The 72,089-nt window shown below is 41.5% G+C and overlaps 2 protein-coding genes and 1 pseudogene across 2 annotated transcripts; 2 read left to right on the top strand and 1 right to left on the bottom strand.

Annotated features, from left to right (window-relative positions):
* Positions 1 to 23,460: 23,460 nt before the first annotated feature.
* LOC104112637 (guanosine nucleotide diphosphate dissociation inhibitor 2-like) lies at positions 23,461 to 29,439 on the top strand. The gene is made up of 13 exons (XM_009622620.4): positions 23,461 to 23,766; positions 24,792 to 24,854; positions 24,938 to 25,021; positions 25,108 to 25,215; positions 25,339 to 25,511; positions 25,700 to 25,811; positions 25,907 to 25,987; positions 26,123 to 26,185; positions 26,324 to 26,425; positions 26,686 to 26,810; positions 27,464 to 27,674; positions 27,762 to 27,836; positions 29,101 to 29,439. The coding sequence occupies exons 1-13, from the start codon at positions 23,680 to 23,682 to the stop codon at positions 29,149 to 29,151; spliced, it is 1,335 nt and encodes a 444-aa protein (XP_009620915.1). The 5' UTR covers positions 23,461 to 23,679; the 3' UTR covers positions 29,152 to 29,439.
* A 284-nt stretch (positions 29,440 to 29,723) lies between these two features.
* On the bottom strand, positions 29,724 to 33,418 carry LOC104112638 (MLO-like protein 1). The gene is made up of 9 exons (XM_070190319.1): positions 33,338 to 33,418; positions 33,136 to 33,210; positions 32,770 to 32,897; positions 32,127 to 32,176; positions 31,803 to 31,843; positions 30,677 to 30,886; positions 30,412 to 30,479; positions 30,170 to 30,230; positions 29,724 to 30,076 (listed from the first exon to the last, which is right to left on the bottom strand). The coding sequence occupies exons 1-9, from the start codon at positions 33,416 to 33,418 to the stop codon at positions 29,834 to 29,836; spliced, it is 957 nt and encodes a 318-aa protein (XP_070046420.1). The 3' UTR covers positions 29,724 to 29,833.
* A 34,901-nt stretch (positions 33,419 to 68,319) lies between these two features.
* Positions 68,320 to 70,909, top strand: LOC138902450 (uncharacterized; annotated as a pseudogene).
* The last annotated feature ends 1,180 nt before the right edge of the window (positions 70,910 to 72,089 follow it).

The following is a 72,089-nucleotide window of genomic DNA, read 5'->3' as shown; positions in this document are numbered from 1 at the left end:
GACGATTGGGCATTACAAGTGTTCACCCAATGATTGAACGAGATAAGTTCGACAACATCACGTCGGCTAAAGCAAAATTTGATCGAGTATCCAGCAATAACTTGGGCAGATATACACAATCGATATCAATCAAAAATTAGGGTGGAAGATGACCAGTTGGGAGCTCCATATGGACCTGTGCATCAGAACAGGACAGCTACTAAAACCAAAGGGGGATCGACAGAAAACAAAGGTCGAACAGAGACCGATATCAACCGTACATCATAGATTGGATAAATAACGGTTCAACACGCAATACAATTCGAAACAATTGAAGGATTGATCGAGGGCAAAATTCTCGGGGACTTATGAGTAAGAGCGGATTTGATAAATATGCTGATCCTATAGAAGCACCTCTGTTATCAGAGTATAACTTCAGCGTTGGTGCATCCTCCATCATGTCGGCTATCGGATGCATCAAAGACATTAATGGCCTCAACTCTAGGCCGATCCTGCCCAAAGGAATCCCAATCAAATGTGTGAATATCATGGCACCCATGGCCACAGAACGGAAGATTGCAGGCAACTAAGAGAGGAAGTAGCCCGCTTATTTAACAAAGGGAACCTTCGGGAATTTTTGAGTGATAAGGCAAAGAACCATTTTAAAAACAGGGATTTCGGCAAGCAAAACGACATGTCATTCACATGATCATTGGCGGCGCCGATACCCCTCAGGGACCAATGCTTAAACGCACTAAAACATCAATTGTGAGGGAAAAGCAATCTCGGATTCAAGATTACGTACCCATAGGGACTTTGTCCTTCGATGAGGAAGATGAAGAAGGAGTCATTCAACCTCATAACAATGCACTGGTAATATCCGTACTCATGAATAAAACTAAAATTAAGCGTGTGTTAATCGATCCAGGTAGCTCGGCCAACACCATCAGATTGAAGGTCGTAGAACAACTCGGCCTGTAGGACCAGATCGTACCTGCAACTCTGGTTCTAAACGGATTCAATATGGCATGTGAAACCACCAAAGGCGAGATAATCCTACCAATAAACGTGGCCGGAACCGTCCAGGAAATAAAGTTTCACGTGATCGAAGGTGATATGAGATAAAATGCCTTTTTCGGAAGGCCGTGGATCCACAATATGAGAGCTGTACCTTAGACCCTACACCAGGTCCTCAAATTCCCAACATCGAGAGGTGTCAAAATAGTGTACGGAGAACAACCGACCGCAAAAGAAATGTTCGCCGTCGAGGAAGCGAAATCAATATCCTCGCCTTCGCCGATAAAGGGATCAGGCTCAGAAGGAGAACGAGACACCAAATAGAAATCACAGATGTTGGCTTTGACCCAGCCAGATAACCAGAAGATTGAAGAAGATGATGATCAAAGGGTCCCTCGATCTTTCATGATTCCCGATGATTCCGACCCCACCAAATCAACAATTGAGTAACTATAGCAAGTCACACTAATCGAGCACTGGCCCGAGCGAAAGGTATACTTGGGAACGGGGTTGAGCCCCGAACTCAAGAATAAACTTGTTCAATTTCTTATCAATAACATTGATTGTTTTGCCTGGTCCCATTTAGATATAACAGGGATCCCACCGGACATAACAACGCATCGGCTAAGCTTAGACCCTAGGTTCAGACCAGTGAAGCAAAAGAGAAGACCCCAGTCCGAGAAAAAGCACGCATTCATAAAGAACGAGGTAACCAAACTTCTCAAGATAGGGTCCATTCGGGAGGTGAAATATCCCGAATGGTTAGCCAATGTAGTTGTAGTGCCTAAAAAGGGAACAAACTTAGAATGTGTGTGGACTATAAGGATTTGAACAAAGCATGCCCCAAAGATTCCTTTTCGCTGCCCAACATCGATTGCATGATCGATAACACGGCCGGCCACGAGATCCTCACTTTTCTCGATGCCTATTCCGGGTATAATCAAATCCAGATGAACCCGGAGGACCAGGAAAAGACTTCAATTGTCACCAAATATGGAACATATTGTTATAAAGTGATGCCTTTCGAGCTAAAAAATGCGGGGGCTACTTACCAACGCATAGTAAATAAAATGTTCGAAGAACAAATAGGTAAATCAATGGAAGTTTATATTGATGACATACTAGTTAATTCCCTGCGCACAGAGGACCATTTGACCCATTTGCAGGAAACGTTCAATATTTTGAGGAAATACAACATGAAGCTCAATCCCGAAAAATGTGCTTTCGGGGTCGGTTCGGGCAAGTTCCTCAGCTTCATGGTGTCAAATCGGGGAATCGAGATTAACCCCGATAAAATCAAGGCCATCAAATACATTACCATTGTGGACAGCGTGAAAGCTGTACAAAGGCTAACGGGACAGATTGTAGCCTTAGGCCGATTCATTTCGAGATCATCAGATCGAAGTAACAAATTTTTGTCTCTATACAAAAAGAAGAACGATTCCTCTTAGACCCCGGAATGCCAACAAGTATTAGAGGAACTAAAATGATATCTTTCGAGTCCATCACTACTTCACACTCCTAAAACAGACAAAAAACTTTGCTTGTACTTGGCAGTATCGGAAATCGCCGTAAGCGGTGTCCTAGTTCGAGAAGAGCAAGGTACGCAATTTTTCATTTATTATATAAGTCGGACCTTAGGAGAAGCGGAAACTAGATATCCGCACCTAGAAATATTGTCACTTGCACTAATAAGCGCCTCTAGAAAGTTAAAACCGTACTTTCAATGTCACCCCATATGCGTATTAACCACTTACCCGCTTCGTAATATTTTGCACAAGCCCAAACTATCAGGCGGATTGGCCAAATGGGTCGTCGAACTCAGTGGGTACGCTATTGAATATCAACCCCGTACGGCCATCAAGTCTCAAATTTTAGCATACATCGTGGCCGATTTCACGCCAACCCTCGTACTCGAAGACGAAAAAGAACTCTTGTTGAAATTGGGTACATCATCAGGGGTATGGATCCTTTTTACGGACGGGGCTTCGAACGTGAAGGGGTCCGGGCTAGGCATAGTTTTTAAACCACCCACGGGTAACACTATTAGACAATCTATTAAAACTACCAGGTTGACTAACAACGAGGCCGAGTATGAAGCCATGATTGCCGGTCTCGAGCTAGCTAAAAACTTGGGAGCAGAAGTCATTGAAGCCAAATGTGACTCTTTGCTGGTGGTGAGTCAAGTAAACAAAACCTTCGAAGTTTGAGAAGGTAGAATGAAAAGGTATTTAGACAAACTACTTCTCACTTTGCACCATTTCAAACAATGGACTTTACGACATGTTCCACGAGAACAAAACAATGAAGCTGATGCACTTGCGAATTTGGGATCGTCGGTCGAGGAAGGTGACTTAAGCTCGGGGATTGTCGTCCAACTCTCAAGATCGGTAATCGAAGGAGGTCACGCCGAGATAAATTCTACAACCTTAACCTGGGATTGGAGAAATAAGTATATTGAATACTTAAAGAGCGAAAAGCTCCCATCTGACCCTAAAAACTCTAGGGTCCTACGGACTAAAGCTGCTCGATTCACGTTGGCTTCGGATGGAACGCTATATCGAAGGACATTCGATGGACCACTGCAGTATGCTTGGGTCCGAGAGGTACCGATTACATCCTACAGGAAGTGCACGAGGTCACTTGTGGGAATCACTCTGGTGCCGATACATTAGTTCGAAAAATAATCAGAGCAGGGTATTATTGGACCGATATGGGCAAAGATGCGAAGGAATTTGTTCGTAAATGTGACAAATGTCATAGGTGTGCGCCAATGATCCATCAACCCGGAGAGCAACTTCACTCAGTCATATCCCCATGGTCGTTCATGAAATGGGGAATAGATATCGTCGGCCCTTTGCCATCGACCCCAGGTAAAGCCAAATTTATTTTATTTATGACTGACTATTTTTCTAAATGGGTTGAAGCGCAGGCGTTCGAGAAAATAAGAGAGAAAGAAGTTATAGACTTTATTTGGGATCATATCGTATGTCGATTCGGGATACCCGCTGAATTAGTATGTGACAATGGGAAACAATTCATTAGCAGCAAAGTAACAAAATTCTTCGAAGATCACAAAATAAGAAGGATACTATCAACACCATACCACCCCAGTGGGAACGAACAGGCCGAATCAACAAACAAAACTATCATTCAAAACCTAAAGAAGAGGTTGAACGACGCTAAAGGAAAATGGAGAGAAATCTTGCCCGAAGTCCTTTGGGCATATCGGACAATGTCAAAATCCAGTACGGGGGCGACCCCATTCTCCTTAGTATATGGGTCTGAAACATTGATACCAGCCAAAGCCGGTGAATCCAGTACCAGATTTTGATTTACGGAGGAAGAATCAAATAATGAGGCTATGAATACCAGCCTCGAATTATCGGACGAAAGACGAGAAGCTGCTCTAATCCGATTGGCCGCCCAAAAGCAGCGAATCGAAAGATATTATAATCGAAGAACCAAGCTCCGCCATTTCAAGCCCGGGGACTTAGTGTTAAGAAAAGTCACCACCAATACCCGAAATCCGAACGAAGGAAAACTAGGACCAAATTGGGAAGGACCATATCAGGTTCTCGAGAACATCGGAAAGGGATCATACATTCTCGACATTATAAACGACAAACATCTATCAAGCAGTAGGAATGTATCACATCTAAAACGATACTATTGCTAAGGTACGACCCTTCCATATTCATTTACATTTCAAAACTGACCCCTGCAGAAGTCCGAACAAGAACTAAGATGGACCCTTCGCTTGAAAGCACGCATTGCACTCTTTTTCCCTTAGACCGGTTTTATCCCAAATGGGTTTTTCGGAAAGGTTTTTAATGAGGCAACCAATGATCGTGCTGCACTTACAACAAGTATCCGAGGCCTCTATACAATCGACCTCAAATACTGGGGGGACATTAGCCCTCAAATATATCAAGTTCTGATGTAAGAAAGTTATTTCGCAACAATGGGGTTCCAGTAGGAAACGTTGTAAGAGCCAAAATGGTCAAAACGAACCATGCTCATGTAGTTGGCCCGAACCCAAATGCGAAACATGAACACATATATAATGACTTGCAAAGAAAGTCCTCATCTTTCCCGATATCTTATATCCAAGAAAAATTCCTCTATTTGGAGATTTATTATGCAATCAGAATTAAGATAAACTCGGCCATTACGCCTACGGGCTACTTTTATTTTGAGTTCGAGCAAGGACTCACTCGACCATTATGCCTACGGGCTATATTACTTCGAGTTCGAATTATTCACTCGATGACTAAGCCTACGGGCTACTTTTATTTCGAGTTCGAGCGAGCACTCACTCGACCATTATGCCTACGGGCTATATTACTTCGAGTTCGAATCATTCACTCGATGACTAAGCCTATGGGCTACTTCCATTACGAGTTCGAGCGAGCACTCACTCGACCATTACGCCTACGGGCTACATTACTTCGAGTTCGAATCATTCACTCAATGACTAAGCCTACAGGCTACTTTTATTTCGAGTTCGAGCAAGCACTCACTCGACCATTATGCCTACGGGCTACATTACTTAGAGTTCGAATCATTCACTCGACAACTAAGCCTACGGGCTACTTTCATTTAGAGTTTGAGCGAGCACTCACTCAACCATTATGCCTACGAGCTATATTACTTCGAGTTCGAATCATTCACTCGACGACTAAGCCTACGGGCTACTTTCATTTTGAGTTCGAGCGAGCACTCACTCGACCATTACGCCTACGGGTTATATTTCTTCGAGTTCGAATCACTGACTCAACTAGTAAGCCTAAGGGCTACGTCACTTCGAGTCTGAAAAAACAATCAATCATAGAGACTACGAAGTCCAAATTTGATTAAATTGTTAAGATTCTTGTGAAAACATCTGTAAGGCACGTATAAAGTCTTCACAAGTCGGCCAAGTTGTCTATACAAAATTGTCTACATGATTGATTACAAATGTAAAAAATTAAGAACTAAGCTTCCTAATCATCCTCGGGGGTGTTTGCTTCTCTGTCAGGCTCTTCCCCGTCCTCGGATCCGCTCTTGCTACCATCATCATCATCATCATCGCCATCAGAAGCCAAGGCTTCAGCTTCAGCTTCAAGCTCTTTAGCCTTTTTTATCTCTTCAGTAAGGTCGAAACCTCGAGCATGTATCTCCTCGAGGGTCTCCCTCCGAGACCTACATTTAGCAAGTTCGGCAACCCAATGTGCTCGAGTGTCGGTAGTATCCGCCGCCTCTTGTGCCTGCATCTGAGCAGCCTCGGCATCAGCCGATACACGGCAATGGACTTATCTGCCAAGACTTTCGATGACTCAACCTCCGCCTTGGCCTTAGCAAGCCGTGCTTCAAGCTCCTCGATCTTCTTAGCTTGAGCCGAAATCTTTTGCTTGACATTTTGAACCTGAACATCGGCCTATAATAATTAGGTCAAAATGGTTTCTTTTTCCGCATCCAGGCGGTCGATAGTCTCCTTCCACCGATTACATTCAGCTTTGATTTGATCAACTTCTTCCCGAAGTAACCCGATATTTTCAACCTTTTACTGCAGCTGAGACAACGAAGAGTTAACTTCCACTGTTGAGTCAAACCTATACTTTAACAGAATGAGGCTCACCTGCTAATCGAGTCCGGCCTCTTCTTCTCGAGCCTTAGCCAAATCCGCTTGGAAGTTCTTTATAGCCTCGTCCTTTTGGCTGCAAAGAAGCCGCAGGGCGTCTCTCTCCCCCGAGACCTTCTGAAGCTCGACCTCACACTGGCTAAGGTCGACTCGAAACCTACTAATGTCCTGCACAGTAGGGAAAGAAGACAAGTCAAGTTTGGAAAAGAACAAAGAAACCAATAATAGTAAAATCATTACCCGAGTAATGAAACGTTAGGCCTCTTCTAGTAGAAGAGAAGCGTCACCAATATCAGAAGCATCATCGACTCCAGTAAATCAATCCCGAAAGGGATCTCCTACACTAGAGCCTCCACCCATATCGGGGGTCTTCAATTCTCGAGCTTCCTTTAACGCCTCCTCAGAAAAGGTTGGAAGGGAAGGCAAATGACCCACTATCAAAGCCCCAAGCGAATCACTCGTGGCGCTCCGATCAAGACTCGAGATTCCAGGACCGACCCCGACCGATACAGCCACTAATCGCGCAGGATCTTTGGTGACCTCGATTGCTTTCGCAGATTGGATCACCAAAGCAGAGGTATCGCCTTCTTCTTCTTCTTCTTCTTCTTTTTCTTCTTCTTCTTCCCTCAGTCGTTGTACTGAGTCAATCGAAAGAGCAATTGCCTTCCTCCTCACCCCTTGAGTTTTGGGCTTGGGGTCTTCTGACCGAGAGGCAGCATGTCGCTTCTTATCTTTCCACGGTTTCGGGACCGGGGACTTGGTTCCTTGTTCACCGCTCGAAGGCCTCAAAGCGGCATCCTTGGTTACACCTGCATGAAAGGAAATCAGTAACGAATGGATCACAAAGAACACTTCGAAGGAAACGAGATTCTTAACCTTACCATGATTCTTGGCCTCCCATCTACCTTTTTCAAAATCACGCCAAGCGCGTTCGGCATAAGAGGAAGTCGAGGCTAACTTCCGAACCCAATCCTCGAGGTTGGGCACTGCTTGTGGCATCCAAGGGGCAGTTGTATATCAGAGAAAGACATCAGAAAAAAATCGGGAAAATATATGAAAAGCAACATCTTATGAGAACCACTTACGGTCGAAATTTCATTCCTCGGGGAACGACATCTTCTCTTTCGGAATAAGGTCACGGGTCCTCACCCGAATATAGCGGCCCATCCAACCCCGATCCTTGTCTTAGTTGATGCTCGACATCAAAACCTTCGATGCCTGACGATGAAGTCTGATTAGTCCCCGAAAGATTTGAGGCCGATACAATCGTATGAGGTGATTCAGGGAAAAATCCAGCCCCCGGCTTTGATAGAGAAGAAGCGAAGTAGGATTACTATACGCCATAGAGATGGATGAATTTGACCGAGGGTGACCTGATATTTTTTGAAAAAATTAATGATCACCGGGTCGACGGGACCCAATGTGAAGGAATAAGTGTAAACACTTAAAAACCCCTCCACATGGGTGATGACGCTCTCTTCGGGGGATGGAATTTGCAACACAACCTCGGAACCCCAGTTGCAGTCTTTTCTAACGGCCTCGAGATGACCCTCCGTTATAGAGCACATGTACATCGACACGTTCTCGCATCGACCCGGAACAGATGAAGGATTCTCAACCTAAAAATCGATCTTCAGAGTATATAGACCGGGAACATAGTCATAGGTGGACGGCTCCACCGGCGCCTTGTCGCCGGACGGCCGTGAAGAAGAAGCTTTCTCCTTCTGAGGTACATTTTTTAAAGTTTTGGCCATTGATATGAGAGGAAGAAAGGAAAAGGAAAGTGAAAAATTTATGACACCAAAACGCTAGTGTAGATGGCTCTGTAAGCGACGAAATAGAGAGAAAGGATAAGAAAATTTGGAAGAGTGAATGCGTAAAAGTGGTAAATAATAAATGGAAGGGTTATTTATAGGCTCGCATCATGACGGTTCAATATCAGAGGTGGCCGACCGCCATCTGACAAGCATTAAATACCTTGAAAGACTAAATCGATATGACAACTATCACATATGTCATAATCGATCCATGTTAAAATGTCAGCTTATAACCCGATCGAACCGTTGAAAATCATATCGATTCTCACTGCATCCTTCGTGAGAAACAAGAGGACTATATGTATATGGTCGAAATAGATTTCACCCTTCCTATGTTCGATCGAGTTCAAGTGGTAAGAAATCGGAGTGGGATTTTGGGAGTGAGCTCCGAAGACAGTACAAACGAGCCTCGAGTTCGAAGGCTGCTCGAGGAGTCGGCTCGATAATCTTATCGATCACGTGACTAAATCGATCCGCAAGGCATTGCTTCGAGGTCGAAAATGCACGACGCCCATCCCGAAGGTCGAACTCAAGCCAAGAACAAAGGGCTTGACCTAGTAACGAGTTCGAGCCAGTATCGGGCTCAGAGACAATAGTCGTTACAAATGCACCAAGAGAGAGAATCTTGGCGGGAATCGAGGAAGAGACAAATCATCATGGGTCCTCCACTATATGCTTTATTTTATTATTTTTTATAAATAAAGTGATGACCATCTACTATAAAAGAAGGGATCCTTGTAAGCTATGGATATCCTGAATACACTGGAACAAAAGATATCTCCTTGTGCTTGTTTTACTTCATTTTACTCGTTCTTTCTGTTCATTATTCATACTCGCATAGTCAAGAATATTCATATTGCTATCTCTCTATACAATTTGTATCAAAGGGTATCACGTATCCTTAGAAACATACATAAAGTTAACGTTATCTGATTTTTCGGGTAAACAGTATATTCAAATAAATGATGTATTTGTTCTTGCCAATGTTGTAATCCGAAACATAGTTAATCATAAATTGTTCAACTAGTTCTTGGGATTAGTTATGTTATTTTTCGCATTCTTATTTCTTTATTTATTGATGATCTTTGATTTGGATTATAATTTATGTTTACTTGTTAGATAAAGATGTCATCACGACTTAGGTAAAATGTTTGATCATGGCGTGATACCAACACAAAATTCTTCCACCTTGTAACTCTCTAAAGACGTAGTAGAAACCGGCAAAACTGCAGCGAATGATACAGTCGACAACTGCATCTTTGATCAGCGGGAAATAATCCAATCCTATTACCATAATCTATTTACCACTGATAGTACTCTTTCTCAGTGAATTTTTCCATTAGGAACTTATAACACAATTTATACTAAGGATAACCTCACTCTAATGGCCAGTTAAAATACACTGAAATCTGCCGCGCAATCAAATCATTTCAACCTCTAAAGGCACCAGGACCCGACGGTTTACATACTCTTATCAAACCTTTTGGCCTCAAATTAAATCCCCCGTCACTTCTTTTTGTAAGTGCATTTTTCATACAAAAAATACCACCAAAGGTAAACAAGACCTATCTATGTCTATTCCCTAAAATCCAACACCTACCTCTATCACTCAATTTAGACATATAAGTCTTTGTAACACTCTTTATAAAATTATAATTAAAATTATACTCCAAAGAATAAAGTCGTTCTTACACAAAATCATAAGTCCGAAACAATCAACAAGTGTAGCGTGAGTACGGAGAATAACGCGTACCTAGTAAGTATCTAGTCTAACTTCGAAAAGGTAGTGATGATGGGTCGACTTGACACTTACTAGAGGTCAATAATAATAATAAAAGTGCATAAAGTAGACATGGTGAGCACACAACAGGTATCGATAAGACAAATAAAAGAAACTATAATGAATACATCAAGAATCCGTAATATATCACCAACATCTCATAACCGGCTGTGAAGGCACTAACTCAATTATCCAAATTGGAACCCGTTTCTATCATTAAGCACGAAGTTGCTAAGGCAAACGGCCCGATCCGATAAGAATAGTGGTACTCAGTACTGCCGAGGCGAACTACCCGATCCCATAAGAATAATGTTACCATCATACTGCCGAGGCGAACGGCCAGATTCCATAAGAGTGGTGTTACCATACTGTCGAGGCGAACGACCCGCTCCCATAAGATTGGTGTTACCATACTGCCAAGGCGAACGACCCGATCCCATAAGAGTGGTATTACTACATCTGCCGAGGAAAATGACTCGATCCCATAAGAGTGGTGTTACTATACTGCCGAGACGAATGGCCCGATCCCATTAGAGTAGAGAAGTTTACCTTGCTCGTGGAAGTACTTGCGACGCGAGAGGACATGGATTTTTCATTGTTATTAAGTATTCCTCATTTTTCCAAAATAAGAAGATAATCACAACAGTACGATTAAAAGCATGATATGGATCTAAGTCTACCCGCACATATCATGGAATATAGCTACGTACGGACTCTCGTCACCTCGTGTATACGTAGCTCCCCATACAAGTAAATACACAACAAGATATACCTAAGGGGATGAGTTTCCTCTTACAAGGTTAGGCAAGAGACTTACCTCGTTCCCATGCTCACTTCCGGTTCACTAATCCGCTTTGAAAGCCCCAAATCAATACTGAACAATCCGAAACTAGTCAAATGTTATATCATTTAATCAATATATACTCAAAAGTTCATAATTTATCTATTAGAGTATTACCCAACACAAATTGAAAGATTCTTAAAATTCGCTCCCTAGCCCAAGTGCTCGGATTTTGGAGATTTTCAAAGATAAATATCACTCATAGCCTCACGAACTCAAATTTATAATTTTTACTTAATTCTATAATCAATTTCGTGGTCAAATCTCATTTTTACCAAAACCCTAGGTTTTTCACAAATCCCCCCAAATTTTTACAATTTTCCCATGTTTAATCTATTTTGATTAAAAAAATATGGAAGAATCAAGGATAATTATATTTGAGGTAAGAGTTAGGCATGGGCTTACAACTTGTTTGGGTGGTTGTTACATATTGTATTATATTATATTGTTACTTTAAATACAATGTTTGTTTTGATTTTTACTTAAACTTATTGTATTTGTATCGTTAAATCGATCGTTACATAAGGACGAAAAGCACCACTTTATGGAACGATTGATTTGGTGTGGATACGTTATTACCATATTTTCTCTCTCTCTCTCTCTCATGTTGTCCTTTTTTATTATTAAATAATCTTATTTTATCTTTTACCCTACCATTTTATATAATAATATTACCTCGTACCTTACTTTGGTTTTATAATATTGCCAGTTTACTCTTCATATTGTTGGTGCATGACATCATGAAACAATGGCAAACAATACAACTTATCCATATATTGTATATAATACAGTACAATACAATATATACTATACATTATGAATCAATGCATAACAACCATCCAACAATGTAACGACTCGGCCGGTCGTTTTGAGAGTTATAGCCCCGATCCCCTGTTTACTGCTTTCCCCGTATCGTTTTCTCCTTATGTGACTTGCCGGGAGGTTTTGGTTGTGGTTTCGGAGTGTTTTGACTTAGTCCCTAAAACAGAAGCTTAAGTTCTAGGATTTTGACCATAGTTGGAACTGTGTGAAGATGACTCCTGAATGGATTTTCGTCGGTTATGTTAGCTCCGTTTGGTGATTCTGGACTTAGGAGCGTGTTCAGATTGTGTTTTGGAGGTCTGTAGTTGAATTAGGCTTGAAATGGCGAAAGTTGAATTTTTGGGAAGTTTGACCGGTAGTGGACTTTTTGATATAGGGATCGGATTCCGATTTCGGAAGTTGAAGTAGGTTTGTAATATTAAATATGACTCGTGTGCAAAATTTGAGGTCAATCGGACGTGGTTTGATAGGTTTCGACATCAGTTGTAGAAGTTTGAAGTTTTAAAGTTCATTAAGTTTTAATTGGAGGGTGATTCATGTTTTTAGCGTTGTTTGATGTAATTTGAGGGCTCGATTAAGTTTTTATGGTGTTTTAAGACTTGTTGGTATGTTTGGTTGAGGTCCTGGGGGCCTCGGGTGTGTTTTCAGATGCTTAACGGATTGAAATTGGACTTATGCAAGTTGATGAAGTTTTCTGGTTTCTGGTGTTTTGCACCTGCGATGGGGAGACCACAGGTGCGGACTCGCACGTGCGGAAGGAGGAGCGCAAATGAGGATTTGGGCAGCCCAATCTAGGTTCGGAGGTGCGAATATATTTGTGCAGATGCGACCTCGCTTTTGCGGTGGGACTGTGCGTAGAAGCGGTGAGGGTCGCAGGTGCGGCTCCTTGGTCATAGGTGCGACGCTTCTCTCGCAGATGCGGACCCAGGGGACTTAAGTTGAGTCCGCACCTGCGATGGAATTTCCGCAGGTGCGGCATCACAGGTGCAATTATATTCCTGCAGATGCGAAATCACTAGGCAGAAAAGGGCCAAGTTCGAGGGTTTTATCCAATTTTTAATTTTAGGACTTGGAGAGCTCGGATTAGGGCGATAATTCAAGGATTTTTCAGAGAGAACTTTGGGGTAATGATTCTGGGTTGTACGAAGCCGATCCTGAATCAACTTAACCTTATCCAAGGCATCTCGAACCAAATCCGTGCCCAATAACTTAGCCTCACCTGGCTCAAACCAACTAACTGGAGAACGACACCATCTCGCGTATAGGGCCTCATAAGGAGCCATCTAACTACTCGATTGGTAGCTGTTGTTGTAGAGAAACTCTGTAAGCGGAAAGAACTGATCCCAAGAACCCTAAAATCCATAACATAGGCACAAAGCATATCCTCCAATATCTAAATAGTGCGCTCGGACTGCCCGTCTGTCTAAGGGTGAAATGTTGTGCTCAACTCAACCTGTGTGCCTAACTCACATTGCACAACTCTCCATAAACGTGATGTGAACTGTGTGCCCCCGTCAAAGATTATGGATACCGGCACGCCATGAAGTTGAAAAATCTCGTGGATATATATCTGAGCTAGCTACTCTGAAGAATAGGTGGTCACTACCGGAATGAAATGAGCCGACTTGGTTAACCTATCCACTATCACCCATACAACGTCAAATTTATTCTGAGTCCATGGGAGCCTAACAACGAAGTCCATGGTAACACACTCCCACTTCCACTTGGGAATCTCAAGTCTCTGAAGCAAACTGCCTGGCCTACGATGCTCATACTTCACTTGCTGACAATTTAGGCACCGAGCTACATACTCTACTATGTCTTTCTTCATTATCCTCCACCAATAGTGCTGCGTCAAAACCTGATACATCTTAGCGCCACCTGGATGAATGGAGTACTACAAATTGTGGGCCTCCTCGAGGATCATCTCATGCAACCCATCCACATTGGGCATACATAATCGGCCATACATCCGCAACACACCATCATATCTAATAGAAACGTCCTTGGCATCGTTGTGCCCTGTCCTTAAGGACAAGCAAATGAGGGTCATTATACTGACGCTTTCTAATGAGATCATATAAAGAAAACCGAGAAATCACGTAAGCAAGAACCCGGCTGGGCTCTGAAACGTTCAATCTAACAAACTGATTGGCCAAGGCCCGAACATCCATAGCTAGTGGACCTTTTGCTGCCGGTAGATACGCTAAACTGCCCAAGCTCTCCGCCTTTTGACTCAAGGCATCAGCCATCATATTGGCCTTCCCGTGATGATATAGAATAGTGATATCATAGTCTTTAAGCAACTCTAACCATCTCCCCACTTCTTCAAATTAAGATTTTTTTGTTTTAACAGATGTTGTAGACTCCGGTGATCGGTATATACCTCACAAGGGACACCATACAAATAGTACCGCCAAATCTTCAATGCATGAACAATAGTTTCCAATTCCAACTAATGGACATGATAATTCTTCTCATGAACCTACAACTGCCGAGACGCGTAATCAATCACCCCACCATCTTGCATCAACACCATACAAAGCTTACACGTGACGCATCACAATACACAGTGTAAGACCCAAACTCATAGGCACAACATTGGGGTTGTAGTCAAAGCAGTCTGGAGCTTTTGAAAGCTCGCCTCACACTCCTCGGACCATCTGAAATGAGCACCCTTCTGGGTCAATCTAGCCATAGGTAAAACAATGGATGAGAAACCCTATACAAAACGGCGATAATACCCTGCCAAATCGAGGAACTCTGAATCTCAGTAGTTGAAGAAGGTCTGAGCCAATTCTGAACTGCCTTAATCTTCTTCGGATCTACCTCGATCCCCTCACTCGACACTGAATCAAGACAAAATTCACACTTTGAGAATTTTTGCAAACAACTTATTCTCTCTCAAGGTCTAGAGCACGATCCTCAGGTGCTGCTCATGGTCTTTCGGACTACGAGAGTACACTAGGATGTCATCAATAAACACAATGATGAATAAATCAAGATTTGGTTGTAATACATTGTTCATCAAGTGCATAAATGTTGTTGGGGTGTTGGTCAAACCAAATGACATCACAAGGAACTCGTAGTAACCATACCGAGTACATAAGGTAGTCTTCAGAATATCTGGATCCTGAATCTTCAGTTGATGATACCCTGACAACAAATCATTCTTCGAGAAAACTCTGGCACCTTGTAGCTGATCAAATAAGTCATCAATATGTGTCAATGGGTATATGTTCTTCACTGTAACCTTGTTCAACTGCCGATAATCAATACATATGCGCATAGAACCATCCTTCTTCTTCACAAAAAAACTCAGTTCACCCCAAGGAGACACACTAGGCCGAATGAAACCCTTCTCAAGTAACTCCTGCAACTGCTCTTTTAACTCCTTCAACTCCGTTGGGGCCATGCAATATGGTGGGATAGAAATGGGTTGAGTGTTCGACAACAAGTCTATGCCAAAATCGATATCCCTATGGTGCGGCATGCCTAGAAGATCTGTTGGAAATACATCTAGGAATTCTCTCACTACTGGAACCGACTCAACGATAGATAAGCATCACACCCCTTCTCAACCATCCACTGAGCCTTCATAAATGACACAACTCTGCTAGGAACATAATCCAAAGTACCCTTCCGCTCCAACTGTGGTAAACCTACATAGCCAATGTCACCATCTTGGTGTGACAATCCAGAATAGCATGATAGGGTGACAACCAGTCCATGCCCAAGATAACATCAAAGTCTACCATACGAAGTAACAATAGACCAACTCTGGTCTCAAAACCACCAATAACAACTAAACACTCCCGATACACATGGTCCACAACAATATAATCTCCCGCAAGCGTGGATACATAAATAGGAGAACTCAATGAATCACGGGATATATCCAAATACGGAGTAAAGTAAGATGACACATATGAATAAGTGGATCCCAGATCAAATAAGACTTATGCATATCTACGACAAACCAGAACCATACCTGTGATGACAACGTCTGAAGTGACTAACTCTGCCCTACCCAGAAAAGCATAGAATCTAGCCTAGCCTCCCCCTCTAGGGCAACCTCTACCCGCCCGTCCCCCACCCAAAGTTGGTTGTACGGGTGGAGCAGCAACCACTGCCTACGAAGTGTGTGGACGTGACTGAATCCATGGAGCATGAGTAGTCTGTGGAGGTGCACCCCTCCTAAGTCTGGGGTAGTATCTCACCATATGACGGGTATCACCACACTCAAAGCAAGCTCTCAGTAGGCATGAATGCTAAGCCTGGTCGGCTGGACTGACCGCTGAAGGCACCCCGTTCAAGAGGTGCACTAGAAAGTGACTGAGCAAAGTGTGCAACCTGAGACCTCAGAATAACCGGAGCACCACTAGAAGCTGGAAGTGTTGAGTGAACTAGATGGCTCACATAGCCTCTACCATGACGAATCGTAGCTGCAGCGTGGCAACCACTAAATTCACTAGTAACTCGAGGCCTTTTGGCCTCCCTATCCTCTCTCTCTCTCACGACCCGCATACCCTCCAACCTCCGTGCAATCTCTACCACATGTTGATATAGGGGTATATGTGTCCAACTCTCGAGCCATGCTGAACCTAATACCATAGTTGAGCCCCTAAATGAATCGGCGGACTCGCTCCCTAACTGTAGAAACCAAAGTTGGTACATGTCTGGACAAGTCACTGAATCTAGCAGCATACTCTAACACTGACATAGTACCCTGGCGCAGTTGCTCAAACTCCGCGCGCCATGCATCTCGAAGGGTCTAGGGAACCAAGAACATCTCTTAAAACTGAGTCCATGTAAGTGAAGTTGCATCGGCTGGGTTACCCTCCTCGTAAACCCACCACCACTAATATACTGCTCCTAACAGCTGGAATGTAGTGAAAGTAACTCCGCTCGTCTCCACAATACCAATGGTGCGGAGAATACGATGGCACTTCTCTAGAAAATCCCATGCATCCTCTGAAGCTAAGCCACTGAAAGTAGGAGGATAATACTTCTTGAACCTCTCAAGTCTAAGATGTTCCTCCTTAGATGCCACTACCCTAACCTCGAGCTGAACCGGGATAACAGGTTGTACACGCATAAACTCTAGGGCCTGATCTACATGGACCCACTGCTCTGTAATACGGGCCGCGGGAGTCTGAGCTCCTCCCCCAGCCTGAGATGTGGCTGGTGCAAGTGGAATCAACCCTGCCTAAGCTAAGGTACCGAACATGCTCAAGAATTGTCCGAGGGTCTCCTAAAGTGCAGGGGTGGCAACATGCGCCTCGAGTGCCTGTCCCCCAATTGGAGCTACTGGTGGCTCTTCTGTCGCAGCTCGGACAGGTGCTCTAGCTGTACCACGTGCCTTTCCTCAGCCTCTGCCCCGGCCTCGACCCCGACCCCTCGCGAATCTATCAAGGGGCACGAGTGTCTGATCATCGGATCTAGCAGTGCGTGTCCTCACCATCGTGAGAGAATAGAAAGTCAAAGATTTTAGATTTCGAGATCGACCAATTCGCACGATAAGGAATCAAAGAAGTAGAGTTTTTCCAACAGTTCTGTAGCCTCTCGAATATAAGTACAGACGTCTCTATACCAATCTACAAGCCTCTACTAAACTTGCTTATGACTTGTAACACCTACAAACCTAGAGCTCTGATACCAACTTGTCACGACCCCAATTTCCCACCTTTAGGATGTCATGACGGCACTAGTCTCTAAGACTAGGTAATCCTAACATCAATAATACATTAACAGAAATAAATCAACAGAAATACTAAAGCAAGACTGATAATCTCAAATAAACATCCAAATAGGATCACAACCACAACTCTCCCAAAATCAGTGGAATTGAGTCATAAGCTCTATAGAATAAACTAGAATGTCTACTACAACATTGTCTGAATGAGAAACACAACAGAGAAGAAAGATAAGGAAAGGTGACTCCGAGGCATGCAGATAGGGGTGTTCAAAACCGAATCGAAACCTTAAACCGAACCGTAAAAGTGGCTTAATGGTTTATTGGTATCGGGTTATCGGATTACCGGGTGGTGAACGGATTGAAATTTTATTAGTAACGGGTTATCGGTTTTGGGGCGGATTATTCAATTTTCTTATCGGATAAACTGTTAACCCGTTAAGAATTTTTGTATTATATATTTTTATCCATATGTATATAAAATATCCCTTCCACTTATCCACTATTAGAATTTAAAAATCCTAAAATTAAAATTCCTAATTTCTAATCACTATTCCATCATTCTTTTAGGATGTCTAGACAAATACTACCATTACTATTGATGTTTGGGTGGAATACTTTGGTTTTGGAGGCAACCTACAAAATGCACAAGCCAAAATAAAGTAATGTAGAAAATCCAATACTGGAGCCACGTGCCTTGAGACAACTAAAAAATGACAAAATGCGCAAGTAAACTAGCTGTTTGCTGGTATTTACTTGCAACACGAAGGACCAAAATAGGCCTCTATAATACAGATTCAAATAGGCTGATAAACCGCCCGATAACCACCCAATAATAGTTAAACTGATACCAATCCGCCATATATCTTATCCGGTGTCTAGTGGATTAATACATTTAAAAGTCGATAACCGATAAGCCGAACAATTAAGAGTAAATAACTGCTTGATCCACCCAATAAGAATCTCTACTTGCGGATGCCGAGTAGGTATACCTTGAAGTCTCTAGATAACAACTGCAATTAAACACTAACGTCCAGCACGAGCAGACGTACCTGGATCTGCACAAAAATAATATGCAGAAGCGTAGTATGAGTACACCACAATGGTACCCAGTAAGTATCAAGTCTAACCTCAGTATAGTAGTGATGAGGCCATGTCAAGACACCTACAACAACAACAACAATAACAAACCCAGTATGTTCCCAACAGGTGGGTTCTGGGGAGGGTAGTTTGTACGCAGACCTTACCCCTACCTAATGCAGGTAGAGAGACTGTTTTCAATAGACCCTCAGCTCAGGAAGGGTAAGAAGAAAAAGAGGAAAGCAAGGAAGGAAGAAAGAAGGAAGAGCAAAGAAAAATTGAGAGATAAAGGATAAATAGTACCAAATAATAGCACTAGGAAATACAATATCTGAGGCGAACAAAACCACATAACATAATAAAAATCTAAGAATATGAAGGGACATGCGTGATACTAAGATTATCGGTGAACAACTAAAAACTACCCACTAACCTTCTACCTTAATCCTCGACCTCCACACCCTCCTATCAAGGGTCATGTCCTCAGTGAGCTGAAGCAACGCCATGTCCTGTCTAATCACCTCTCCCCAGTACTTCTTAGGACTACCTCGACCTCTTCTCAAACTCTCCATGGCTAACCTCTCACACCTCATAACAGGAACATCAATGCTTCTTCTCTTAACATGTCCGAACCATCTCAACCTCGACTCCCGTATCTTGTCCTCCACGGAGGCTTCTCCCACTCTGTCCCAGGTAGCTTCATTCTTAATCTTATCTCTCCTGGTATACCCACACATCCATCTCAACATCCTCATCTCTACTACTTTCATCTTCTGTACGTGAGAGTTCTTGACTGGCCAACACTCAACCCCATACAGCATAGCCGGTCGAACCACCACTCTATCAAACTTACCCTTAAGTCTTGGCGGCACATTCTTATCACATAAAACACAAGAAGCGAGCCTCCACTTCATCCATCCCGCTCCGATGCAATGTGCGGCATCTTCGTCAATCTCCCCGTTACCTTGGATAATAGACCCGAGATACTTAAAACTCGCTCTCTTGGGGATAACTTGAGCATCAAGCGTTACCTCTACTTCTGCTTCATGGGTCCCGTCACTGAATTTTCACTCCAAGTATTCTGTCTTGGTTATACTCAGTTTGAAACCTTTAGACTCCAAGGTCTGTCTCCAAACCTCCAACCTCGCGTTAACTCCACTTCGTGTCTCGTCAATCAACACTATATCATTGGCAAATAGTATGCACCAAGACACCTCCCTTTGGATCTGTCGCGACAGTACATCCATCGCTAAGGCAAATAAAAACGGGCTAAGAGCCGATCCCTGGTGCAACCCCATCACCACAGGGAAATGCTCTGAGTCACCACCCACAGTCCTCACCCGAGTCTTAGCATCATCATAAATATCCTTAATCACCCTAATGTACGCTACCGGAACGCCGCTAACCTCTAAACACCTCCACAGGACCTCCCTCGGGACTTTATCGTACACTTTCTCAAGGTCAATAAACACCATATGCAAGTCTTTCTTCCTCTCCTTGTACTGCTCCACTAATCTCCTTACCAGATGAATCGCTTCCGTAGTCGAATGCCCCGGTATGAATCCAAACTGATTCTCGAAAATAGACACACACTTCCTCACCCTGGCCTCCACCACCCTCTCCCAAACCTTCATAGTGTGACTCAACATCTTGATACCCTTATAATTGCTGTAATTTATTATGTCCTAGTAGGTCAAGACACCTACTAGGACATAATAAACAGAATGAAAATATTATAACGTAAAGTAATAGAAAGCGGAGAAATAAATGATACGAACAAGTAAATAACATAGACTAATGACAGAATTGTAAGCATATGGATAACATAAAGGAAGCAAATAAAGAGAACCACAATAGTCAACTCAGACAAAACTGATAAGACAAGGAAGAATAACATAACAAGAAGTGTTTCACCAATAACTCTTTTCAACATGAGATGCACAACAAGAGTCATATCAATGTACCGCCTCGTATACAACAAGAATCACAACTGAGGTACCGCCTCAAATACAACAAGAATCATAAATGAGGTACCGCCTCGTATTCATATTTCTCAATTTCAATCATAATATTTCCTTATACCGACGCGTGAGACTTATATTTAAATAGTTTTGAAAATATTTTTCTTGAAATAACTACACGCACTTTAGCCCCACCTTATGACGTCGTGTGGCTTCAAGTAATTTTCCTTACTAGCAACACGCATATAAGTCCTACCTTATGTTGTCGCATGCACATTAACCCTTATCCTTATACCGCCGCATGCGCACCGATATCACATCACAATAACAACTCATGCCACAAGTGCCCATATGCCATAACTTGCCAATAATCAATAATATTAATATGTTCACAACAATAGCCCATGGCTCAACCACAATGTGTACAAGAATATCAACAATAACAATGAATGTAAATTTCTCAACAAGGAAGATATCTCAACAATTAACAATTTTGCCTCAATGTGATAACGGCTTTCACAACCTCAACACCAATAACTCAACAATGAGTAAGATAATGTGTAACCACGATATCAAATAAGAATAAATTTTAATAGGAGAGATAATATGCAACAAGGACTTCAAACAAGGATAAGTCAATAATGGAAGAGATAACACGTAACAATGACTTCAAGTGAGGATAAATCAACAATGAAAGAGATAACATATTGCAATGACTTCAAATAAGCAGAAGTCAACAATGGAAGAGATAACATGTAACAATGAAAGAGGCACCAACTTCAACTAAAGCATAAGAGCAATGTACCAAGGACGATGTAAAACAAGTGTTAACACAGTCAAATAAGGCATGTAAGGATATACTAACACAAGTAAGAGTAGATTGACTATGAGAATTTAAAATATGATATGACATTTCAATTAAGGCATGAAAAGAGTCTAATCAGCCTAACCAGTCAAATACCACATATAACTGTATACCCACTAGTCATCTTGCGTACACGACTTTCAAATAGCACAAATAATACAATCAATCCCAAATCCTAAGGGGTAGTTCTCCCACACAAAGTTAGGTAAGATACTTACCTCAACTAGGCCAACTCAACCCTTGAAAATAGCTTTTTCCCTAAAATTTGCCTTCACACGGCTAAAATCTAACCAAAATTGACCTAATACCATCAAACAATGCAAGGGAAAACAATTACAATAGATAAATCTAAGATCTTTATACTTTTTCCAAAAAGTCAACAAGAGTCAACTTAGGGCCCGCCCGGTCAAAACCCGGATCCAAGGATATATTCTGACTACCTATAACCGCATGAGTCTATATATGTGATTAGTTTTAAAATCAGAGTCCAAATCGGCTCTTAAAACTCTAATTCTTATTTTTTTTCAAAAACTTGACAAAGTTTCACAAAGTTTCACTTTGATTCATATGCTTTTGATGTTAAATCTAAGATACATTGATGAAATATAGTTAAAAATTATTTAGGATCACTTACCCAAAGTTTGTAGATAAAAATTCCCTCTCAAAATCGCCTCATACTGAGTCTAGGGGTTCTAAAATGAAAGAATATATTAAAAATTCCTGACTCCCAATCCTTTTGTCCAGCTGCAGATGTTGCATTTCCAATACAGGGTTTGCAAATATTGCGGATCAGGGATCGCATTTGCGAACCATGACAGCCTCAACATTGGAAGGCTTCGCAATTGCAAAGCTGGACAACTTCGCAAAAGCGACTGTTCGCAAAATCGACCCAAGCCCCAGGCCTGCTAACTTCGCAATTGCGAAGGGGCCAGTCGCAATTGCGACATCAGAGACCCCCTATCACATTCGCAGTTGCGAGGCTGGTGCTCGCAATTGCGATAACAGAGCACCAACAACACTAGCAATTCTATTTTCAGTTCAAACCATTCCGAAAACATGTCCAAAACTCATCTGAGCTCTCGGGTCCAAACCAAACATCCATACAAGTCTAAAAACATCATATGAACTCGCTAGCATAAAAATAACATCTAGAACTACGAATCGAACACTAAAACGCAAGAATTTCAAAGTAAAGTTCAAGAACTACAACAATTGCAACTAAGTGTCCAAATCCTATCAATTCAACTTCAAATGATACCAAATTTTGCAGACAAGTCTAAAATCATGATATGAAGCTATCAGAGCCATCAAAATACCGTACCGGGGTCGTTTTCACAAAAGTTAAAATTTGGTCAATATTTCTAACTTAGGCTTCTAAGCCAAGAATCAAAGGGTCTAAATCAATCCGAAATCTTTCCGGAACGAAACTAATCAACTCCGTAAGTCATAAAACCATAAACACACATGTGTGAAGCATTAAAAGAGAAAATGGGGCGCAAATGCACAAAACGACCGGTCGGGTCGTTAGAACACCCTTTGGTGTTCCAATGTATGCTTGTAAATAAATATATTGAGAATCATGTTGTAGACACTTGAACACTTGAAAGAAATAAGAAAACTTTATCCCTTGTCTCTCTGCATTTCTTGCTTTTATTTTTTGTATTATTACCTTTTAAGCGTAATTTCTTATTTAATTACTAATTAATAATTATTATATAGATTTATTTGACATTATCTTATTGGTGGTCTTATATTTGTAAATAATTTATACACCTAACAAGCTCTATTTAACTCTACATTTTCTTAAAGAAATATTAAAATTACCCCCCCCCCCCAAAAAAAAAGGGATGAAAAAGAACAAAGAGAACTTGAGAATCCCTCCTAGCATTATGTTTGTTTTGTGTTAAGCACTTTAACCTACTTCTAAAAAAAACAAAAAAAAAAAAAAAAAGAGAACGTGAGAATCCCTCCTACTCCTAGCATTTTCCTTGATCCATCATCCATCCAATTTCTTTATTACTCTCTCAACTTTTACTACCTATAAATCTTACCCCCACTCTTTCTTCTTTCTGCTGGTGCTGATATTTAGCTTGACCAATACAGAACCCTAATCATCCGCTTCTATCATTTTCTTCTTTGCTTAATCAAATTTCATCTCTGATTTGATCGAATATACGATAGCAGCAGCAGCAGCAAAAAATGGATGAAGAATATGATGTGATTGTGCTCGGCACAGGTCTAAAGGAATGCATCCTTAGCGGTCTTCTATCCGTCGATGGTCTTAAGGTATTAGTTATTGAATTTTTGCCAGATCGGTATTCCTTTTATTAGATCTTCGAATTTATTTCTTAATCCCTTAGTTGCTTTTTTGGTTCGTAATATGTTGTTGTAACTTCTGTATAGGATCTGATAACTCTGACATTTTATGATGCAAAGTTTGATTTGTATTATACCTGATTTGACCCTTTTCTCAATGATCTTCATTGTCAAGATAAATTAATTGTAAGGATTTAAGTTTTATACACTGATAGTGTAGAAATGTAATCTAACCTGTAATAGTAGGTTGGTTACCATTTTTATAAGGTTACCAGTTAGTGTATATTATAATTATTGGGGTGCAATTCTGTTATGAGTTATAAGTGATCTGATCGTGCAAGTATCTTTACACTGTGCACACAACTTAAACTAAAGACAATCATTTTACTTGGTAATTTACCATATAAGTATTATTAGATAACACTATCATTTTTAAAGCTACCTTCGCCTACTAGGTCATGAGTACTAAATATTTGAGTTAACTAGCGCGTGTAAATTGGAGATGAACGCTATTATGCACACAAGCTTCCTGTCCTAAAATCTATGCACATATGTCGTTGCGGGTTTAATCTTTTGAGTTTATGTACGTACAAATGCAAGAGAGTAATCAACTTTAGCCCCAAGGCTTTGGTATAGTGGTAAGAGGGCAACACATGATGTGTGTGGGTTAGGCGTACGTCATGGGTAGGAATCCTATTCAGGACAAAAGCCTAGTATTTAAGTGGAGAAGGTAGAGGGGCAGGCCCATTACATTTCGAGTTTCAAACTGTGTAATTTCTCTCTTATAAGAAAAGAGAGCGATCAACTTTACCTGTGGATTGGGTGGTAGAACTTTGATCAAGTCAATTTTTGGTTGAAAGAAAAGAAAAAAGGAAAGAATATGTTCTTGGTATAAGGGCCTTGGAATATGTATTTCAACTTAAACATGCTTAACATTCTTTTTTTATTTACTTCAGTTGTCCAGTGATTGAGTAAGGCTTATGTCATGTTAATAGGTTCTGCACATGGACAGAAATGACTACTATGGAGGAGAGTCAACTTCCCTCAATCTTGTCCAGGTAGTTTTCTGCAAATCTCGAGCTTGATTTATTTGTTCTATGTGTTTCTCCTATTTGTCTGATAAAGAGTTATTACGTCTCAGCTTTGGAAGAGGTTTAGAGGAAGCGACAAGCCTCCAGCTGAACTGGGTTCTAGCAGGGATTTTAATGTTGACATGATCCCCAAGGTTTTCCCCTTTTTCTTTTGACTATCTACTTCATGAAAACAAAACCTTCCATTATTTGTGATGTTCTAAATCGTTCTTTGGAGCAGTTTATTATGGCAAATGGTGCTCTTGTGCGGGTGCTAATTCATACCGATGTTACAAAATATTTATACTTTAAAGCAGTTGATGGCAGCTTTGTGTATAACAAAGGAAAGGTATAGTTGTTTTTCATGGATATAGTCTTTCACCTGTGTGGTGCAATTGCGACATGTTGAATTTTAGAAAAAATTTGGACAACTTTGTTCTAACCTAGAATATTGTTACACCTGATGAAATAGGTCCACAAGGTGCCAGCTACTGATATGGAGGCACTTAAATCTCCTCTGATGGGCATTTTTGAGAAGCGGCGTGCTCGGAAATTCTTTATTTATGTTCAAGATTATAATGAAAGTGATCCTAAAACACATGAAGGGATGGATCTAACTAGAGTTACAACAAGAGAGCTTATTGCGTATGCTCTTAATTCTTTGCTTTCTATTTGGTGTTCAGTTTCATTGGTTAATTTAGATGCATTTTCGTATAATATAAGTTCCTGGTCTGATTTTTTTGTGTGCCTATTATCATACTTATTAAGATGTTCAATTGAGGGGCATCTGCAAAAGAATTAGTCTTGCTTATAGTTATGTGATAATTTTACAGAAAATACGGTCTTGATGACAACACTGTGGACTTCATTGGTCATGCATTGGCACTGCATAGAGATGACCGCTACTTAGATGAACCAGCACAGGATACTGTGAAAAGAATGAAGGTGAAACACATTCTTTTGCTTTTGAATTCTCCTACTAGTGTTGTTTAAGGTTTCTGTGTGGATATGTGAAGTTTTTGTTCTCTATAATATGACAGCTATATGCTGAGTCTCTTGCTCGCTTCCAAGGAGGATCACCATATATTTATCCTTTGTATGGATTAGGAGAGCTCCCTCAGGTACTACTTTGAGTTCATGATTAGATTTCTTGTCTTCTTTTAGTGATTTTTTAGTTTCCCTCATGTTAATTCTTGTACTTTCCAACTTTTTTTTCTTGAATATTACTGTTGTTAATATCTGTTCTGCTAACTTAGGCATTCGCTCGACTGAGTGCTGTGTATGGTGGGACCTACATGTTGAATAAACCTGAATGCAAGGTAGTATCTCCACTCTATTTCCGTTCTGTATCTTTTTGCAAATATATATATATATATACACACACACACACACACACTCACACACACATATATGTATATGATTGTGAGTCCTCTGAAGATGCTATCTTAAAATGCCAGGTAGAGTTTGATGAAGAAGGAAAGGTCTGTGGTGTTACTTCAGAAGGGGAAACTGCAAAATGCAAGAAAGTTGTATGCGATCCTTCCTACTTGCCCAACAAGGTAAGTGTTTTACTACCTGATCACTTAACTGCTCCGTTGCCAATAATTAAATAGGTTTCTGGATCTGTAATAGCCAGCATGATCTTTCTTGAGTGTAAATAAGGATAGATCATTGATACATGATATACAATGTTTCCTAGAAATCTGGATTTTATTTGGTTATAAGTGAAAGTAGAAAATTACTCGTTGTGAGGATAAGTGACCTGTTTATTTAAGTGGTCGGATGGGTTACTAAATCCAAGGCATGCTGCTCATTGCAGGTGAGGAAGGTTGGCAAAGTTGCAAGAGCAATCGCGATTATGAGCCACCCAATTCCAAATACCAATGACTCTCACTCTGTGCAGATTATCCTACCTCAGAAGCAGTTGGGTCGCAAATCAGACATGTAAGTATCCTAGTATGTTAGATATAAAAATTTTACTTATATTCTCGGGGTTGAGCTGGAAATTCCAAATCATTTGCAAATAGAGTTTGTGTTAACCTTTGAAAGCCTGCTCATTTATTCAATTAAGCATGCATATGTGACAACTTGATTCTTGAGTAGTGAAAGTATTTCATCGTGAAAGCCTGTTCAATGGCGTTATGTTCATTTGATAAAAGATTATTTGTTTCACAATTTGCACAAATAGAACTATCTTTTTATATTTCATTTAATTATTTTTCCTTATTTTGCGAAATCTCACATTTTCAAAAATGGCCCTCCCTCGTTCAAGATTTGCTTGGAGGCAGCAAAAATTCCACATGTAGTGCTACATGGAAATGGAAAGACATGTGTTTTTAAATAAGCTCAAGCTGTGTTTCAGTCTTTTAGATGGGTTGGTTTCAGAATTGGTTAACTTTTCGGATGGAGTATGCCTACCGGACTGTTATTTGAAGGCGTTGACCTATTTGATTAATTTTTTACTGGGTCCTGAAGACTGGATGCTTTCCTTGAAAGGCTTGGTCCAACCTGTCGCTAGATTCAGACTTGTTTTGCCGAAAACTCTTAGAATTTAGAACTAAAGTCTCTTACTTGTGCTTGAACATTTGGTTCTTCAGGTACCTGTTCTGCTGTTCTTACACTCATAATGTTGCTCCAAAGGGGAAATTCATCGCATTTGTCTCAACAGAGGCAGAAACTGATAACCCAGAGAGTGAACTGAAGCAGGGCGTCAATCTTCTAGGGCCAGTGGATGAGATCTTCTATGAAACTTATGACAGATCTGAACCTGTCAATGAGCCCTCCTTGGACAATTGTTTTATTTCAACTGTGAGTCTCTTAAATTTTAGTTTGAAAATCATACTTATTCAGAAAGATAATCTATCATCAATTTACTTTATTCTCGATTTTGAACAGAGCTATGATGCCACCACTCACTTTGAGTCGACTGTAGATGATGTGCTCAATTTGTACACCAAAATAACTGGAAAGGTATGAGTTAGTATTTACCTCAGTTTGGTCTTTCCACTACATACTCTAGAGGTTACTAGGACAGATCTTGTTGTCATTGCGACAGCTTCTATTTTGCCTATGAACCCTTGAAACTTTGAATTTCCAAAATACTAGTTTATACTTGTGAAAAGTGGCTTAAACATTTTACCATTTTACTGCCTGAACATGCACTGTCTAAGAAGTATGTTTTGCTATCATTAGATGTTACATTGCAAACTTTTACTTCCTTCAACCATTTTTTTGTGATATTACATTTAGTTTTTTCTGAGTTTGCTGTTCTCTCTAAGAGCCTTGAGGTACCTCTGAGTAAGTCCTTTTACTGTTAAAAAGAAAACCTTTAGGAGGAGTAAATGGAAAGAAGAAAAGAATACTATTTTCATAAAGTAGACACTCATTTGGCACGTTCAGACAAGGAACAAGTTGCTCTGTCCCAAAAACCCTTGTGCTTTAATCTTTGAGACAGAGGGAGGGGACGGAGGCTACAGTTTAGTTTCTGGTGTGGCTTTGGTTGTTTGGCACTTGTTTAATCAAGGAAAGAGACCAAAGTTGAATCAGTTGAGTTGGGCAAGTTTTGTAGAATATCTGTGTTCTTCATTCTCCGTGTGTTGGAAATTTAAAGGTATGGATGAAAATTGACATTAAATCCCTCTTCTTGGTGATAGAGGGGATATTCCACAAACAGCTGATAAGTGAAGGGCCTTATAAGGACATAACTTAACTATTTAAATAACATCAAAATGTCATTTTCTTTCTTTTTCTTTATCAATGAGCAAAGTACTTGCTTTGATGTTGGTGTATGATAATCACTTTAGTTTAAAAAAGTACATTTGATGCTCTACTAATTTGTCATAATATCTACATTTTTGTTGCAAGAGTCTTCTTGTGTCCTCCAGTTTTTGTGTGGGAGAGGGGGGCACGGGAGTGTAGGTATATGGGTTGCTGTGCCAGTGCCCACAGAGCTTTTGTACTGAAACTATCCTGGTCAAAATGTTCTCAAATTGTAGATGTACCATTATTTTATCAAATGGTGATTTTCCTTCGCAGTAGCTACTCTCTTCCTGCCACCAGAAGTTAAAAAAGAATTGGGGGAGAGTTGGGAGGGTAATATGGGGCCAGAGAGAAAAAAGGACTCACAGCGTATTTCTAGTCACTAGATATCGTTTGGAAGGTGGTATAATTTGTAATAACTGTATTGAATTTTGAAGGGCATAACTTAGTTGACTCAATTGCATATCTTTTTCAGGTTCTTGACCTCAATGTGGATCTAAGTGCTGCTAGTGCCGCCGAAGAATGAGAAATTCCTTACTGCTGTACTTGCACACTATGTGATGCTGAATCCTTTGTGTCAACGAGATTCTCATGCTTTTGCTGTAGAAGTGGATTAATTTATAATGGGTTCTCTGTTATAACTATTGTTAAAATATTTGTTTCTTCTATTGAACAAGCTTATGTAATGTTGAAATTAGTCACGGTTCTTCAACTTGGAGGTGCACGTAGAGTTCAGATGTTTAAAGTTGTTATTGACTTCTGGCTCCTTGAAGTTATGGAATTTCTCTCGAGTTGCTATGGTTTTCTGATTCAATTGCACCTTTTTACTTTTCGTGTTTCCCACAACAGATTGAACTAAAAGTTATAAACCCAAAAATGTAAACGAGAGTGAAATTGTCCCTTTTCCACTGTTAATGCTGTCAGTCGCTTTCTTGCGGTTGATATAACGGTATTAGTTCATACAATAGATTAATTAGAGGCTCAAAGTTTAGTGTCTAAAGCTTTAGACGTAAAAATAGCATGGGCTAGCTAGCTTTCGGGCCGGTCATTCAAAGAGATTAGGGAAGTTGTTCAATACGTTTCTGACAATTCTTCTCTTTCTTGGGTTGGTATATGTTTACCCTCTACTGTAAAAGTGAAAGTTCCTCACTTTTACAAGGCTTCTTTACAGTTTAACAGCTTTGAAAGATGGGAGAAATGTTGTTGGCTTAATTTAATTTTGAGTTGAGTTGGCTGGCTGCGGGCCTAATTTCGCCGGCATTGCCCTCTTCCAATGCAAATTCCTGTATTTCTACTTGTGATAACTGCACAGCCATAGTAGAAGGGGATGATTCTTTATGTCCAACTTGGCTGGAGCCATTGACAGCTCTTCTTTTAGCCTTCTTAGCCCAAAAAACAAGCCCGTCTTGTATATGTTCGTCGAATATTTCTTTCTTGAAGGAACTTCCCATCTTCATTCATGCATCAATAGTACATTAGGAGAAGTTATAAGTAAAACATTTCAGACAAACCAAATAGTAAATATATGGTCGAGGATCGATCACCTGGGTGACTATTGCATACAGCGGCAGAGTACTATAACTGCAAAGGAATTGAACAAACACCCTGCAGAAGCACCCAATTAGATATGTCAATCTTTACTTCTAAATGTTGGTTCATACTCTGATCATATTAGATTTTTTTTCACTTAACGCTTAAATGATGTGTTGTCTCTGTTTATATTTGTGATCCTCACGGTTAAATTTTCCTCTGCTAGAGGAGAAAGGAGGAGGAAGTTATTACTTACCCTATGACAAGTCTTGGGATGATATAACCAACTTGTCCCATAATGCAGGAGTTAAAATGATATTGAGCCTGTCAATGAAAAGAAACCCCTAAAGCAATTGCTACGTTAAGAGTTTAATGTTATGTTGTTAAGATCTATGTTGTGCGGACTCTTCAAAATGTAGCCGTACCCGTGTCGGATCCTTAAAAAATGCACTACTTTTGGAAGATCCGACACGTATCCGACCACATTTTCGGAGAGTACGAGCAACATAGGTTAAGATTACCCAAATCCAGAAGAAAAATGCAATCTCAAAGGAGTTCTGGATAAGGATGATATGAATGAGGAGTAGAACGATTCGCGGCCTATGAAACCAGAAGTGGTCATCTGATGGTTTCACAACCAAATCTCCTTCAACTGCTACATGCTTTGCTGCAACCTCTCCAGCAAGTTGAGTTATCACATGCTCTAGTTTAGTCCCCACAGCTAGCAAAAGCTGCATATATAATACACAATCTTTCTTTTAGAATTTTCAGAGGGTAGCTAGGGATGTAGAAAACAGCATCTTTTGAACAATTGAATCTGAAGGACTATTCATATTCTGAAGGGGAGCCTAGGCGTAACTGGTAAAGTTGCTGTTATGTGACCAGGAAGTCACGGATTCGAGCCGTGGAAATAGCCTCTTGCAGAAATGCAAGGTAAGGCTGCGTACGATAGACCCTTGTGGTCCGGCCCTTCCCGGACCTATGTTGCTCGGACACTCCGAAAATGTCGCCGGGTGCGTATCGGATCCTCCAAAAGTAGTGTATTTTTGGAGGATCCGACATGGGTACGGCAGCATTTTGGAGAGTCCGCGTAATATAGCCCCGGACCCCGCGCATAACCGGAGCTTAGTGCACCGGGCTGCCCTTTGACTATTCATATTCTAAGAATGGTGACTAGCAACTATGTTCTGATTTCTAAAGCTATATATATTGCCATGAGGTCAGAGGCGGATCCAAGATTTAAATTTTATGGGTTCAATTTTAAAAATTTTAACATTGAACCCATTACATTTTTAAAGTTATGGGTTCAAATCTACTATTTTTGTAATTTTAATGAATTTTTACTTACAAATTTCTACTTCGCGTCGAAAATTATGGGTTCAGTTGAACCCGTAGGTAGTACATTGCATCTGCCTCTGCATGAGGTACAAGCAGAGTTCTAATATATGTTCAATACTAAGGAGTCTATCTTACAAAATTTCTTGTCCTTCTATTAACACATGAACATTGAACAGATGAAACAAATGGATCCATTTATGATCTAGTATAATTATCCGAAGCATCAAGAAATAAGTTTGGACCATAATACTGCTAGTAGCTCAAAGGGACAAAGATTAGTAGTTTTTAATACTACTACTAATTACTTACACCAAAGGGAACAAATGCTATCCAAAAGTATGTGTGCCAGCCTACAAATAGAAATTGAGAGAGAAATAAGAAACATATAGATGGGAGAAAACAGAGGGGGTGATGAATCAAAAATAAGTTGTTACTCTAAGCTCAAGATCAAATGCATTTATGATATATGTTCGCACAGACTCTTTAAATTGCTGCTGCACCTGTGTCGGATCCTCCAAAAATGTGTTACTTTGGAGGATCCGACATGTACCCAGCGACATTTTCAGGGTGTTCGAGCAACATAGCTTATGATAATAAAGAAAAAGGGATGAAACAGTAAATGACATAGCTCACCATGAACATTAAGCAATAGGAACAAGACCACAAATACCCAAAGATACCAGCTGCACAAGTAAATGTAAAATTTTAGCAGGTTGAAACCTAAACATGAACTAATTGCCCGTTTGGCTTAGCCGACTAGAAGCAACTGATAAGCATCAAGTACTGAAATGCAATTTTAAGTGCCGAAGCTAATTATATAAAGAATCGGTTACGTGTTTGAATAGAAATGTTAAACTGACAATACGTTACATTAGAAAATTGAGGATGTTGGTCATAGAGGAAAAAACACGGTTAACCTCAAAGCATTGGCGGATCTACATGGAACTATACCCATTGTCTTTGAACGCGCTTAGTGGATTTACATAGACAACATCGAAAATTTTAGATAAGTATTGAGAGAGCACCCATTACTAAATTCGTTTTTCCTTTTCTTTCGGAACTTTTATCAGCGAGCACTCATGACTTCGAAATCTTGGATCCGCCGCTGCCTCAAAGAGGAGCTTCCAAGTTGCTAGTACAAAAGATGGGAAAACTTTTACTTTAATTAGGGAAATGTTTTTATGCTGATAAAAATTTCAAAATCTATGAACAATCTAATACATGATTCCTTGTTTTTTTTCCATTTTGTTCACTTGGTAATCATTGTTCAACTCACCTAATCCCAACAACTTTCTTGAAATCCGCTTCAAGTACACATTTCATATACTTGTGAAAATTGAACTTCGGATTCCCCTTGCAATGAGTCTGAGGTAAGATTAGCAAAAGTTGAGCTTCATCAGATAACTAAATATATTAAATCACTATAACGTGTGCTCAGTGGCGGAGCCACATACACCAAAGGGGTGTCAAACCGACGCCCATTCGCCGGAAAATTTCATTGTATAGCTAGGTACTTTCTTTAAAAATATTTTTATATACTATATAATGACACCCCTTAATTTCATGATGTATTTCTTTATGTTTTGACTTCCCTTAATGTTAATCTTGGCTCTACCACTGCGTGTGCTTAATGTAAATGTACCATAATGAGGCCAAGCCTCAATGTTGTATAGTCTGATTTTGTGACAAATCCAAAAAATTGCTTGACGAAAGAATGCTGAGAATCAAGAACCAAAATAGAGATTTGTAAATGTATAGAAGTAGAATCTGAAATATGCAACCTGCTGAAATACACAACTTGTCATTCTCCTGAATTGGTGATATACTAAAGAAATTGCACTTACATATACTGACAGTATAAAAAACTCTAGACAATCACTGTAATGAACCTGCTGTACAAATGTAAGAACTTTTTTTAGCTTCATACCAACTAGTAAAGCATGGTCTTAGTTTAACTACCATACTTGAGTAATAAGACATTGAATATACTCACATACACATACACATCATCAACACACACACATATATATATATATATATATATATATATATATATATAATTGAAAATAAGCATAAAAGGATGGAAGGGGAGCCTTGGAGCAACAGTTAAGTTGTCTCCGTGTGACCTATAGGTCACAAGTTCGAGCCGTGGAATCAGTCACTGATATTTGCATCAGAGTAGGCCGCCTACATAATACCCCTTTGGGGTGCGACCCTTTCCCGGACCTTACGTGAACGAAGAATACTTTGTGCACCGGCCTGCGCTTTTTAAGCATAAAAGGATGCTTAAGAAAGAAGACTTCTCCACTTACCAGCCAGCTTAATAAAGTTGAACTTTTGCCAAAACCTAGAAACCGGCCCTTGACAAAATCATGGTCTTGGACATGTGTAACTTTGGAACAAATTACTGCAGTCATAATATACCCTCATTAGAATGATGTAAAAGAGAAATTACTCTAGGCTGATATCGTTTCATTATGATGAATGATGAATACACTATTAGTGCAATTTAACTGGTCATAAAAACTTATTATTATATTTTCCTGGTTATCGTATCAGGTTTGCTACAAATAGTCAAATATTGTTATGTCAATTTAACGTGATGATGTTAAAAAACAATATACTATCAATGCACAGAACTTAAACTCTGAGTTGTGAGTACTGTTACGCGGCGCCTTCCTGAAGTTCCTTGGAAGGGCGACGTAAGGCTAAGCAACCGATGTCAGTGCAGTTGCTATGCGCTAACTGAGGTCCTCGCCGTACGCTAGACTAGATTGTCAGTGCCGTACGGGAAAACCAATGTCGTGTTCAATTGAGCAGCGGAAAATGAGCAATTGATGATGAAAGCTGATGATTGTATTGATGATGATGATGAAAGCTATTACAAGATGCTATGCGGTGTCGGGGGGGAGAGACACCAGTACAGAGAATTGTTTGAATGCTTGAATGTTTGAATGCTTTGGTCCCCCTTAATAATGCTTAAAAAAAAAACCAAAGTTACATGAGTTGACCTAAGAAAGCTGTAGAAGCACACTGAAAATGAATGAAGTAAAACTACTCTATAATTACAATGGAAAGGACTTAGTCTTCTATGGAAGCAAGTCTGATGGCAGCAACTTTGTCTTGAGCAACAGGGTCTGCGCGCGCATTGCTGTGGGCGCGCGCGGCACTATTTGGATCTGCCAGCGGCTGGGCGCTGGTGCTTGGCATTGGGTCTGCGCGCGGGGCACTGTCTGGGTGTGCGGCGCTGATGGCAACATGATGATTTGTGCGCGCGGCATTGTCGGTGCGCGCGGCACTGATGGCATTGGCCAGCCGCTGGGCGCTGGCATTGATTATCGGTGGGGCGACAGAGGCGCATGCTCGCTTGTCACTTGGCGCTGCCGAGACCACGGGGCCCGTGGCGCTAGGCATTGGGAGGCTTGCCGGGATGCCACGGGGCGCGTCCAAGGGGTCATGGGTCGATGATAGAAAGCAGCCCATGACATTCTCCCCCACCTGAGTTGGCGACATCCTCGGAGCCTTACCTGCAGGATGATGATGATTGGTCAGGCTCTTGACGGCTGGGAGGTCTATTCCCCTCGGTGCTGTGAGATGTCTTTCTGAATGATCTTCCATGCATTTCCGAATTGGCTCGAGGCGGATGACATGGAAGACTGGATGGATTTTCCACCAGGCTGGTGTGTTCAGCTGGTATGAGGATTTCCCGATGCGCCTTTCAATGGAGAAAGGCCCGATGAGGTTTGGCAATAGGCGAGGATCTTGGGTCCTCTTTGCAAACAAGTTCCGCCTCGGGGTTCTTACCATCACTTTGTCCCCTGCTTGATGTTGGGCAAAGTGAAGGTTTCGTTCGGCATGCCTCGTTGCCCTGTCTTGGGCCCTGACAAGATAGCTCCGCACTATCTTCAAAGTATGTTCCCATTATGTGGAGAAACTGGCAGCTCGATGAGATGATGGTGTGTTTGGTGCATTCACATTATGTGGGAGTAGCGGTTGCTGTCCGGTAACAATTTCAAAAGCGCTTTTGTTTGTATGGGCGCACTTTTGGGAATTGAAACACAGCTGAGCAGCATCCAGAAGCTTCACCCATTGAGTTTGTGACCCGGTAGCAAATTGGCGGAGATATCCTCCAGCATGTCATTGAACCGGTCTGTTTGATCATGTGTTTGCTGATGATGATGATGGTTTGAGTTGTAACTCAATTTGGATCCGAGGCAACTGAAGAGTTGGGTCCAAAACTTGCTAGTGAAGCGTGGGTCGCAGTCACTGATGATGTTGTTGGGCATACCCCAATGTTTGACAACATGGGAGAAGAAGAGTCGAGCTGTTACTTCTGCCGACATGTTCTGTGGGGCTGCGATGAAGGTAACATACTTGGAAAACAAGTCTACTACCACCATGATGGTTGCATGATTTCCGACCTTGGGTAATCCTGTGATGAAATTCAGGGAAATGCTTTCCCAAGGTCTCTGTGGGACAGGTAGCGGCTCCAAGAGTCCCGCTTTTGCTGGGTGATCCGACTTGGCCTTTGGGAATGCTTGGCAAGTCTTCACACAATGAGGGGCGCCATGAGCTGTTGGGCCCGGATGATGTGATGCCTGTTTGATGATGTTAAGGGCAGCCGGAACTGTGGGTTCAGGTCTGTTGGTTCCCTCCTTAAACTGCATGGCCGTGATGTTTCCAGCGGCCATCTTCTTGGATATGCATGGTATGGTGTGGGGTTTGGCCCCTTTGTCTCCCATCATTAGGAGCATGTTGGCATATGGTACTGGGATGGTGTTGGTCTGCCTGAGGAATTCTAATCCCACTATGAGTTCGAAGTCATCGATGATAGCTATGCGTAGGTCGAATATTCTCTTGTATGGGCCAAGTTGGATTTGCGCTTCTTTGGCTATTCCATTCACTTGCTGAGATGGAGAGTTGATAGCCTTGACACGACCCTTGCATTTTTGCACTGCTAGACCGAGGCGTTGCACCTAAGTTGAGGCCAGGTAGTTGTGGCTAGCACCCGTGTCTATCAATGCCCGAATAGGTCTGCCGTTTACTTTCATGTCAACGAACATTAGGGTCCTCTTTTGTGATGTGGGAGGCCTTTCGTCCGCCTTTCCTTTCCCTTTCTTGTCGATTGGGAATGCCTTATTCTTGGGGTTGCCAGTGCTGGTTCCCGCCAAGGTATCATGAATGGAGCCGACAAATGCGTTGAAGGCACCTACTGGATCGGTGCCGTCTGGGTCGTCAGCATCTGATTCGTCATCGTCAACAGTTTGTTAAGCATTGACTTGTATGTTGGGGCATTGATTGTTCCAATGTTCCCCTCTGCAATGACAGCATTCTGATGGGGGATTTCTCCCCTGATGGTTGTTGACTAATGCAGTAGTGTTACTGCTTGAGGTAGGAGTCTTGGATCTGGATGCACCTCGATCTCCCCCGTTTCTGTTGGGGCCACCGTTGCTAGGTTGGCTCCCGTTGTATCCCCCTCGGACAGGCGGCTGGGGCCTATCCTTCTGAGTTTCCAACTGATAATCCCCAAGGCACTCAACAACTTGAATGGCCTTGGGTAGGGTATCTACCCGCTGTCTTTTCAGTTCCATACGAGCATGAGGTTTCAAACCTTCTATGAATGCGAACACCTTGTCTTTGTCCCCCATATCCCGTATGTTTAGCATGAGTGCAGAAAATTCACGCACGTAGTTCCGCACCGACCTGGTGTGGCGGAGTTCACGCAACTTTCTTCGTGCATTGTATTCCACATTTTCGGGGAAGAACTGTAGGCGTATGGCGGCCTTCAGTACTGCCCATGTCTGGAGAGTATCTTCACCGGCCCTGATGGCTTCGTATTTGACTCGCCACTAGAGTTTTGCATCGCCTTGAAGATACATGGCAGCAGTTGCTACCTTTTTGGATTCTTCCAAATGTCCAACGGCATCGAAGTATTGTTCGATGTCGAAGATGAAGTTTTCCACTTCTTTAGCGTCCCGGGCTCCGTTGTATGGCTTGGGCTCCGGAATTTTGAGCTTTTGTGGAATGGGGCCAATGTTCATGGCACCCTGATGTGATTTTCGCCCCCTTTGAGCAAGCTTTGTAGTGCAGCATTAACAACATTGAGCTGGCCTGTCAAGTTGTCTATGGTTTGCTGCATGACTGTCAGTCTGTCTGCCTCTAGTTCCTGATGGGCTAAATCCTCGGCACGATCCTGTTGGAGGTCCTCGAATTTGCCATGAATGTTGGTTGCCTCGACGGCAGCCGTTTGTCGGTCTTCCTCAGAGTCTTGACTAATGTTTGCAATGTCATTTTCGGCCTGCCGCATTCTGCGTTCCAGGTCATCCAACCTTTGCACTAGGTTGGTTTTTAGATCAGGCAACATATCCACGATGGGCCGTAATGCGTCAGCCGTCTCTTCTAGGGTCGTGATTCGATCCCCATGATTCACCATGGTCAGAAATGGTGATGATGATGCCAATGAGTTCCCTCGTCCGATGTCGAGCCTAGGCTCTGATACCAACTGTTACGCGGCGCCTTCCTGAAGTTCCTTGGAAGGGTGACGTAAGGCTAAGCAACCGATGTCAGTGCAGTTGCTATGCGCCAACTGAGGTCCTCGCCGTACGCTAGACTAGATTGTCAGTGCCGTACGGGAAAACCAATGTTGTGTTCAATTGAGCAGCGGAAAATGAGCAATTGATGATGAAAGCTGATGATTGTATTGATGATGATGATGAAAGCTATTACAAGATGCTATGCGGTGTCGGGGGGGAGAGACACCAGTACAGAGAATTGTTTGAATGCTTGAATGTTTGAATGCTTTGGTCCCCCTTAATAATGCTTAAAAAAAAAACCAAAGTTACATGAGTTGACCTAAGAAAGCTGTAGAAGCACACTGAAAATGAATGAAGTAAAACTACTCTATAATTACAATGCAAAGGACTTAGTCTTCTATGGAAGCAAGTCCGATGGCAACAACTTTGTCTTGAGCAACAGGGTCTGCGCGCGCATTGCTGTGGGCACGCGCGACACTATTTGGATCTGCCAGCGGCTGGGCGCTGGTGCTTGGCATTGGGTCTGCGCACAGGGCACAGTCTGGGTGTGCGGCGCTGATGACAACATGATGATTTGTGCGCGCGGCATTGTCGGTGCGCGCGGTACTGATGGCATTGGCCAGCCGCTGGGCGCTGGCATTGATTATCGGTGGGGCGATAGAGGCGCATGCTCGCTTGTCACTTGGCGCTGCCGAGACCACGGGGCCGACCGTGGCGCTAGGCGTTGGGAGGCTTGCCGGGACGCCACGGGGCGCATCCAAGGGGTCATGGGTCGATGATGGAAAGCAGCCCATGACAATACTTATGCAAACTTCGTATCGAGTGTAGTGCAAAGGGAACTATACTAATAAGAAATATATGTAAAAACTCAACAGCCAATGGACATTACCTTCTTCTGGATCATATTCCTCTTTCTCGATAGAATCCTCCCAAGATTTTCACTGACGTAGCTATGTAAATAGAGCAAGTTCATTTTTATAAGTAACTAAGATGCATAATGAATTCAGAAAAATAAATCAAGATGATTAAGAACTTACCTTTATACCTCCAAATAAAATTGTGAGAGCTCAGAAAGTAACATGTGAAACTGTCATGACCCGAAATTCCCTACTGACGGGACCGTGATGACGCCTAACATTTCACTTGCTAGGCAAGCCAATGTTAGAGAATCATTAAACCAATTCCTTATTTCTATTCAGTAAATAACAATAATTAACTAAGATGAAATATAATAAGTACGAAATAATATCAAAACTGTATTAATTACTACCACCCGGATCTGAAGTCACAATTCACGAGCATTCTAAAATTTACTACAAGTAATAGTCTGAAAGAAATACAACTGTCTGAATGAAATAAACAGTAAAACAAAAAAGATAGACGGGGACTTCAAGGTCTGTGAACGTCGACAGATCTACCTTGAGTCTCCGGACATCGGACCAATAGCAAAATCTCAATCAACCCGAGCCGGTACCAAAATCTACACAGAAAGTGCAGAGTGTAGTATCAGTACAACCGACCCCATGTACTGGTAAGTGTCGAGCCTAACCTCGACAAAGTAGTGACATAGATCCGTAGTTTCCTAGGTTTGGCGGGCTATTACCGTCGATTTGTGGAGGGGTTTTTATCCATAGCAACCCTGTTGACCAGATTGACCCAGAAGGGTGCCCCGTTCAGGTTCTCAGACGAGTGTGAAGCGAGCTTTCAGAAGCTCAAGACAGCTTTGACTACGGCACTGGTATTGGTGTTACCCACAGGTTCAGGATCTTATACAGTATATTGTGACGTATCTTGTATTGGTCTGGGTGTAGTATTGATGCAGGGTTGCAAGGTTATTGCATATGCTTTGCGGCAGCTGAAGGTTCACAAGAAGAATTACCCTGTTCATGATCTAGAGTTGGCGGCCATTGTTCACGCGCTGAAGATTTGGAGGCACTATCTTTATGGCGTGCCATGTGAGGTATTCACGGATCATCGGAGCTTGCAATATTTTTTCAAGCAGAAGGAACTCAATTTGAGACAGAGGAGGTGATTGGAACTATTGAAAAACTATGATATTACCATATTGTATCATCCTGGGAAGTCCAATATGATGGTCGATGCTTTGAGTAGAAAGTTAGTTAGTATGGGTAGCATTGCTTATATTCCAGTTGGTGAGAGGCCTCTTGCATTGGATGTTCAGGCCCTTGCCAATCAGTTCGTGAGGTTGGATGTTTCTAAGCCCAGGCTTGTTCTAGCTTGTACAATTGCTCGGTCTTCTTTGTTTGAGCGCATCAGAGATTGGAATGATGAAGATCCTCATTTGCTTGTACTTAGAAACACAGTGCGGCACGGTGGTGCCAAGCAGGGTACTGTTGGAGATGACAAAGTTTTGAGGATGCAGGGCCGTATTTGTGTGCCTAATGTGGATGGACTTCGTGAGTTGATTCTTGAGAAGGCCCACAGTTCCCGGTATACTTGAGGAGGCCAACTCTCGACAGCATGAGTTGGGTATGCGGGTCAAGTTGAGCACAACATTCCATCCTCAGACGTACGGGCAGTACGAGCGCACTATTCAGATCGTGGAGGATATGCTCCGCGCATGTGTTATAGACTTCGGGGGATCGTGGGATCAGTTCTTGCCCCTTGCAGAGTTCGCCTACAACAACAGTTACCAGTCGAGCATTCAGATGGCTCCCTTTGAGGCATTATATGGTAGGCGGTGTCGGTCCCCAGTTGGGTGGTTCGAGCCGGGAGAGGCTCGTTTGTTGGGCACTGACTTAGTACAGGATGCCTTGGATAAGGTCAAGATTATTCAGGATCGACTTCACACAGCTCAGTCCAGGCAGGAGATTTATGCCGACCGTAGAGTTCGTGATGTTGCATTCATGGTCGGAGAGAGAGTGTTACTTCGGGTATTACCCATGAAGGGTGTAATGAGGTTCGGAAAGAAGGGAAAGTTGAGCCCTAGGTATATCGGACCTTTTGAGATTCTAGATAGAGTGAGAGAGGTGGCTTACAGGCTTGCGTTGCCACCTAGTTTAGCAGTTGTTCATCCGGTATTCCACGTATCCATGCTTCGAAATTATCACGGTGATCCGTCCCATGTGTTATATTTTAGCTTTGTCCAGTTGGACAAGGATTTGACTTACGAGGAGAATCCGGTGGCAATTTTAGCCTGGCAAGTTCACCAATTGAGATCAAAGAGTTACCCTTCAGTTTGAGTGCAGTGGAGAGGTCAGCCTATTGAGGCAGCTACTTGGGAGTCCGAGTCCGATATGTGGTGTAGATATCCTTACCTTTTTACCAGCCCAGGTACTTTTCTATGTCCGTTCGAGGACGAACGGTTGTTTTAGAGGTGGAGAATGTGATGACCCAAAAGGTCATCTTATGTTTAGAATTCGAATTTGTGCTCTTAAGCCTTAAAAATCTCATTTTACCCTCCTCGATTTACATGCGCAGTCCGAGCATGTTTCCGGAAAGCTTTATGTTAAAAATTGATGAAAACAAAATTTGTGCCTTAAAAGTTGATTTTATTTGACTTCGGTCAATATTTTTGGTAAAAGAGCTCGGATCCGTATTTTGACGGTCCTGGTAGGTCCGTATTAAATTATGGGACCTGGGCATATGCCCGGAATCGAATTCGGAGGTCCCTAGCTTGAGTTATGAATTTTTGATGAAAATTAAAAGTTTGGAAATTATTTATTTTTAAGAATTGATTGATGTTTGGCATTATTAGTACCGGGTTCGTATTTTGGTTTCGGAGCCCGGTGGAGGTTCATTATGATATTTAAGACTTGTCTGTGAAATTTGGTGAGAAACGGAGTTGATTTGACGTGATTCGGACGTCCAGTTGAGAAGATAGGAATTTTAAAGTATTCTTGAGAATTTCGTTTGATTTGGTGCTAAATTCGTAGTTTTAGGTGTTATTTTGGCGATTTGATCACGCGAGCAAGTTCGTATGATGTTTTTAGACTTGTGTGCATGTTTGGTTTGGAGCCCCGAGGGCTCGGGTGAGTTTCGGGTAGGCCACAAGATGTTTCGGACTTTGAAAATCTGGTATTTTGCTGCAGCAGGTGTTCTGGCAGGTCCTTCTTCGCGTTCGCGAAGGTACTCTCGCGAACGCGAAGAGTAAACTGGGCAGCTGAAGTTTTCTTCTTCGCGAACGCGAAGTCTTAGTCGCGAACGCAAAGCGATGGGGGCGTTACCCTTCGCGAATGCGGCTAGCTCCTCGCGAACGCGGCCAGCTCCTCGCGAACGCGTAGTGTTAGGCACACCTATGGCTGTCCAACGGAACGGGATGGGACGGGACGGGACGGGACGATATTTAGCCGGGACGGTGGCAGAATGGGACGAAACGGGACGGGACAAATGGGACGAAACGGTAGTCCCATCCCGTCCCGCTAACAAACGGGACGGGACGGGACGGACGGTAGGCCCATCCCGTCCCGCTAACAAACGGGACGTGACGTGACGGGACGGGATGGGACGGGACGGGTTCGCGGGCCATAAGTGTCGTTTTAAAAAAAAAAATATTTAAGCATTGAGTTTGGAAACTGTTATTCTTTTGACAATTACTAAGTTTTTAATGTTTGCAACAACTAGTTTTTTGAGTTATTTAATAAACTTAAAAATTAAATGGAAATTAGGAAACTTAGTAGAGAATTATAAAATATTAAAACAAAAGACTTGTAATGAAATATTCTAGTAATTATAAATTTATAATAGAGTTATAATTTATTTAATATAATTTCAAGCCACTAAGTAACTAAGTAAGAGTGTAAGACAATTCATAAAAATAATTCAACGCTTAGAGCTTTTTATTTTATTAATAGAACTTTCAAATCTCACATACAAATATAATTCTTTTGAAGAGCACCTAATCTACGGCTCTACGCAGCCACCTTCTAGGAAGGGTTCTATTTGAACTAGGCCTCTTAGTAGCCAATTACAAATTATCATACTAATATTTGTAAGCTCCTATATAACTTCGTTGTAAGTTGTAACTTATCTATAATTTCTCTCGGACATTGTTCTTGAATTGACAATGTTGATTGATGTTCCATGAGTTCCATGCCGTCATAGCTCCCGGTGCTAAGTATCTCATTGTATTCTTCTTCTTCTCTAGTTTCACCACTTGGTGTTTCCATAGATTTATATTTATCAATCATTGATCTAACATAAGAATATATGTTAGCTTGACAATCTTCGAGAGATGGTTGTTCATTTTGTTGAAATGTTAAATTCTCATAAATTTTACGAACAAGTCCATTTGCACCTCTTAATTTTAAAGATGGGTTAAGTATAGTAGAAATTAAATAAACCTGGGGAATAGGAAAAAAATACTTTTTAAATTTTGCAATCATTTCATTAATGGTCGGTGCATAAGTTGGATTAATTTTGCAATAATTTCATTAAGCTAGTTGTTGTAGTTGTGTTAGCACTTAGCAGAAGCATAATCTAAGGTGATAGTTAAAACTTTATCAATGATTCCATAAAAATAAACAATTTATAGAACAGTAGTTGCAATATATGCTCCATTGTATCTTGAATCAACAAATTTATAACCAATAATACGTTTTTGTATGTTTTAGTGATGATCAACCAAATGACATGTAACAGTTAAATAATCACGACCATTAGGATTATGACCTATATCATATGTGATAAGCACTTTACAATCTAAGTGAAACAATACACAACGAATATACTGAAGATATTCGGTTTGAAATTTAAAAATATCATTTCTAACAGTGGTCTTAGGAAAACCTTCAAAAGCAAGATTATAAGTTTTTTGTATATAATGCACAAAAAATAGGACGCGGGACGGGACGGGACGGGACAGGATGGGACAAGATGGGACGGGACAGGCGGGACAAGCGAGACGGGACGGGACGAAATGGGACGGGACAAACGGGACGAAATGGCCATCCCGTCCCATCCCGTGCCCCGTTTAACATGGGCCCATCCCGTTTAGAATTAAGTGGGACGGGACAGGACGGGATGGGATCGGGATGGGACGGGACGTCCCTTCCCGTTGGACAACCTTAGGCACACCTGGGGAAGAGTCGATCGTTCCTTCATTGCGAACGCGAGCAATGTCTCGCGAACGCGAAGGCCAGGGGGTAGCCTACTTGAATGCGAACACGGTCTCGCGAACGCGACAATGCCCTCGCGAACGCGATGAACACTGTCGCCCAACACTTAATAGAATCTAAACACGGGATTTAGCCAAAAATTCATTTTTCTCAAAAACCAAACGGTGTGAGGCGATTTTTCAAGAGCCATTTCATCCCCAAAGTGTTGGCAAGTGATTCTAAACCATTTTTTTTCAATTACCCATTACATTTCTTGAATTATCAACCTAAAATCTAGGGTTTTCATGGTAGAATTAGGGGTTAGGGTAGAAAACTAGGGATTTTGGAAATTTGGGAATTTAGACCTCAATTTGAGGTCGGATTCCAAAACTAATTACATATTCGGGTTCGGGGGTGAATGTGTAAAAGGATTTTGGTCTGAACCTCGGGTTTTGACCAAGCGAGCCCGGGGTCGATTTTTTGACTTTTTGGAGGAAAATTCGGGAAATTTAGTTTATGCAATATAATTTATTCCTTTAGCAATATTTGATATTATTGAGTCATTTTTGAATAGATACGAGTGGTTTGGAGGTGAATTCCAAAGAAAAGGCTGTGATTGAGAATTAAGTGACCTTCGGAGCGAGGTAAGTGTTGTGTCTAACCCTAACTTGAGGGAATTAGGAACCTTAGATTATTTGCTAAGTGAAATTCATGTGAGCGGCGTATATGTGAGGTGACGAGTACTTATGCGCCGCCAATTTACCTGTTTTCCATGTTTCTTCCATTTTTCTTATATTGTGTCTTCCTATGCCTAATTGCTACATGTTTATACTAGTGTTGTTAAATTGATCGTCATTATCATGTTTATGGATTTTCTGTTGGTGATTGAATATTTAAAAGTTGATATTTGTATTGCGGAATCAAATGTTGAAGTAAGGTTTGTACTTGTTATTCTATCTCCCTGTTGTTATTTATGCATTGCATTATGGTAAAGGAGAGTGTTAATGCACGAAGGATGATGTCGTGCCATGATATGAAAGTTAATGTACGAAGGGTGATGCCGTGCCATATTGTGAGTGTTAATGCACGAAGAGTGATATCGTGCCATATTGTGAGTGTAAAAGCACGAAGGGTGATGTCGTGCCATGATATGAGAGTTAATGCATGAAAGGTGATGTCGTGTCGTTTCTATTGATTTTATGGTGAGATTGAGAGTAAAAGCATGAAGGGTGATGCCGTGCATTTTTTCTTACTGTATTCACTATTCATGTTGATTCATGGTATATTGACTGCTCCGATGATCATTCTATTGTAGCTCTTTATCTTGTATCCCCCTTAGTATGTTCCCCTTCCGACATTTCCTGTTTAGTTCTTCATTTCTGTTATTTGTATATACACTGTTAAATTGTACAGGTTGATTTGTAAGTGCCTTGCCTTAGCCTCGTGATGTGGGTCTAGGCCAGTTCTGAACTGCCTCAATCTTCTTAGGATCCACCTAAATACCATCTGTTGATACAACATGACCCAAGAAAGAAACTGAACTCAACCAAAACTCGCATTTTGAGAATTTAGCATATAACTGACTGTCTTTCAGAGTCTGAAGAACGATCCGAAGGTGCTGCTCATGCTCCTCTCGACTGTGGGAGTATATCAAGATATCATAAATAAACACAACCACAAAGGAATCCAAGTAGGGCTTGAACACCCGGTTCATCAAATCCATGAATGCTGGTGGGGCATTTGTCAGCCCAAATGACATCACTAGAAATTCGAAATGCCCGTACCGAGTCCGAAAAGCTGTCTTAGGAACATCAAATGCCCTAATCCTCAACTGATGGTAGCCAGATCTCAAATCAATCTTCGAAAACACCTGGGCACCCTGAAGCTGATCAAATAAATCATCAATCCTCGGCATTGGATACTTGTTCTTGATGGTGACTTTGTTCAACTGCCGATAATCTATACACATCCTCATCGATCCATCTTTCTTCTTCACAAACAGCACAGGTGCACCCCAGGGCGAGACACTAGGTCTAATGAAGCCCTTATCAAGTAAATCTTGCAACTGTTCCTTCAATTCTTTCAACTCTGGCGGGTCCATGCCGTATGGCGGAATGGAAATGGGCTGAGTGCCCGGAGCCAAATCAATGCAGAAATCAATATCCCTGTTGAGTGGCATCCCCGGCAGGTCTGCAGGAAACATCTCTGGAAACTTACAAACAATTGGCACTGAATCCATGGAAGGAACCTCCGCACTAGAATCGCGGACATAAGCCAAATAAGCTAGACACCCCTTCTCGACCATATGTCGAGCCTTCACATAAGAGATAACCCTGCTGGTAGAATGGCCAAGAATCCCTTTCCAATATAATTGAGGCAACCCTTGCAAGGCTAAGGTCACCGTCTTGGCATGACAATCTAATATAGCATGATAAGGTGACAGCAATCCATACCCAGTATGATATCAAAATCAACCATATCGAGAAGTAAAAGATATATACGAGTATCAAGACTCCCAATGGTGACCATACACAAACGATAAACACAATCTACAACATTGGCATCCCCCACTGGCGTGGACACATACACAGGAGCACTCAAGGAATCACGGGGCACAACCAAATATGAAGCAAAATAGGATGACACATAGGAGTAAGTAAGCCCCGGATCAAATAGAACTGAAGCATCTCTACTGCAAACTGAAACAGTACCTGTGATAACAACGTCAGATAACCCAGCCTCAGTCCTGGCTAGGAAAGCATAACACCGAGGTTTGGCCCCACTACCCTGAACTACGTCCCTGGGATGACCTCTAACTGGCTGGTCTCCACCTCTAACGGCCTGACCTCCACCTCTAACAGTCTGGCCTATACCTATGGCTGCCTGACCCCTACCTCTGGCTGGCTGAGCATGTGGTGCAGTAACTGGTGCCGAAACCATGGAACGAGAACTCTGATGCTGTGAGCTGCTCGTTTCTCGAGGGAAAAATCTAGTAATGTGCCTTGGATCACCACAAGTATAACATAACCTCGGCTGTTGTGACTGCTGACCCTGAAACTGAACCTGTCGACCTGAATAACCACCCTGATAACTCTGGAGTGGAGGTGCACTAATAGGAGTAAGTGGTGCACTGTAAAACAGCCTGGGAGGATGGCCTCTACCAAAAGTACCCCTTCCTCTAGATGAGGCACCACTGAACTCACCGGAATAACGAGGTCTCTTGTCAGACCCCTGACCTCCCTGAGCAAGAACCATCTCGACTCGTCTGGAAACATTAGAAACCGCCTGAAAAGAAATCTCACTCCCAGTCTCCTTAGCCATATGCAATCTGATAGGCTAAGTAAGTCTATCAATAAACCTCCTCAACCTTTCTCCCTCGGTGGGAAGCAGAAGAATAGCATGACAGGCCAAATCCAAAAAATGGGTCTCATACTGAGTAACAGTCATATTGCCCTGCTGGAGATGCTCAAACTGATGGCGATGCTCCTCTCTCAATGTGATAGGCAGAAACTTCTCTATGAAGAGCTGAGAGAACTGGTCCCAAGTAAGAGCAGGGGACCCTGCCGGTATGGTCAACAAATAATCTCTCCACCATTTTTTGGCGGAACCAGTCATATGAAATGCAGCAAAATCGACCCTATTGGTCTCCACTATACCCATGTTTCGTAGAACCTCGTGACAGCTGTCAAGATACTCCTGGGGATCCTCTGAAGGAGCACCACTGAAGTGAACTGGGAAGAGCTTGGTAAACCTGTCCAATCTCCACAAAGCATTAGAAGACATAGCTGGCCCATCTCCGACCCGTGCCGCAATAACCGGCTGAACTAATCCGACTGGATGAGCTGCTAGAGCCTGATACTGGGGAGCTATCTGCTCCGGAGCGGGAGTAGTGGGAGTCTGGGCTCCTCCTTCAGCCTGAGAGACTGATGGTGCCATGGGAAATGTTCCAGTCTGGGCCACACTCTCCATAAGGCCCACCAAACGGACCAAAGCGTCCTGAAGTACTAGGGTGGCAATGAACCCCTCCGGAACTTGAGCTGGTCCGGCAGGAACAGTCTAGGCTGGAACCTCCTCGTCAAGCTCTATCTGAGGCTCCACTGATGGGGCTGCTGCTCGGGGTCTGCCTCAACCTCTACCCCGCATAGCAGCTGCCACTGGAGGCTCTGACTGCTGCTCAGCTGAGGAAGCGGTACGTGTTCTCTCCATCTGCGAGAGAATAAGAGTAGAAGAGTTCAATCAGTATTGAGAAAGCAACATCGCACGACAGAGAAGAATAGAAGTGAAAGTTATTCCTAAACTTCATAGCCTCTGGAAGATAAGCACAGACGTCTCCGTACCGATCCTCCAGACTCTACTAAGCTTTCTCGTGAATCGTGAGACCTAGGCAACCTAGTGCTCTGATACCAACTATCACGACCCGGAATTCCCCACCGATGGGACCGTGATGGCGCCTAACATTTCACTTGCTATGCAAGACAACGTTAGAGAATCATTAAACCAATTCCTTATTTCCATTCGGTAAAAAACAATAATTAACTAAGATAAAATATAATAAGTGCTGAATAATATCAAAACTGTATTAATTACTACCACCCGGATCTGGAGTAACAATTCACGAGCATTCTAGAATTTACTACAAGTAATAATTTGAAATAAATGCAACTGTCTGAATGAAAGAAACAGTAGAATAGAAAATATAGACGGGGACTTCAAGGTCTGTGACCGCCGACAGATCTACCTTAAGTCTCTAGACAGTGGACCAATAGTAAAATCTCGATCAACCCAAGCCGGTACCAAAATCTGCACAGAAAATGCAGAGTGCAGTATCAGTACAACCGACCCCGTGTACTGGTAAGTGTCGAGCCTAACCTCGACGAAGTAGTGACGAGGCTAAGGCAAGGCACCTACAAATCAACCTGTACAATTTAACAGTGTATATACAAATAACAGAAATGAAGAACTAAATAGGAAATGTCGGGAGGGGAACATACTGAGGGGAATACAAGATAAAGAATTACAACAGAATGATCACCGGAGTAGTCAATATACCATGAATCAACAGGAATAGTGTACAGTAAGGAAAAATGCACGGCATCACCCTTCGTGTTTTTACTCTCAATCTCACCATAAAATCAATAGAAACGACACGACATCACCTTTCGTGCTTTTACACTCACAATATGTCACGACATCACCCTCCGTGCATTAACTCTCATATCATGGCACGTCATCACCCTTCGTGTATTAACACTCCCCTTACCATAATGCAATGCATAAATAACAACAAGGAGATAGAATAACAAATACAAACCTTACTTCAATATTTGGTTCCACAATATAAATCTCAACTTTTAAATAAATACTCGATTACCAACAAAAATTCCGTAAACATGATAATGACGATCAATTTAACAACACTAGCATAAACATGTAGCAATTAGGCATATGAAGAGACAATATACAAAAAACGAAAGAAATATAGAAAAACAGGTAAATTGGTGGCGCATAAGTACTCGCCACCTCACATATATGTCGCTCACATGAATTTCACTTAGCAAATAATATAAGGTTCCTAATTCCCTCAAGTCAGGGTTAGACACAACACTTATCTCGCTCCGAAGGCCACTTAATTCTCAATCACAACTTTTCCTTTGGAATTCACTTCCAAACCACTCGTGTCTAATAAAATATGACTCAATAATATCAAATATTGCTAAAGGAATCAATTATATTGCATAAATTAAATTTCTCAAATTTTCTCCAAAAAGTCAAAAAATCGACCCCGGGCCCGCTTGGTCAAAACTCAAGGTTCGGACCAAAATCCTTTTACCCATTCACCCCCGAGCCCGAATATGTAATTAGTTTTGGAATCCGACCTCAAATTGAGGTCTAAATTCCCAAATTTCCGAAATCTCTAGTTTTCTACCCTAACCCCCAATTCTATCATGAAAACTCTAGATTTTAAGTTGATAATTCAAGAAATGTATTCGATAATTGAAAGAAAATGGTTTAGAATCACTTACCAATACTTTGGGGAAGAAATGGCTCTTGAAAAATTGCCTCACACCATTTGGTTTTTGAGAAAAATGAATTTTTGGCTAATTCCCGTGTTTGGATTCTGTTAAGTGCTGGGCGACAATGTTCATCCCGTTCGCGAGAGCACTATCGCGTTCGCGAAGAGTATAGGCTTCCAAGCCTTCGCGTTTGTGAGACCGTATTCGTGTTCGCGTAGGCTACCCCCCGGCCTTCGCGTTCGCGAGACATCTTTCAATGGAATCATGGATTGAGTTCATAATCATTTGATAAATTGATCATACTTGGATTATTTCCCACGGGAGAGCATGATATAATAATTACAATTGAGATATGATTTGAGTAACTCGATAGGTCATCTAGAGTTTTAGAACATAATTTTGTGTTTCATAGCTTCTAGTAGCTTCTTTAAGTCTTCCTAGATTTGTGTGCACAGTCCGAGTATTTTTTCAAAAGGCTTTTATGTTAAAAATTGATAAAATGTGAAAATTTGCCTTAAAATTTCATTGGAGTTGACTTCATTCAATGTTTTGAGCATAAAGACCCGGATCCATGTTTTAACAGTCTCGATGGGTCCGTATCGTAATTTGGGACCTGGGCGTATACCCGGAATTGAATTCGGAGCTCCCTAGCTCGAGTTATTTATTTTTGTCGAAAATTAAAAGTTTAAAGGTTTAATGATTTTAAAGAATTGACCGATATTTGATTTTGTTGATACTGGAACTGTATCTTGGTTTCAAAGATCGATACAAGTTCATTATTATATTTATGACCTGCTTGTCAAATTTGGTGAGAAGCAAAGTTGATTTTACATTATTCGGACGCTCAGCTTTGAAAATAAAAGTTTTAAGTTTCTTGAAAATTTCATTTTGATTTTAGTGTACGATTCGTAGTAATAGACGTTATTTTAGTGTTTTGATTGCGCGAGAGAGTTCGTATGAGGTTTTTGGACATGTGTGCATATTTTTGTTTGGACCCCCCAGGGCTCGGGTGAGTTTCGGTTAGCCTACGAAAGGTTTTAGACTTAGAAAATCTGGTGTTTTCCCCGGTTCAACGGTCATCTGGTTTCCTTCTTCGCGATCGCAAAGGTACTCTCGCGATCGCGAAGTGTGAACTGGGTTGTGTGGGTTATTCTTCTACTTGAACACGAGGCAACAGTCGCGATTGTGGAGCATTAGGTGGCCTGCTCTACGCGAACGCCAGTCACACGCGAACGTGTAGTGTATTGAGGTGGGGGAGGGGAAAACAGTGGTTGTTCTACGCGAACGCGAGCCCAGGCTAGCGAACATGATGTCCAAGGGGAACAGACCATCACGAACACGTGCATCCCCTCGCGATCGTGTAGGCCAAAAGGGCCTTGCTCTTCGTGAACACGTCAGTTTCACGCGAACGCGATGAATACTTGACGCCCAGTGTTAAAACAGAACCAGCTCGGTTTATTTTCCAGTTTTTTCAAAATTTCAAAACTAGAAACCCCTAGAAGCAATTCTCCCAAGTGGTTTCCTTCACCAATTTGTCAGTAAGTGATCCTAACCTACTTTCGTTCAATTACCAACTACATTTCATAAGTTTTCCACTTAAAATCTAGTGTTTTCATGGTGAAAATTGGGGGTTGGGTAGAATTAGGGTATTTTGTAAAAGTGGAATTTAGACCCCAAATTAAGGTCGGATTTCGAAATAAATTATATAACCAGGCTTGGGGGTGAATGGGTAAATGAATTTTTGTCCGAATCTCGAGTTTTGACCAAGAGGGCCCGGGGTCGATTTTGACTTGGGGGGGGGAGTTTGGAACTTCTACAAGTTTGCATTCTAATTGATTCCTTTAGCAATATTTGATATTATTGGGTCAATTGTTCTTAGATACGAGTGGTTTGGAGGCAGATTCTAGAGGAAAAGCCCCGGTAGAGCTTTGAATTGTTGAAACTTGTTTTCTTGCAATTTATTTTCTTCTTTGATCATGATATTCCTGCTTAGTCTAGTTAATTATTAAATTGTTCGTTCTACACGCATTTGCTAGCTATTTGCGATATTTGAGCATTGTTTTCCCTAAGTTTAGGATGGTATTGTGGAAATATTGTTGATATGAGGCTTGTTCTTGTTTATTTTGTCTCCATTTTATTTATTTTCATTTTGTATGGTAGGGGAGAGTGTTAATACACGAAGGGTGATGTCGTGCCGTATGTGAGTGTTAATGCACGAATGGTGATGCCGTGTCATATTGTGAGTGTTAATGCACGAAGGGTGATGTCGTGCCATGTTATGAGAGTTAATGCACGAAGGGTGATGTCGTGCCGTATCTATTAATTTATACTGATAGTGAGATTAAAAGCACTAAGGGTGATGACGTACAATGTTCTTGTTTCATTGTGAGGTAGAGAGTAAAAGCACAAAGGGTGATGCCGTGCAATTTTCTTCATTGTGCTTAATTGTTCTTACTGGTTAAAGGCATATTGATTATTCTGTTTATCATTTCTGATGTATCTCTCGTATCTTGTATCCCTTTTAGCATGTCCCCCTCCTAAGAGTATACGATTAGCTTTTATCTATTGTTATCTTGTACATATACTATTACCTGCACAGGTTATTATGTGAGTGTCTTGTCATAACCTCTTCACTACTTCGTCGAGGTTAGGCTCAATACTTACGAGTACATGGGGTCGGTTATACTCATGCTACACCCTGCACTTCTTGTGCAGATTTTTGTACCGGCCCTAGCTGCCCGTGAGGCGCAACAGCTTGGACTTGTTTATTGGAGACTCGAGGCAGATCTGCTGGCGTCCGCAGGCCTTGGAGTCCCCTTCTATTTTCCCTATTTTACTATTTCTTTTAATTCAGAATAATTGTACTTCTTTTATACTCGGTTTGTAGAAAATTCTAGAAGCTCGTGAGTTGTGACTCCATATCCGAATATGTTATTCTGTATTTCATTTGTATTCTGTATTTCTTTTGTAGCTTATGTTGGCTTAATTGATTCAGTTATTGAAATTGACTAAAATTGACTTAACAGTTCTCTAACGTTGGCTTGCCTAGCAAGTGAAATGTTAGGCACTATCATGGTCCCGAAGGTGGGAATTCCGGATCGTGACAGTATTCCAACAAATAAAGAAGGTATAAATCCTAAAACCGCTCTTACAATCCACTCTAATCCCAACTCACTTATAAAGATTCAATCTTTTAGTTAATTAAGTCCATTCCAAGAGTAAAGATTCTACCTTTGCCTTATTTATGTCAAGTATAAGCCTAAAGATTCTATCTTTTAGTCCTTTGTCACACATATTTCATGAATCAAGTCAAATCAACATAAATAATATGAGATGTAGAGAATGCATGCAATGTAAGTGAATAGTATGCAATGCACAGGCCATACACATGCTCCTGCATTAGGTTTCACGTGACCCATGGGGGACTCACGAGGTCCATATACCCATCCGGAATACTAGAGATCTCCTAGATCACATCGGGTCTCAGTCGCTGGCTGAATATCATCATCTCTCTATAGCCATGTACCATATTCAAAATCCTTCTTTCAATTACCAGTCATATGCTAGCAGTATAATGAAAGAATGAATGGATATGAGTACATCATGCAAATGCAAAATAGCAAGTCAATATCAAGATTTAAGTGCCTTTTTCATAAATCAGACAAGATGTGGAGTGATGAATGCAACTCAATCAACAAACATAAGTACTCAATCAATCATGCCACTCATGGCCAAATAAGCATCAATCATACCAACCTAAATACATTTACCAATACAGTGGTACCTACACAAGTGCTCATCAACTCATGAGTATGGGACCCCATACTCCCCATTTCGTCCCTTAATACATTTACCAACACATAACACTACATAAAGCGTCTAGTAAATCTCAACTTGCCCAAATCCGAAGCCGAAGAGACACTCCACGTCCTTGCCTTCCCTCTGAGCCTCCAAACGAGTCCACTCCGTTCAAATATACGTTTTAGAAGAGAATACGAAGCTATGGATGCCTATATTGTCATATAAAAGAATTCAGATAAAAAGCCAACCTAAAACCCCGTCCCAAACCCTATGGGTAAAACAATAATTTAACGCGAATCCGGGTTCATTATGTCCATATTATTTTCTGCCATTGTTTCACCACTGAAATTGTTAAATTTTAGCAATTTGTTCCAGTCGCTCCACCCTTCAAGGCATAATCGATCGTTTTAACTTAATGAAACTATAGTAGGAACTTCACGTATGTATGCTTCTTGAAGTGATTCGTTGAACTTTGTAGAGAAATCATTTGATTCAACACATGGGAATGATGTTCCTCGTTGAAGTTCATTGAAGTAGCTAGCTGGTTGAACATGTGGAGCTTGTTGTTTATGTACTCTGTATTTCTACAGAAGGACCAAAAGATAAAAAATATCCAACCAAACCTCGAACCATAAATTTCATAACTAGGACATTTTAAAAAAAAAAAATCAGAAACCTGCAGATGGTAGACGACTTGTTTTTGTGTGCACGCTCATCTTTATAAAGAGTAGAATCCTACTGTATTTAGGATAGTTCATTACTTGGTGTCCTAGTTCTGTAGTTTAGTTAGGACTTCTAAGCCTCATACGTGTATATATATTCATGTTGTGTATCTCATGAATTGCATACAGAAGATTGGCATACTCTAGAATCGATTTAGGACGGGCTAAATCGACAAAATGAACATTCGGAACATTCATGCTTAGATTTTTATTCATTTTGTACTTTCTTTCACCAATATAATCTTCTTGTTTATTTCTGTTCTGGTTTATGTTGTGATTAAAACTAAGTCTTTATGTACATATCTTCTTCTCCTAACCTTGTTGAATTTATTGGCAAGATCATATTTTCTCTTGTGGTCTTTCCATAGTTATCTTTTAAACCTAAGAATGATCCTCCAATTTTTATCAACCACTATGTTTAACTTGTGTCTCCTCATTAGTACTTTCCATTCCCTTAGACCCATCTTTTTTCTAGTAATGAACCTACTGCTTGATCTTGATAAGTCTCTAAAGAATTCGCTTGCTTTTTCCCTGTGTCTTTCAATTTCCTAGCATAAAATCATGCTTTGTCCATTGCTTCAACTTGATTAGTCTTGTTATGTACTGATTTTTGACTTACTCTTTTCAGGTGCACGTACACATGCGGCCACACATTCTTGAGTTTCAGTGCTGATATGGGCTTCACAAAAATGAAACATGCATGCCTCTTGTGCCATTAATTCTTCCACTATTTCCCTCTTTACCATTGGAAACATCACTAAACCAAACATAAAAAGTTTGAAAATAAACATTAACTGAGGTATCCAAAATCCTTGAGCAAAGAAGGGATGTTGATAAATAAATCACACCCGAAAGGAACATATTTAAATATAGAAACTATAGGTAACACTTCAGAGTTTAGAAACTATACATTACAAGTCTAAATTCTTTTCTTCTAAGTATTACAAATTTACCTAATAAAATTTTAGTCAAAATTTAACTTTAAATCGGGTATATTCATGTATTATTATTGAATTTTATTTATTATTGTTTTGTCACATTAAAATAATTAAACTTCACCTACTATAATAGCAAATTGTAAAGTCACAAACTATTTTGTCACATTATGAAAATTGAACGTTTCCCACTAGAATAGTATAGTTACAAAGTTTTCACCGATATTATAGTAAAATCACATTAGAGTAATTCATGAATTTCACTTGCATAATTAATTTTGTTTTAGAAACAAGTATTCATATCTGTATTATTTAACTTTTCGTATCCATTTGGAAATGCATGTGGCATCAAGTTAAATACACAACTTATATAAGTGTTTACCCGTAAAATGGTACAGTTGAATTTGTAACATGATTTATAGACACATGAATTAAATTGATCAAAAAATATAAAGTAACAAATAATTAAGAACACTTTAAGAAAATACAAGACTAGCTGTGAATTGAACTTCTGTGGTAGCAAGAACAATATCTAGAACAAAGTACTTGGCAAAATAATACTAAGAGAAAAAGTTTAGCGTTTTTTCATACAAGTATTTTGTGTCCTTACAATGAGTACAAATTACTCAATGTATAGCTAGATTTAAGGGAGACAAGATCCCCAAATCAAGCAAGCCTAGTTGATGCCTACTACCCAACCTTGGCGATGAATGATTTAAGAATAAATGACAAGAGATTGACAAGAAGAGTATAAAAGTATAAAACATCATATTTCATTACTTACAGGAGCTTCATTGATAATTACCAAAAGATTATAACTCGAAGCTAATGACCAAAATAGCATTTTAAAGATCCTATCAAACTAACATAACCCACAGTATGTCTACAGAGCCTCTAAGTAAACAATAGAGTAATATAAAATATTCCGGTGACAAGGCCCCGGATATACCTCAAAATACAATGTACAAGCATCAAAATAACAAAACGCCTCGATAACAAGTTTGGATCACCAAATCAGCTGAAAAGAGGGTATGCTGCTATCAATGATCAGTTCCGCCTGCTGAGGAACCACCTCCATCCATTAAAGATGCAGCGCTCCCGGCAAAAGGGACGTTAGTACATAAGTATGTAAAGCTAAATACCCTCTCATGGAACGAAGTACCAACATAAAAGGAGAGAAATATGGAAGCACTAAGAAAATAATTAATATTTAAATGCCAAGTTAAAAAGGGGAAACCTTCAAGTAATCATTAATATTTTAAGTTGGGAGATCCTTAGTACCGACACACTAACGTGCACATGGCATGGAGTCCGATCTCTACCCGACACTACCGCCATTCCTTCCGCCATCCCTCAGTCCCTATCCCGGAGATTGTTTAATAGAAAATATGCCATTTAATCTTACCTCGGCCTTCTTGGCCCCAGCATGGGCCGCTATGAACTTATCAGCCATTTCTTCGAAAGTTTCAATGGAACGTTCAGGTAGTTGTGAATACCATGTTAACACTCCTCCCATGAGGGTCTCGCCGAATATTTTTAACAAAATGGAGGATACTTGTTCCTTGGCGAGATCATTGCCTTTCACGGCAATGACGTAGTGAGTCACACGGTCTTCGGGGTCGGTCGTGCCATCATATATTTTCAGATAGGGCGGCATTTTAAAAGTCTTTGGTATGGCATGTGGGACGACGTCATCACTATACGGCTGCTCGACGAACCAACTGTGAGCACCTAATTTTTTACCGTGTTTGAATATTTCCCGCTCCCATCTTCCCATGCGTGTCCCCACTTTACTTTGTCCCCCGCGCGTGTCTCCACCATACCTTGTCCCCCATGCTTGTCCCCTCCCCACCTTACCTTGTCCCCCATGCTTGTCCCCTCCCCACCTTACCTTGTCCCCCATGCTTGTCCCCTCCCCACCATACCTTGTCCCCCATGCTTGTCCCCCCATATGCCTAAAATCAGCCAAAAACAAAAACCAAACAACCTTAAAAAGACCAGTTTTTTTCAGTCCAAAAAAAAAAAGGTGGGAAAAAATAGCCGAAAATCACTCTAAAAATGGCTCCAAAAATACCTGAAAAACAGCCCTTTTCCAGCAAAAATTCGCTGCAAAAATAGCCAAAAAAGGTGACGAAAATCAGCAAGAAAAAAGCCATTTTCCCAGCAAAAAAATATAGTCCGGAAACCAGCCAAAAACCACCACAAAGCACCACCCAAAACAACTCCAAACCCAACTGAAACTGACCGTGATACAAAAAAAAAAAAAAATACAGCATTGTTCGTTTCCAAAATCGAGCTGCGTCGCACCACATGAACCATCCAAAATTGTTTGTTTCCACCACTGTCAAAACCCAGATGATCGAGTTTAGAGAGGTTCGTTCAAGGTGAGTTTTTCCCGGTCATTTGAGCCCCGGTCGAGGTGCTTGTATGCGGTCTTGTTCATTTTCGAGTTTCAAGTTGTTAGACAAGCAAGGTTCGAATTAAGTTTAAAGGTCTGTTTCTTTATCATCTCTCTTTAGAAATGTTTTGGGACCTAATCTTTGTGATTAGATTATTCAATGAACTGATTCGAGACTTGATTTGGTCAAATTATGATTTGCATGTTACCTTATGATATTGCCATTTATCTGAGTTAAATTAAAAGCCTTGTGTGGGTTCATTTTGAGTTTATTTTGCAAATATTACTTTCAGTTTGATATATAACAAAATAAGGAAACATGAGTAATTTAGTTACAATAAGAGAAAGAAAAATGGCACTGCCCATAAATTTGATAATGGAATTGGCCCCAAATTTTAATTAAAGATTAATAATGAGTGGGCATACTTGTAGTTTGAATGAATTAACTAGCATGCGCCATAGTAGAGTCGGCTCTTTTAGGCCCAATTCTTAATAGTAATAGTTGGCCCACTTTCGTTATATACCAAAGCTTGTCCATTTCCTCTATGACAAAAGTAACTGACACATATTAATTACAAAAGCTCAATCACAATTCTTCCACAGTAATCCCATCGTCCATGATCTTGACTTTACATCAAATTCCAATTTGGAAGAAGAATCATAAACGCATATTAGTTGCTTTAGGGGTATTAATAAATTATCGTGACTATGGGTACGATTCCCGTGATATAGTCATGATACGTAAATTCAAATTCAAGTGCGTATTTCACGCGACTTGACCACAACTTGAAATAATTAAAATAAATACGTTGTGAATCGCAGGTGCATTTCTCGTGGCGTGGATTGCAATGTGTATAAAAACGACAAGTGTATGACATCGTAGCCTGTTCAAAAATAACTCCATAAATACTAAAAAAAAAAGCGATTGAGTTAAATTATTAAAAGCGGCTTTAAAAGGTAAAAATGCACAATAGGTCTCAAATATGTATTAAATCAGATAATTAAGCCAAGTTGTAGTCAATAAAGCGACCGTGCTAGAACCACGGGACTCGGGGAATGCCTTACACCTTCTCCCCGGTCAACAGAATTCCTTACCCGGACTTTGTTTTTCGCGAACCAATAATAATAGAGTCAAACCTTCCTTTGACTAGGGATTCAAATAAAAGGTGACTTGGAACACCCCAAAACTCAATTCCAAGTGGCGACTCTGTAAGTAAAATAATCCCTACTCAAATTTGTCACTTTAATTGAAGAAACTCTTTAACCCACCATCCACAATCAATAACACCAATTCATAATACATATTTATCTTTTGTTGGGGGGGTAAAAAGGAGGTGTGACAGCTATGGCGACTCTGTTGGGGAACTTTCAAGAATTCGAGCTTGTACATTGACTTTATTTGGCTTTATTAATTTTTGTATATATTATGATTTATTTGAGTCTAATGTGTTACTTGTCGAGTTTTTACCGTTTTGATATTGTTGAACTGTACATATAAATTGTATCTTCTCTCGCATCCCTCTGAGTCTTCTGATAATTAGTTATGTTGTGTTTGCCTACCAGCATCACAAATTTTCTGTCTTGAGATAAAGCCAGTTAGCCTACCAGCTTCTGGTGAAGGATTTAGTCACACATGTTTAGGCGGGAGAGCCGTTAGCTAGCCAGTGCTGTTCTACTACTGGTAATTCTTGACGCTTCTCGGCTCGGGTTGTCCGCCCGGGTAAGCCAGGTCTAGATACCATCTCATTTAGGATTTACAAATTTAGAAGAACAAGCCACAAGCAATGAATACCCCTAGTAGGTTGCGCTTTATTTGCATCATGTGCATTTGACTTAACAGCAGTCGACTCATGGGCCGAGTTCTGTTTTAGGACAGGTACCTAGTTGAGACCATTATGTCATGTTATGTGCTACTTGTTGCATTATTTGTGAGGCTTGCATGTCGACCGACTTTTAGCACAAAACAGTTGAACGAACAGAGAAAAAATGATGTAGTCTAGCGCATATGGTTTTTGAAGATTAATTTTCATTAAAAGAAAAAAAAGTTGATTTTCACCGAACTACGCGGGTCTGATTCTCACCGGATGTGAGATACGCAGGCAAACCTCATCGGTTCCGGCCCCAATTTTAAATTAAAAAAATTCAAAAATATTTTCCTTTTCCTTAATTCCCTGTTTACAATTCTTTCCGGAGAAAAAAAAAAAAAAAAAAAACTAAACCCAAAATTATTTTTTATAGTCCCACAGTTGAGTTTTTTTTATTTATATTCTTTTATGGAGTCAAAACCCGAGAAATCGGAATTTTTGTGTGTCAATAATATGTTTTATCAAATTCTAACCCCGTGTCAGCGACAGGTATACCATGAGTGGGGAAAGAGGTAGGTCTGAAAAGAGGCCTAGATCAGAAGGGATACCAGATTTTCTGATTGTCGATCAGATACCACAATTGTTGTGGGATTGGTGGAGAGACTTTAAGGAATATGAGCGGAACCAGATAAAGAAATACTTGGGAAATTTAGTTCACATGATTACGATAAAGCCCAGGAGGGATGTGATTGAAGCTTTGATTCCGCATTGGGATCTTGAAAATAATGTGTTCCGTTTTACCGACTGTGAAATGACTCCGACCTTGGAGGAAATCTCTCATTTCCAGGGGTGGGGTCGCAACCTTCGCCGCCAAAGGCCCATAGTACCAAAAAATATGAATGAGGGTAGGTTTCTGAAGCTTTTGAACATAAATTACGGACAATACGAAGGTGTAGGAGTCAAATGGGTTAAGTTGGGCCTTTTGTTTCAGTTGTATGGCCTAGAATGCAATTTCGAAAGGAATGTGGAAAAATTGAAATCGAAGGAAGATAAGGAAACATGGAAGATACATAGAAGGTTTGCATTTATGGTCACTTTTTTGGGGCGTGTAGTTTTCCCGGAAAGAGAGGGACGCATTGACATCCGTTTGGCAGGTGTAGTTGAGGCTCTGACCTCAGAAGGGAGTGATTATACTTTGGTTCCTATGATTCTTTCTTGTATTTTTCGTGCTTTAACTAGATGTAAAATGGGCGCGCGAAACTTTGATGGTTGCAACATTTTGTTACAGATATGGTTTTGGAGCATTTCTATCGTCATCCTACGATCACCAATTTTAGTGAGTTATGGCCCAATCATACTTACGATCACCAGAAAAGGATTGATAAATGTGACTTACCAGAGGGGATTGGCGCCTGGAAAGAACTACTTCTTACTCTGTCTGCCAAACGGATCACTTGGAACTACGATTGGTTCTCCTCCAAAGAGGTCATTTGTGAGTCTGCATACCACTCTTATTTGGTACTCATAGGATTGGATGGTGTTCAGTCTTATGCTCCACTTCGGGTAATGCGCCAATTTGCACGACTACAGGAGGTGCCACCAACACGAGATATGAGCAAGTTCTGTTATGATTTTGGTAAAGATCAACCTCATGACGAAGAAGAAATTATGAAAATTTGGTATGCAAGTAAAGTCTCGGAGTTAAATGATATGGTGGAAGACCGTGATCGTGGAGAGGTGATCCCTGAATATATTGCCTGGTTTCATAACCCTTCGTTTCTTAGAGATAGGATTGAAGGATCCAACAGGAGGAGAAGCGATCAAAGAGCTATAGAAAGGTTAAAAGAGGAATTGGAGCATTCCCGGATGACCATATCTAAACAACAAGCCCAAATGCAAGCCGGAATCGCTCAGATTCGTTTAAATGTTGAGAAAGATTATCAATCGGCCTTACAGGGCATGGATAAAGATCTAAAGCATGCTAAAAATGAGGCGGCCCGCTTAGAAGAAGAATTGGCAAGCACTATTGGTTTAGTTAGAAGAGTTGAGGCAAATAAAAATGCTGAAATGCGTAAGCTGCAAGAAGACTTGAGTATCATTGAAGAGGATGCGCACCAACAACAATTAGAGTTTGATCAACAGAGAGAGCAGTTTGCAAGGGAAAGGGCCCATTCGATACGTTCAAAGGGTCAGTTTCTTGCACAATTAGAAGAAACGAAAAGTCATCAACATGCAGATTTTGAGGTTGAGCGGCGTCAGTGGATGATTGAGAGAGCTGTGCTAAACCGCCGGATTGAAGAATATGAGGGACGCGAGACTGATATGGGTAACACCCTCAACACTACCCAGATATGGTTGCAGAATTGTCACATGAATATGGGCCAAGCTAGAGAGCAAGTACTTCAATTGGCAGAGAAAGTAGCATATATCCATGATGATCATCGTCATCTAAACAATGAGCAAGTTGGTCAACAAGCACGTGCCCTCGTTCCACAATTGCCGGGAGTGTTTCAAAATTTGTACGAGATGTTGGGGGGAGAGTGGAGGCCAAGGGATGCAGATCATTGATGATATCAGTTTAAGAAAGAATGCCAATGAAGATTAAAGTTTTAGTGGAGTCAATTAGTTTTTAGTTTCATTTTGCATTTGTCGTATTTTTAATTTTATATTTGTCGCATTTTCAGTCATATTTATGTCTTTAGAGTCATTTTGAAAAAGAAAAAAAAAAGGAATTTTTTTTTTGTTATTTTGTCTCTCCTGAACTACGTAATGATCTAATTCATGCGGCGACATCATACGTAGGCAACCCACAAAAGGTTCGATCAAAATATTTTTCAATGATGAGGGATCAAAATGAGGCGTGAGTGAATATATATATATATATATAAAATAAAAAAATAAAATAAAATAAAAATAAATAAATAATAAGAGCGTCAATAAGAAGCTACTCCATAAGTCGGAATGAAACATGAAGCCTCCAAAAGCATGTTAGAAATAGTGACAATGATAGGAGCATGGCACATTATGTGAGATTTCATATCTATAGAATGCTTAACCCTAACACGTTTGCTGTCTCTTATCTAGTAAGCTTAGGGTGGTTGGTTTGTGGTGAAACTGGCAACACACCATTACTTCACTAGATCTAAGGGAGCGGTAGTAATGGCCAACGATGATGAGATCGAGTTGATCAGTGACGATCCACAGGGTCAATCAGTTGAACAAGAGTCAGAGGAAATAAGAAAATTGAGACAACAATTGTCTGATGTGTATCAAGCTTGGGTGTCTGGTCAGCCTCCACCCCGTGGTCCCTCAGAGGGAACTTCCACCGTACCCCTGGCTACTCAACCACCGCCCCATGCAATGAGCGACCACATCCTACCACCAGGGTATGTGCCAAACTATAGCCTCTACGTTGCTCCCGGTACCTCTAATGTGCGACCTCCAGTCGCACCGGTCGGGAACACTCCTCTAGTCGTGTCTGGCGCACCGGCATACACAATCCCGCCTCCACATCCTGTGAAGAGGCCAATCAACGAGCCACCATCTCATGCTTATGATGGCCAATACTACTCTCCAAACATGGCTTTCGGGGTCTCGGCTCCATATAATCAGACTCCTCAATACGAGTCACCAGTGGAAAATGAAAAGCCTGCCAAGACGGTTGAGTCGGATGAGATGGCCAGGAAAATGAAAAGTCTTGAACAGAATATAAAGAACATACAAGGACTAGGGGGTCATAAAAGTGTTTCGTTCAGTGATTTATGCATGTTCCCTCACATCCATTTGCCACCAGGGTTCAAGACCCCAAAATTCGAGAAATATGATGGGCACGGCGACCCTATTGCCCATTTGAAAAGGTACTGCAACCAACTGAGGGGTGCAGGTGGAAAAGAAGAATTGCTGATGGCTTATTTTGGAGAAAGTCTTGTGGGGGTAGCCTCTGAATGGTTCATTGACCAAGATATCTCTCACTGGCATGTCTAAAACGACATGGCCCAAGCCTTCGTCAAACAATTTCAATACAATATAGATATTGCACCGGATCGCAATTCCCTGTCCAATATGAAGAAAAAGCCGACTGAAAGCTTTAGGGAGTATGCAATCAAGTGGAGGGAGCAAGCAGCTAGAGTTAAGCCACCCATGGATAACCACGAGTTGATCACTGTTTTTCTGGAGGCCCAAGAGCCTGATTACTTTCAGAACATGATGTCCGCAATGGGTAGACCTTTTGCAGAAGCGATCAAAATAGGAGAAATGGTCGAAAATGGCCTCAAGACTGGCAGAATTGTAAGTCAAGCTGCTCTCAAAGCCACCACCCAGGCTATCCAAAATGGGTCGGGAAGTTTGGCAAATAGAAAGAAAAGAGATGAAGGGTCCATGATGACTTCGGGATCCAGGGAAGTTCAAAGAGGGGCATCGCACCCTTATGTGCAAGCTCAGCAGGGGCACTCCAGCTACCCTCAACATTACTATCCCCCGCTAATTCCTCAGTACTCTTTGGGACCGCCACAATATACAGTGTTTAATGCTCAACCATATGCGCATCCTCCTAATCAACAGGTACGGGCACCAGCTCCAAGATTACCCCGACCTCAGCAGCAAAATTTTCGGGCACCCTACAACGCTCGTCCTAGGCAGGATTATGGTCGAGAGCAGAGGCCAGTGGAAAAATTTACTCCATTGGCGGAATCATACTCTAGTCTGTTCCAGAAGTTGAAGCAGATAGGAGTAATTGGACCCATTGCTCCCCACCATATGCATCCCGATTCACATGGATTTCAAGCAAACGCTAGATGTGAATATCATTCAGGTGCTCCGGGGCATAGCACTGATGATTGTTGGACCCTGAAAAGAGCCGTAGAAAGACTCATTGTTGAAAAATTAATTGTAGTCACGAATGGTGAGCACCCTCCTAATGTGACCAATAACCCGTTACCAGTACACAATGATGTTCATTTTGTGGGAATGATTGGCCGAGATCATGAATACAAGCCGGTTGGTCGAGCAGAAATGACAGTGGTAACGATTCAAGAGCGAACCAAACTGGAAGTAAATCCAAGCCTAGATGCACCGTTGATTGTGAAAGGTGCCCAGAGCTCAGAAGGGGCAATTTTATATATTCCAAAAATCTCGAGGTTGGAGGTTCGCTCCAATGCTCAAAGCCCAAAGTTATACGTCCTTGGAGGTCTCCCCATCACAAAGGAGAATCAGGGCGGTACGACGGGTATAATAGAGCCGATCATAATCAAGCCTGCCACACAACCCCGTATAAAAAATACGAAAACCATCCCTTGGAACTACAACAAAACTGTAGTAACCTACAAAGGTAAGGAAATCATAGAAGAAGTGGGGGAAATTGGAGGTTTGACTCGATCAGGAAGGTGTTACTCTCCAGAAGAGTTGAGGAAGGCTAAGCAAATCAGAGAAGGCCAAATGCCAATAAAGAAACCGGTCACTGAAGAAGAGGCGGAGGAGTTTTTGAAAAAGATGAAAGTTCACGATTACTCAATCATTGACCAACTGAGAAAGACTCCTGCCCAAATCTCTCTGTTATCTCTGCTTATACACTCAGGAGAGCATGCCCGTGTACTAATCAAAATCCTGAACGAGGCACATGTCTCAGAGAATACCACTGTGAATCAATTAGAGAAGATGGCCAATAGATTTTTTGAGGTGAACAGAATTTCCTTTACTGATGATGAACTTCCTGAGGAGGGAGCCGGTCACAATAGGGCTTTGCACTTGACTGTCAAATGCGAGGGGCATTATGTGAAGCGAGTCATGGTTGATGGAGGCTCGAGTGTAGATGTATGCCCCCTTTCTACCTTGCAAAGAATGAACATCAATACAGACAGGATCCGACCCAGCAATGTTCTCATCCGGGCTTTTGATGGCTCAGCGAGGGATACCATTGGGGAGATCGACCTGACCATGACGATTGGGCCTGTTGATTTTGAAATTGTCTTCCAAGTATTGGACATGAAAACTTCTTATAACTTTCTTCTTGGAAGGCCATGGATCCATACAGCCCGAGCTGTGCCATCCACTTTGCATCAGATGCTCAAATTCGAGCACAACAGGCAAGAAATTATTGTTCACGGAGAAGACGAGTCATCTATTTATAAAGACCCGTTAATCCCATGTATTGAGGCCAAGGAAGGATGTGAGTCCATTGTCTATCAGGCTTTCGAAGTGGTTGTTGTAGACCATGTTGAGGAAGGAAAACCCATTCTACATCCGCGTCTCTCTGCCACATCTGTAATGGTGGCTGCACTTATGATGAGACAAGGTTATGAGCCAGGAAAAGGTTTGGGGGCATCATTGCAAGGAATTTCAGAACCCATTTCTCCGTTCAGTAACATGGGTACTTTTGGTTTAGGCTTCAGGCCAACACAAGCAGACAAAGACAAAGCCAAGCACCGCAAGAAGCAAGGGTGGGTCTTGCAGCAACCTATCCCTCATATTTTCTACACTTTTGTCAAGCCACGATTCAAATATGGTCAAAATTCCGAGGCGCATGCAAACATTGATAAAATTTGCCATGACCTCAGGCAGATGTTTTCTGAAGTGAACATGATCCAGGCAGGTGAAGGCACTAGTCGTGCCGATATGCAACTAATTGGCCCACAAACCATGCTCAATAACTGGGAAGCAACTCCTCTCCCCACAAGGAAGGAGTTTTGTTTTGTTAATGCCGGCTTTAATAACATGACATGCATGCAGAATTCACGCCCAGATCTCAAAAGGCTGTCTAATTTTGAAATAATGCATCAAGAGGTCGAATATGATGAAGATAAGGTTTTCGATGAATTAAAAAGAGAGTTGGAACAATTTGAAAACAAGCCTAGGCCCAACCTCAATGAAACTGAGCCAATTAATATCAGAGGTCATGAAGAAGTCAGAGAAACAAAGATAAGCATTCACACTGAACAAAAAACCAAAGATTCCTTGATTCAACATTTATTTGAGTATAGAGATGTGTTTGCATGGTCTTATGATGATATGCCTGGTTTAAGCGTCGATTTAGTGGTTCATAAACTTCCCACGTATCCTGATTTTCCACCAGTCCAACAGAAGCAGCGAAAATTTAAAACGGACATGAGTGATAAAATCAAAGAGGAAATAATGAAGCAGTTGAGCGCCAATGTTGTCAGAGCTGTACGATACACCACCTGGGTGGAAACTGTTGTGCCCGTGCCAAAGAAAGATGGAAAAACTAGAGTCTGTGTTGACTACAGAGACCTGAACAAAGCAAGTCCGAAGGATAATTTTCCTTTGCCGAGCATCCATATTCTTGTAGATAATTGCGCAAAGCATGAGATACAGTCGTTCGTGGATTGCTATGCTGGGTACCACCATATTCTAATGGATGAGGGTGATGCAGAAAAGACCGCTTTCACCACTCCATGGGGTACCTATTGTTACAGGGTCATGCCATTCGGTTTAAAGAATACAGGGGCAACTTACATGAGGGCCATGACCACCATTTTTCATGACATGATGCACAAAGAGATTGAAGTATATGTCGATGATGTCATCATAAAATCAAAGACACAGGCTGACCACGTGAATGATTTGAAAAAGTTCTTCAAACGGCTTCGAAGGTATGACCTTAAGCTCAATCCAGCCAAATGTGCGTTTGGGGTTCCATCTGGGAAACTCCTCGGTTTTATAGTAAGTCGGAGAGGCATCGAATTGGATCCATCTAAGATAAAGTCCATTCGAGATCTGCCACCCCCGAAGAACAAAAAGGAGGTCATGAGTTTGCTCGGAAGGTTGAACTACATCAGTAGGTTCATTGCTCAGCTCACAACCACATGCGAGCCCATCTTTAAGTTGCTGAAAAAGGATGCTGCAATCAAGTGGACAGACGATTGCCAAAATGCTTTTGACAGGATCAAAGATTATCTATCAAAACCTCCTGTACTGGTCCCACCTGAACCTGGTAGGCCTTTGTTTTTATATCTATCGGTGATGGATAATTCTTTTGGATGCGTTCTGGGGCAACATGATGCGACATGCAAAAAGGAACAAGCAATATATTATTTGAGCAAGAAGTTCACAAATTATGAGGTTAAGTACACCATTTTAGAAAGGACATGTTGTGCTTTGGCTTGGGTCGCTCAGAAGTTGAGACATTATCTTTTGGCCTATACTACTTACCTCATATCCAGAATGGATCCTCTGAAGTATATTTTCCAAAAGCCAATGCCCACCGGCAGGCTCGCAAAATGGCAAATCCTACTTACAGAGTTCGACATCGTCTATGTCACTCGCACTGCAATGAAAGCACAGGCTTTGGCCGATCATTTGGCAGAGAATCCAGTTGATGATGAGTACAAGCCACTTACCACATACTTCCCAGACGAAGAGGTCAACTCAATAGAGGAAGTAGTTCCAGATGACAACCCTCTATGGAAAATGTATTTTGATGGAGCTGTCAATATCAAAGGAGTTGGGATCGGGGCAATCCTCATCTCACCTATTGGACAGTATTACCCTGCAACAGCCCGACTTCGGTTCTTCTGTACCAATAATACGACAGAATACGAAGCATGTATCATGGGTTTGAAAATGGCCCTCGATCTGGATGTGCATGAACTATTGGTTATGGGAGATTCTGACTTGCTTATCCGGCAAGACCAAGGTGAATGGGAGACTCGAGACATCAAGATTATTCCATACAGACAATGTGTACAAGATTTGAGCAAAAGATTCAAATCCATCGAGTTCAGGTACATTCCCAGGTTTCACAACGAGCTAGCAGATACTTTGGCTACTTTAGCCTCGATGCTCCCTTATCCGGGAAACACCCATATCGATCCACTAGAAATCCAAGTTCGGAATCAACACGGTTACTGCAATACAATTGAGACAGAACCAGATGGTGAACCATGGTATCATGACATAAAATGATTCCTGAAAATGAGAGAATACCCAGAGCACGCTAAGGGAGATCAAAAAAGAACTATAAGGAGGCTCGCCAGCGGTTTCTTCCTGAGTGGGGAAATTTTGTACAAAAGGACCCCACATTTGAACTTGTTGAGATGCGTAGATACAACAGAAGCTGAGCGGATCATGAGTGAAGTACATTCGGGGGTATGCGGACCTCACATGAATGGATATGTTTTGGTGAAGAAGATTCTACGGGCAGGGTATTATTGGCTTACAATGAAGCGAGATTGCTTCAGTTTTGTTTGCAAGTGTCACCAATGCCAGATTCATGGTGACCTGATTCACTCGCCACCTTCAGAGTTGCATCCCATGTCCTCTCCTTGGCCTTTCGTTGCTTGGGGAATGGATGTTATTGGGCCAATTTAGCCAAAGGATTCAAATGGGCATAGAGTCATTTTGGTTGCAATTGATTACTTCACCAAGTGGGTGGAAGCCGTCACTTTCAAAGCAGTCACCAAGAAAGCAGTGGTAGACTTTGTTCATTCCAACATCATCTGCCGCTTTGGTATCCCAAATACCATTATCACTGACAATGCAGCCAATCTCAATAGTCATTTGATGAAGGAGGTATGCGAGCAATTTAAAATTATGCATCGCCATTCTACCCCTTACCGGCCAAAAGCCAATGGAGCCGTTGAAGCGGCGAACAAGAACATCAAGAAGATTCTTAGGAAAATGATCCAAGGCTCGAGACAATGGCATGAAAAGTTGCCTTTTTCTCTTCTGGGATACCGCACGACTGCTCGCACATCGGTTGGTGCAACTCCTTATCTGTTGGTATATGGGACAGAAGTTGTAATACCGACTGAAGTCAAAATTCCCTCTCTCCGGATCATTGTGGAGTCGGAGATTGAAGATGCAGAATGGGTAAAGACCCGATTAGAACAACTAATGTTGATTGATGAGAAACGGCTAGCAGCAGTGTGCTTTGGCCAGTTATACCAGCAAAGAATGGCACGCGCTTACAACAAGAAAGTGCGCCCAAGGTACTTCGAGGTAGGCCAACTCGTCCTGAAACGCATTCTTCCACACCAAGTAGAAGCTAAAGGAAAGTTCGCCCCAAACTGGAAAGGACCCTACATCATCAAGAAAGTGTTACCAAAAGGGGCCTTGCACTTGGTAGACGAAGAAGGACGGGTACCAGATATGACTATTAATGCAAATGCAGTCAAAAGATATTATGTCTGATATATACCCACTGTGAAACTTTTGCGCATGATTTTCTTAGATCAAGATGACGAAGGCTACCATTGCTCGCTATTCCAAGAAAGTGTCACCCTTTTGTTACCCCTTTTAAGTTGTATTTTTCTTCTTCCTTTGTTTTCCACTTTTTGGAACATGTGTACTTGAGCAAATTTTCTGAGTCATTGAACTACGTCCGACCTGATTCCGAAAGGATACGTAGGTAGCCTTACCCTGGGTTCGGTCCCATTGAAACAAAAATCCATATTCCCAATACTCCAAAACTGGGGCAGAAGTTAGTTTTTATCTTACGGTTTTTCCTGTGGAAACAGTTCCAAAAGTTGTAATTCAGTTCAAGTTTCCTTTTGCCTTTTCTTGTTAAGAACTTCTGATCGATCTTTGAGAATACTTGAAGTCCCCTTGCCAGGGGCATTGGCCAACCTTCCGCGTGTCGTATCTTTTAAAAAAAAAAAAAAAAAAAAGAGAGTCTTATCGGTGAAAACCCATATGGGCACTGTAAGGCGACATTGATTAGAGAAATGAGAGAGGTCAGTTAGCGAAAACCCATAAAGGGCGCTACTAGCCGAATGAGGGTCTTCGATGCTCCAGCATGAGCACAACTAAGACAGTTGCAAGATGAGCGTTTACGATGTATTTTGTGAATTAGACAGCTCAGACAGATCATGCGTCCAGTCCAAAATGCATGTCATGATTCATTGAAGTCGGCACATATCTCCAGATAAGTCTCCTTATTTCTTTCCCCGAAAGGGACACCTTTTATTTAGACACAATTCCTTTTTCATTTCCAATTGCTCTTCTATTCTTTTCCATAATTTTTTCTAGATTCCCTTCCGGTCTAATCTTTCATCCAAAGCAAAGCAAAAATGGCTGCAAAACTGGCTACAGCTTCCCCGTAATACCAAGCATAATTTGGAGCATATACGGCATTGACGAAGGCAGGAATCCATATGTTATCTCTTTTGATAAGGCGGACAAAGTGTCTCAAAGAAACTGAAAAGGTCGCTTAAGCAAGACTTGCTTCATGGGAAAAGTTGATAAGCACTACAAACAAACATTGGTTCTAGGTGAAAGACCACTAAGTTTGATTTTAAAGGAAAATTTCCTTGCCTTAGGGACAAGGATTAGCGGTACCATGGACATCCGGGTATGAAACAGCCAGGGGCACCGTCAGAAAGACAATGTCTCTAGAAAGCAATACAGAGTATTCGGGAACCTCGGTATCACACTAACAAAATCAGTTCTTCGACAGCGGAGGGGTGAATTCAAACTACTAAGGGCATCAAGGCCACAAACCGACCACCACTTTAAAAACTCACGAATCTTTCTTTGTTTGAAGCAGGATCAAAGCAGTGCAGAATGGCGATTCTTAAAGGACGAATATCACCAAAGGTAAGTTTCCTCAAAATCTACACTTTTCTTTATTTGCAGCATGCATCACTACTATTCATACCTCCCATTTTTGTAGCTTAACCTAGGTAGAACCTTTTCGCCTAGGGGGATCCAGCTCATAGTTCCGGGTAGAAGTACTCTTCGCCCAGGTTTTTTTTTCGTAGCTTAACCCAGGTAGAACCTTTTCGCCTAGGGGGATCCAGCTTATAGTTCCGGGTAGAAGTACTCTTCGCTCAGGATGTTTTACGTAGCTTAACTCGGGTAGAACCTTTTCGCCGAGGGGGATCCAGCTTATAGTTCCGGGTAGAAGTACTCTTCGCTCAGGATGTTTTACGTAGCTTAACTCGGGTAGAACCATTTCGCCTAGGGGGATCCAGCTCATAGTTCCGGGTAGAAGTACTCTTCGCTCAGGTTATTTTCGTAGCTTAACCCAGGTAGAACATTTTTGCCTAGGGGGATCCAGCTTGTAGTTCCGGGTAGAAGTACTCTTCGCTTAGGTTATTTTCGTAGCTTAACCCAGGTAGAACCTTTTCGCCTAGGGGGATCCAGCTTATAGTTCCGGGTAGAAGTACTCTTCGCTCAGGATGTTTTACGTAGCTTAACTCGGGTAGAACCATTTCGCCTAAGGGGATCCAGCTCATAGTTCCGGGTAGAAGTACTCTTTGCTCAGGTTATTTTCGCAGCTTAACCCAGGTAGAACCTTTTCGCCTAGGGGGATCCAGCTTGTAGTTCCGGGTAGAAGTACTCTTCGCTCAGGTTATTTTTGTAGCTTAACCCAGGTAGAA

The sequence above is a fragment of the Nicotiana tomentosiformis genome, chromosome 12 (assembly GCF_000390325.3).
Source record: "Nicotiana tomentosiformis chromosome 12, ASM39032v3, whole genome shotgun sequence".
NCBI lineage: Eukaryota > Viridiplantae > Streptophyta > Magnoliopsida > Solanales > Solanaceae > Nicotiana > Nicotiana tomentosiformis.
This window is presented reverse-complemented; position numbering and strand designations above follow the sequence as displayed.

Bases quoted from the DNA above. Each gene is read 5' to 3' on its own strand.
- LOC104112637 (XM_009622620.4), top strand. From the start codon at position 23,680: ATGGATGAAGAATATGATGTGATTGTGCTCGGCACAGGTCTAAAGGAA. The intron at 26,811-27,463 runs GTAAGTATCCTA...TTGGTTCTTCAG, and splicing joins TTGGGTCGCAAATCAGACAT to GTACCTGTTCTGCTGTTCTT. The intron at 27,837-29,100 runs GTATGAGTTAGT...TATCTTTTTCAG, and splicing joins ACACCAAAATAACTGGAAAG to GTTCTTGACCTCAATGTGGA.
- LOC104112638 (XM_070190319.1), bottom strand. From the start codon at position 33,418: ATGAAGCTAAAAAAAGTTCTTACATTTGTACAGCAGGTTCATTACAGT. The intron at 30,480-30,676 runs GTAATCTTAACC...TTTCATTGACAG, and splicing joins CATTTTTCTTCTGGATTTGG to GCTCAATATCATTTTAACTC. The intron at 30,231-30,411 runs GTAAGTAATAAC...GTGCTTCTGCAG, and splicing joins ATCCCAAGACTTGTCATAGG to GGTGTTTGTTCAATTCCTTT.